The sequence below is a fragment of the Magnolia sinica genome, chromosome 19, assembly GCF_029962835.1.
Source record: "Magnolia sinica isolate HGM2019 chromosome 19, MsV1, whole genome shotgun sequence".
Taxonomy (NCBI): Eukaryota; Viridiplantae; Streptophyta; class Magnoliopsida; order Magnoliales; family Magnoliaceae; genus Magnolia; species Magnolia sinica.
In genome coordinates, this window is record NC_080591.1 from 6583795 (window position 1) to 6655883 (window position 72089).

A 72089-nucleotide genomic window follows, 5' to 3' on the forward strand; every position below is an offset into this window, starting at 1 on the left:
GTTCCGCAGGTTAAAGGTTGATTTTGTATTGCGCAAACAATTAAAAAGAAAAACTTTCTATAATAACTTGAAAAGGGGTACTTTTGGAAGTAAAAAATTTTTGTTTAATGAAAAATCACGGAGCGCATTCCGCGTTAGCTTTAAAAAAGCAGTGAAAAATGTTCAAAAGAATGTGAGTATAGATAATGATTAAAAAGAAAAAAGAAAAAAAAGAAGACTTGATAATCCATAATTGAATTAAAGCTACGACACTTAATAGTGAAAGCACAGGAAAGGATTGATGTAGCCCAGCCCAATTAGTGGGAATAAGGATCAGATGATGATGATGTTAGGTCTTTCAATAGGTACTTAGATGTGTGGGCACCGGATTTTATTACCCACAGGTCTTCCTTTTTGGACTTGGTAAGAAATTGGGTCTGGTTTGGGCCCACCCTTTAGACCCGGTTAAAAATTAGGTCTAGTTTGGTCCATCAATTTGGACCCAGTTAAAATTGGAAGGGTGCGGGTCAGGCCGACTGTAGCACTATTATATATTAGATATAAATTGATTATTTCTAACAAAAATAAAAATAAAAAATCAGCCATATGCATATAATAGAGCTAGCAACCCATGATTCAACTATAGATAAAACTATATCCCAACACTGAGATCATGGGTTCAAGTGCCTGTGTGAGGTATGTGTTTGTGAGTGTGCATCTGTAAAAGAAAAAAAGAAAAGAAAAAAAAGAAAAGCATGTGTCAAAGTGGCGCACGCCTGTTTAATTTAATCCATCCATTAGGTGAGCCAAGCCGATCCACATAAATGATTTTAAAGGACCAGATGGGTAGCTGGCATGTAGCTGAACCTGATTGGATCGGTCAAGAATTAGAACTGGACCTAAAAGGACCCAGGCCGGTTAGCCCAGGTGAAGGTAGGACTAGATATGAACCTGACTTGAACCAACCAAATTGACCACCCTAATGTTAGGACATGATCCAACGAAAAGTCCAATCTCAAGTGGACCAAACCACAGGAAAAGTAGTATTGGGCCTAACGTTGAAACATCCTTCCGGTCCGATGAGTTTTTGGACCAGGGCCACTATTTGGTTTTTGTATTCATTCTGGTGCGACTCACCTTCTGAACGAGTTGGATGGCATAGAGACATCACGTACGGTGGCCCCAGTAAGATTTCAATGATGTGCGTTCCTTCCCCACCTGAGAATCGATTCGGCTTCAATTTAAGGATCAAATCCTATCATGAGCTGCATTTCTTTTCGCTTTTTATCCCATTCGACGTTAGGGATTCAAAATAATTACATGCATTTGGGTAACTTACCCTGATCGTGTGGGGCCCACCTTGATAAATGTGCTGTACATCTGAACCGTCCATCCAATTTTTCAACTCATTTTAGGACGTGATCCGAAAACTTAAGCAGATCCAAAATCTCCAATGGACCTTACCGTTGGAAATAATGGTGAATGACTGGAGAAAACTTTTTGAGAGCTACAAGAGTTTTGGATGAAGCTGATCTTTGTGTTTTCCCTCTATCTAGGTCTACTTTACTTTATCAACAGGTTGGATGGCAAATAAACATTAGCAGTGGGATAGGAAGTTTTTAATGGTCGACGTTCAATCAGCACTGTTGCCAGCGTAGTCCACCAGAGATTTGGATTTTCTTAATTTTTTGAGCCATGTCTTAGATTGGGCTGAAAAAACGGATGGACGGCGTGGATATACAGCACATTTTCAAGGTGGGCCCACGGTAAGGATAACACCTACTAAGGTGTTACCTCCCCATGGGCAGATACTTGGCTATGTCAGCACAAATCAAGACTCCCACACGTACACCATCCGTCATTGAGTTAGACCGGCTACACGACTTGGACTGGATGGGTTGAGTAGGTGATAAAAACTAATATTTTAATCCTTTATAAAAATTCCATGCCCTATTCCAATAAAACTCTCCGTGGAAAGAGCTTTTTCTACAACCCTTATCTACCAGCGTATAAAAGTCTATCAACATCCGTGTAGAAATTACTAACATGAGTTGAACTTATTCACTTACGTGCAAATATAATTCAACTATTTGTGTGGGGATACGCACTCACTCATATAGTCCGGTTATAATGATGGGATGCCCCAAAAATCAGATTTGATAGGTTCGTTATAAATTCAAATCGATCATAATTTAGATGGTTTAATTAATAAAGCTATGCAAATGAGATGCCTGTAACTAAACTAGAAAACAAAATATCAAGATTGTCTTATCGACGAAAATTTTGAAGGATGAGGCAGGGCATGACATGGTGATGGCCTAGTCATTAAACCATGGTCCCCACTTTGAAAATCTAAGATGGATGTGAATTTAAGGTAAGCCGTGAAACATGAATATTTGCTAGCTAGTACATTAAGGATGATTTCTAATGGGTACTTGACCCTTCTGGACAAGAGAAAATAGAGTTAGATGATTTAGTTGTTGGTGTTTTATTTATTTATTTTTAAATTATAAAAATAAAAAGTTTATTTTTAAAAAGTAAATATATTTAATATATGTATAGAGATTAAAAAAGTTAATTAGGTAAGTGATAAGAGGTGGAATTTTTATAATTTAAATGGTAGATTGAAAGATACTTCATTTCAACACTGAGGTCTTGGTATGATTCCCTAGGGGGGTGGCTAACAGTGAAGTGTGAACTGACAATGGGGTGGCATAATTTTTCCTATCATGCCTAACACCGGAGTGTTTGTTTCTGTTACCTTTGGTGTGACCCACTTAAGACTTGGCTCGGTCTCATTTTAAGGATCAAATCCTAACACGAACTGAGCTGTATTTCTGTTTTGACTTTTTATTCCATTCAACGTTCCGAATTCAAAATATCATGCATTTGGATATTATATGTAGAGCAGACAGTACAACTGGCGAGCCCCACCATGGGCAGATACATGGCCATGTCAGCACAAATCTGAACTCAATGGGTTACTGACACAACTTGGAATGGATGGGTTGATTAGGTGGTTAAAGCTGATATTTTAATCTCTCATGAAAATTAGCACGACTACCTCCAAACATCCGTAGAAGATTTTTCAAGAACCCTTATCTACCAGCGTGTAAAGGTGATCAACATGCGTGTGGAAGATACTAACATGAGTTGAGCTTATTCATGATGGGGTTTTTTCCCCATGCACGACCGGTCGTGATTCTTACACGACCGGTCAAGGGTTGGTGCACGACCAGTCATGGAGTCGAGTCCTGACTCGACTCAAAGTCCAGTGACTTTGGAATATTTTTCTCCGAGATGCTTGACTGGTCGAGGGTGGTATTCGACCGGTCGTGCTTAGGCAGATTCGTTCTGCGATTTTGCAGATTGCGGAAATGTGAGTCCTTTCGCAACTGGGATGCGGAAATGAGTATCATAAAACTATAAATAGGAGTTTCTAGGGTTTTTCTAGATATATGAAAAACACAAGAGGACTATCAAAGGTGTGAGAGAAAGAGAGAAAGAGAGAGAGGAAGCTGGTATAAGAGAGATTATGCTCGTGGAGGTTATCTACTGTGTAACTTATATCTTAGCACTTCTACGTCTTCGTAATTGGTGAGATCTCTCCATTTTTCTTTTTATTCTCTCATTGTTTATTCACTCCTGCGTGAGTGAAGACGGTTGTAATGTTCTATTTCATAGTGAATTGTTGATCGGGATGAGGTCTCATGGTTTTTACCTCTTTAAGGGTTTTCCATGTAAAAAATTCTTGTGTGGTGTGTGTGATTTATGCTTTGATTTATTTCATTGCTTTATTATCCATAATTCTAGTTTGTTTTGGGAAGCTAGATCCTAAGATTTTGTGCAAGGCCCCCAACAAAGTGGTATCAGATCGAGGTTCATTGAACGGGTAGGATCGGTTTTTTTTAAATTATGGAAGGTGGCTCATCAAGGAAGCCTTGCCTATCTTATTCTATCGATTCGTCTAATGAGCCTAAGATAGAACAAATGCTTATTTATTAGAGGTTACAATCATCAAATCAATCTGAATTTTGGATGATGGTTTATCTACAGTAGGTCCCAAGAGTTGGATGATTTGATTGAGTTAATGTATACCATGCGTTCAATCTTAGGGTGCCTGATTATCAACCATCACCCTCAGTCAGAGTATCAAAAAAAAAATATAAGGCTCATGGTTTGGCGATCCAGACCGTTGATCTGATGGCTCAATATGGAATGGGGCTGCCCCCAAAAGCTCCTACATTGGATACCTCATGACCTAGTACCATCAGTGATCATGAATAAACTGCAAGAGTAGGCATTGAGTGATAAAGAACCCAAAGCTTAGACCGCTAGGATCTTCCGATCTGGAGATTTCTGGGCGTCACACAAGAGTGGGCCAATAAGATATATGGTTTGAAACTCTGAACAACTGGTCCCACCTGAGCCATGGATGGCTGAGTCACCGGAGTCGAACCCAAACGAGTTGGGACAAGTTTGCCCAGTCAAAAAACCACACCTGAGCACACCCTGCCACTATCCCCTGTGATTAAGATTCCTAAGCCCCGTTTGGGTGCCACTTAAAAATTTGAGTTCTTCTCATTTTATTTTAACTGCAGTTTATATAAATTGATAGTTAGATTTTTAATTTCTACAAAAAAAAGAAAAAAAGAAAAAAGAAAAAAAAAGAAAACAGATCTTTAATGCATAATTCCCATTAAATAAAATGAGGTAAACTCTTTTTTAAGTGGTAACCAATATTTTTTTAAAGGATTTTTACTACAAAATTCTTGAGAAATATATATTTCACCAAATAATGCCTCCACAATTATAAATTACATGGAGGTTTTTTTGAGGGATGAAATTACAAAATTTCCCTCATTTACTTTTTTGTGTTTAGAAAATAGTGAAACTCAAGACTTGTAATGCCCATGTGGTATATGTATAACATTCAACTCATTAAATGTATGAACTACACCGTGGTGATAACATGAACAAAAAATCAAGTCAATCTAATTATTAGATGGGCTACACTTGAATTGGAATACTTTAAATAATGTAAATTATTTTTTCATGAATTGGCCCATCTTATGATTGGATCGTTATATTTTTAGTTAGCCTAATAATAATGTTGGTGTGCATTTGTTGGATGAGTTGAATGTGAGAAATGTACCACATGGGAGGCACTGTTTGGTAAAACCCAATTCCTTGAAGAATTTTCCTGTAAAAATTAAATGCTGGTTCAACCACCCATCAGCAGGCACGAAGAAAGGGCTGCACCATACAACCAGTGTAGGTGATCATCCTCAGTTTTTGAAACCCTGAAAAGGAAAATATAGCTCACCTTCTGTTCAGCATAACAACTGTACAGGTGAGGCTTCCAAGGACTCAACAGCGGACCCACAGTACTGGTTCAACAGCCGGCCCACGTTAAAAAAGAAAACTCAATCCACGTTCAAAAGCCGATATACCACTTGTACACATTGCCACCGTCCATCCGGCTTCCAATGCTGCCCATGTGCCACCATCTATTTTCAAGAGTTCACATGTGTCTCATCTGCCAATCTGGGTATATGGTTGGAAAATTTTCATTAGAGTTTTGTTTTTCCAAATGATAAATTGGATTTTACAGGACTATCTTGTTGAAAAAAACAAAAAATCAAAGAATTGAAAAAAAAATGTTTCCTTTCCTCACACTATCATGGAAATAACGTTTCTAAATAAAAAAATATTTCATATCCCATTCTTTCCACACATCCAAACAAGGTCTTGGAAATTCCAGCAATGCTGAGAATTATCCTTGAAATTCAACCATGCGGCTGCTGAAAAGGACATTCTCAAAGATCTGTTTGGCCAGCCGACCCCAGCTAGCCACATCCCTGAAATCCCAGCCCCATGTACGGGAATCCAACCAATCTATCTGGTGGGTGTCACTGTCAGTGGGCCCAGGCCTAGAGATTGCTAAGCTGGGATGATCCTAACCATCAGATTGGTCATACAAACATGGAGCAGTCAAATTCAAAAGGTTGGGTGCAATTTTCTGGTCATGCCTAATCCTCAGGTCTGGTGGCGGTAGAGGAACCAATTAGGCATGTCAAAACGTCTATGGTGAATTTCCAAACAGGAAAAAAAAATGCAAAGACTATATACCAAACATGCCAAACAACAGCAGAAAAAAATGCAAAGACTATGCCAAACATGCCAAACAAGGATCTGTATCCAATAGTATCTATGAAGAGGAATGCATGCTATTAGCAGCAACACATGGAGGTGTTTCAGGCATGCGCCGCACGTGCTAACATGGGGGGTCATTCATCAGCTGTCTCTCTCGGCGAAGGCGCCCTTGCCTAAAAGTCAGGTTGAGCCACTAATCAGTTCGGTGTGGTGTCCCTTTCCTAACCATCGATTCATATGTTCAATGAGTCCGAACCGACTCGACATGTGGGGCGATCAAGTTGGATGAATTTGAATGTTCAAAGCTGCAAATGGCATCCTAAGATCAGCTAGTTGGTACTATCTTTCTAACTAGGTGTCACTCCCGCTTCAAATCACATTACAAACTCGTATTCCTGCTCATGCTTCCTAGTATTTTTGACTTCTGCTTTGTTTCATGCCAGAAAACCTAATACCAATAACGGGAGATGCTTGATGTACAGCGGCGAGGACTATTGTTTAGGTGGGCCACTCATGTGGATGGACTAATATCCAAAAGACAAGGGATTGGATTGTCGTCCATTAAGTGGCCTGAAAGGGATGCTTAGCATTGCAACCCAACGCATTCTATTGACAGAACTCACAACTAGATAACTATGAATTGTCCAATCGCTGTGTTATTCCTTGTCTGGCCCATCAGATCTTTTCATTTCATTTTTTTTTTTTTTTTTCATTTTTTTTTCTTACAATTTCCTAACTGCACACGCCAGCCCTGTTGACATAATAACTGTCTTTCAGAAAGCTTGAATTTATAGTCGTTTTGAAGCTGAAAAATATATGCGCGCGCCAGCGCGCGATGGCTTTGAAGCCAGCATTATCTGAAAATTTAGGATTATTGAGACAGCTGGGACCATGGCCGCACCACATTCACCAAGTCACCATCATTTTGCAGGACGTGCCCACAATCATATAAATTGAAAAGAAAAAAACAAAACCTGACAATAGATACTCCCATTTAAACGATCATGCAGGATTGTCTCCACCCATCTCCACAACCATCAAACATCGGGATATGCAAGTTATGTAAGTGGGAAGTGACTTACAGGTGGTGTTTGGGGGAGAAAATCCAACCACCAAACTTCTTAGGGTTGGAGGTAAGAAGTCACATTCCTGTAAATAACTTATACACGAAAGTCACTTTCAGGTGAAAGCCACAGCTTAAAAACTTGGTCACAACTTTTACAGGCATCCAAACAAACCTCTAAAGATTCTCAATTCCCTAATGAAATCAACTATTTCAGTGTCTTTCAACACCTGAAAATGAAAACCCATTTCTTTTGCAAAGCAAAATCTGAATTCCTGCTAATCTTATTGCTGTATAACACAATTTCCTTGACCTACATGATCTCATTATCTATATCACAACAGTTACATTTATTGTACAGGCCATAACTAAACAAAAACAGAAAACATGTAAAAAAAGAAAGGGGACCCAAACACTGTAAATTTCAATAGTCACCAGTCACCTGGTACCAACATGGCCTGGACTGGCATTGCATCTTTCTCCTATCTTCTTATTCCTATGCTATCGAAAACCGCTCTCCCAAACACCTCATCAAAGAACACCCAAACCTGTGAACCAAACAATCATTTAGATGGAACTTCGGCTGGATGGTTTGCAAGTGGGAGCTCGGCTGGGGTGCACACCAATGCCCTCTGCTGCAGATGTCTCAAGCTCTGCTCCATGCTAACTTGCACCATCTCAGCCAGCATCTTCTTAGCCTTACCGCACCGGTCATCTCCATCAATCTGTGAGACGATGTTGCTGACAATGTTCTCTATGGTGTCGGCCTGAAGCTCGGACCTTGGGTAAGGAGAGTCTCTCAGAAGCTGCAAGAGCATCTTTGCTTTAGTTTGGGACTTGGGTGTGCCCTGAACAGTGAGCTCAAGAAGGCCAGGGATGGCCCCTTCTTTAAGAATTGCTTCCCTGAATCGACACCTATCACTCTCACACATTGTTAGAAGTGCGCCAACTGCATGTTCTCGACTTTGGAGTGACCCGTCCTCAAGCACTTCGACGATCGTGAGCACTCCCCCCTCCTCAGCCGTCAATGCATTCCTAGCCTCGTCGAAACCCAGCAAGGATTCTAGGAGGGCGCTACATTTTTCCGCTGTTTTGGAAGATTTCTTGCAACTCTTCAGTAAATTGATTAGAGGGGGGATGGCTTGGACTGACAGAATGATGTCGAGATTATCAGGGAGTGTGGAGAGATTGTAAAGAGCCATCAGGGCTTCAACCTTGGATTGCGGGGTTCCATCTCTGAGGATATTAACGAGGAGAGGAATTGCCCCAGAAGAGCTGATGGTTGGCTTGTTCATGGCAGAGGCAGAAAGAGTAAGTAGAGCAGCAGTTGCATATTCTCGAAGGTTTGAACTGGGCGACCTCAGAAAACCAATAAGAGGTTCAAGTGCTCCGGCATCCACAATCTTAACTTTGTTCCTATAAGAAGTAGAAGAGAAGAGATCATGCTGAAGCTCATGGAAACAGTCTTACACAAGGGCCAAAATACAAATAATTATCATATGAAAAGAAATCAGATGTAAAAGGATACAAACACGCCATGGATGACAAAAAATGCACGCTCATCATATGATACAAGCATGCATGGTCTAAACACATTGCTAGACCATTGTTCTAAAACCCACTGGATCGACTTGAAATCAGCTGAGTCAACATGAATCAGCAAGATTTGGAGCCGAGTCACCAGGAAGCTCGAATCTGAGAGTGACTTGGCAGGGGCACAGCAAGACTCTTCAAGTTGACTCATTAACTCGGTTGACTTGAGTCGACTTGCTCTGACTTGGGCTAAGTCACTTGCCTTATCAGACCTCTATTTAACAACCATAGTTTAAAAACTGGAATTCGACTCGACTTGCTATACAACCAGGTCGAGTAGACTTGATGGCTCAACAAGTCTTTATTTGACATGACTCAATATTTAATAAATTCAACAAGTGATACTGAAGATAACAACGGCATTTAAAATCCAGCAAGTAGTTAAAATGGCCAAAGGAAAGCAGCATGCAGTAGTATATCGATTGGGAACACACACACACACACACACACCCCCGCACGCACACACACACGCGCGCGCGCGCACACACACAGAGTCAAGTCTTCAAGTTGACATGACCTGAATGAACATCAAATCGAGTCAACACGAGAGTTTTTGGGTTTTTAAACTCTGTTTTAGATTCACACTACCAGGAAAACAGAGAATACGAAAATCCATGACCACAAGCCACAACGTAACCATATGATTCAGCAAATTTCTGACCCGGTCTTCATGAAAACTAAGCCTCAACATATATTGAACTATAGGTGAGAGCAGGGGCATTTCAGTGGCCAGATGGTGTCTGTTTGCTGCAGATGCAGTTCAACTCATCAGGTGTTTCATCCTTGTGCATATAGACTGGCATGCCTAATGAGCCTGCAAGATTTTTGGGCCAAGCCATCTAGATAGTGGGACCTGATGCAAAATTTGGATGTTCCATATGCATGCCAGGTGCATGGCAGCTCTTCGTGAATGAACTTAACACTAGCTTAAATTCTAATAATATTTTATACTTGGATACACCAACACACGTGGCATAGATAATTAACACAAGGACCAGTAAAAATGACACTGTGCTAAGGGCTGCATTATCTGATCACTTTACTAGTTCCCAACAGTCATAAAGCTTATATAGAAGAGTAATAAGCATCTACATGTCAAAAGACTTGAATAAAAAGTTGCATCACTTGAAGGAACTTTTCACACCAAACACATTTTTTTCCTTGAATCTCATTATTCAAGACTTTATCTGTGTTGTGAGAAGTAAAAGCATGTAAATGGAAGAGGAACAGAGAAGAGGAAGGAAATGCAGACAAATGGGAAAGGGAAATTCAGCCCATATCATAACAGAGGGATTATGACTCAAGAACCTGATTGCTGAAGCTGGAAAGATGGTGGAGAATTTCAGTATTTCACAATCTTCCAAAATCCCCTCCGATTATTGAGCTGAACCATTAACGGTTGGTCTATTCATGCCAGCAATCATTGAATTACAACGAAAACATTACCATCAATCCATCAGAGACATGAGGGAGGCGACAATGGATGTGAAAGAATAGAAGCATCGAAAATAATAGGCGAAGATAGAATCTTGGTTCTCTAAGTTCGCCTGCTTCTAACTTACCTATGGGTTGGGAACTAGATATACAAGTAAAATGGCCGGCCCAAATTTACATACGATCGTCAATCCAAAAATCTGATAGAGAAAAATCAAATGCCTTAATCATACAAAATAAAAAGACATCAACTGAAGCCGCAAGAGAACTGTTTTGAGCAGTCTTTACATGGAATTGGATGCCAATCTTCAGATACCATTCCCAATAGACATCTTTAATCATAAAACATAACATACAAGGAAATTAGAATAGAAAACTCCTCTTCAGTTATTGTAAGCTGGGCTAAAGGGAAAGTATCATTCCTTACTCTATATGTTTTTAATTTTCCAAGAGCATCAAAGCCAGGTAAACACTTCGTTTGCACTGGCTTCCAATGGTGTTAGTCCTGATTTTTCTTTCTTGGCCAGGTTGGGTGTGTCCTGCTCTGTTCTTTGTATTGAAAATTACATTCCCCTTTTTAAGTTTGATATATTATCATCATCTTCTTAATCGAAAGAAGAAGAAGAAGAAGAAGAAGAAGAAGAAAGGAAAAAGGCACACATACATCATTCCAAATCTGTCCACTTACCCATGGGTTGGGAACTAGAAATACAACTAAAATGGCCGGCCCAAATTTACATACGATGGTCAACCCAAAAATCTGATAGAGAAAAATCAAATGCCTTAATCAAACAAAATAAAAAGACATCAACTGAAGCCGCAAGAGAACTGTTTTGAGCAGTCTTTACATGGAATTGGATGCCAATCTTCAGATACCATTCCCAATAGACATCTTTAATCATAAAACATAACATACAAGGAAATTAGAGTAGAAAACTCCTCTTCAGTTATTGTAAGCTGGGCTAAAGGGAAAGTATCATTCCTTACTCTATATGTTTTTAATTTTCCAATAGCATCAAAGCCAGGTGAACACTTCTTTTGCAGTAGCTTCTAATGGTGTTAATCCTGATTTTTATTTCTTGGCCAAGTTGGGTGTGCCCTGCTCTGTTCTTTGTATTGAAAATTACATTCCCCTTTTTAAGTTTGATATATTATCATCATCATCTTAATCGAAAGCAGAAGAAGAAGAAGAAGAAAGGAAGAAGGCACACACACATCATTCCGAATCTGTCCACGACCTATTTATTCAATACAAAATTAGAACAATTTAAATAACCTCTTCATCTTTTGCTGATGCTTAGATATATAAAAGGTGACACAGAAGTTTCACAAATGGCTAGATTTCAACCCGTATGAATGCATATGCGGCCTTTGTGTCTAAGAGGGGTACAAAGACCTTCTCTAATAGGTAGGCATTAAAACTATATGCATCGGTATCTGTACTGCATACAAAAAGATACTTTGCCTAGTAGAATTGTCAAGAATCATGGAATCAAAGATTATACTATAATTTTTGCAGAAATATAGGTTCCTCCAATTGCCAATACGAGAAAAATGATTCATCATCTTCTTAGCCTTTCTCCCAGTAATTGGGGGTTGGCTTTTAACTGGTAGATTGGCAGAGTTCTACAAACAGTGGGATTGCTACACATCAACTGTCCTTTTTACACAACCTCTGGAACTGGCCATGGCAGAAGCATAGGAGAAACTGGTTAGTAGCCATCAATCTAATGGGGAGTGTGTCTACAAATGGTAGTGATCGATCCAAATTGTGGGCCCCACTATGGGTGCAACATTGTTAAGAACCTAACCAATACACCAAAAGCCCCAGGACTAATGGAATTCATCAAGCTACGCTCTCTAAACCATTGGGGATTGTAACATTCCAACATTATTTTTTTGTAAAGGGGGAGATTGAAGCCAAATAGCTATTAAACGATGAATTTAGTTTACTAGCCGGCGGCACTCACTGTGGCCTCTTTTCCAAGATGCCCTCTCCAGGGCAACATGGATGTACTCTGGTTATCCAGGTAGCCCTTTGCAATTGAAGACTGTACTCTGATTGTCCAGGTAGCCCTTTCCACACCATGGCAGCGTTCACTTTTATCCAGCTTACCCTTTCCATATGTCACTCCTTCCGTGACTCGAACATTGGACGTGGTGTTGGCTCTAATACCAATTGTTAAGAAACTAACCAATACACCAAAAAACCCAGAACTAATGGAACACGTCAAGCTAGGCTCTTTAAACTGTTGGGATTGTAACAAACATGGTCCAAAAACCACCCTTATCAAACAATCACATGCATCCAATTGCCTTTTGATTTAGACTGTAACTGTTTTTGTTTCAACCATCCATTCAATGGCTGCCAATTTGATTGGGGGATGATCCATCCGCAAATGGGGCCACCAATTGAATGGCCTGAATTGATGCCTGCATATGGATGACCGGCGGTTCAATTCATTCCAGTAAAAAAAATTTCACATATTTGGGGATATGATTGATCCACAACTGAGCCCACCACCACTTGAACGGTCTGAATTCACACCCACATGGATGACCGTCTGCCGCCATTCAATTCACTCCGCTAAAAATTTTCCACAATTAAATTAAACAAAAAGGGGAAAAAATCTCATCCCAATTTTCTCATAAAATCGAACAAAAATTTAAAAAGAAAGAAAGGAAGGAAAAAAAAAGGGGTGGGGGGGGTGCATTTCTGGTTTCGAACTACGAAAAACTACAATCTCTCAGAATTTCAAATATCCAACAACAGAACGAGAAGGAGAAAGAATCCTCACCGTTCGTCTTTGACGGCGAGATTGAGAAGCGCAAGAATTGCAGACTCCTTGCAATCGACGCTATCCGAAGCCAACATCGATACGAGCGGTCCGATGGCGTCGGAGAACTGGCGCCTGTGCTTCGAGGATGTCTTCGTGAGCCGTCGGATTTCCCTCGCGGCCTGGATCCTGGAGTCGGGGTCGTTGGATTGGATGAGCTGTACGGTCTGGTGGACGGTTCCCGGGATTCTGACGCTGTCGGTCGGATCTTCTCCTGAAATCTGAAGCTCCGATGAGGCCATGGATTCTCTCTCTTGCCGGAGAGAGAGAGAGAGAGAGAGAGAGAGAATTGGAGAGAAAAATCTAGTATGGGGGTTTTAAGCGGGGGAGATAACGCCGTCAAGAGTTTGCGGTGGGAAACGTGCGTGTGGCGTTAAAGCAACTGAGGGGGGCGCGTGGCTTTTCCAAAACGGCTTCTGTCGGGTAGTTTTGGTTCGGTAGATAGGTCTTTTACCAAATTGACCCTAGCGTTTTAACCAAATGACAGGAGAGTCCTGGATTGTGATGACTGGGCGCGGATTCTCTGGGTCCCTGGAACAAACGAGGTGGGATGATCACTGAATGTGGGGCCCTACGTTATTTATATGATTTACATCCATGCTGTCCATCAGTTTTTACAGATTATTTTAAGGTATGATTATAAAAATGAATAATATCTTAGATCTCAGGTGGACCACAACACATGAAACAGTAGTGATTTACCATTAAAAAATTATTGTGAGCCACGAAATTTCAGAATCAAGATGATATTTATGTTGTATCTTCATCTATGTATTTTTGACTTCATCAACAGGTTGGATGGTAAATAAAAGTTCCTGTAGCCCCCGAGATGATTTTAATGGTGGGTATTCAATCACCACTGTTTCAGAAGGGGTGATCCACCTAAGATTTGGATCTACTATATTTTTGGTATCAGTCACTAGAATGATCTGTAAAAATGTATGGACGGCGGGGATTTAAGGAAAATACATCTAGTTGGGCCCCACAGTCAGGGGATCAACCCTCCTGGGTGGATGTGGGGATCCACTAAAGCCACGCCCGTGAAGACTCCGTGGGCGGTGAATACCGCGTTAGAAATATGAAGGGTCGGTTTGGATGAACTGTCCAAATTGTAGCTATTAATTTAATAAAATAGGGAAAAAAAAAATCACATTGTGATATTTTGAGCATCGGTGGAGACGGTTTGGACTCCAAAATTGTAATTACACACGGCTTACAAATCGATAACAATATGCTAAAATAATAGTCCTTTCGACTGGGCTGTCCACATGGCTAAAAAGAAAAATACTTTGATTTTTAGTGTTTATTTTGTCTTTTGGAGGGCCCGCTGTTTTGTGTGAGACATTCACCTTGTCTATTAGGTGAACCCTTTGTTGTTAGGCCACAAGGCAAAATCTGACTGAATTTCAACTCGAGTAGGCAAACCACAAGGGATGATGGGGAAAGGACTTTGGAGGTTTGTGTGTGGGTCCCACCTGATTTTTTGATGAAGTTGGTTTTTGCTATGGACAGTAAAACTGATGATGTGGTTTACGTGAGTGCAATAGTGGATTTGAACACATATCACAGCCCCACGTTCTGGTTTTGTGCACACTGTGTAGGATAGAAGTGGGTATGGCTGTCAGCCTCTGTTCATTCCCCACACCTCATGGCTAATTTTAGCTTTTGGCCCATTTGGTAAAAGAGAATTTACGGACGAAGTGGGTTTTAGATAAATATCATGGTGGCTGCCTCGTATATAGATGTGTTGCACACAGGGCTGAGAGGGGATACGTGTCTCTGGTATAGGGCTATTCTTAAAATTGAATTTGGTCAGACTAGGTTGGGTTGGGTCAGGTCTTTCAGTCCTGTCTCAATGAAATTAAATGGCTCAGGTTGACTCGATCTTGAGTTTCATGCAAGAACTTGGATTGACCCAAATCAAACCATAATATAATGCTTTGGTGATCGGGTCCTTGCAATAATCTTTGGCCTGTTGAGCGAACAGCTCGGCCCGGACCTGAGATAGCCCTGATCATTACCACCCATAATCTAGCAGGAGCACTTCGGCATCTGAAGGCAGAATGAGTAATGTCGCTCGACAATAGTGACAGCTCACCACCATTTCTTTTGGTGGTGACCCATTAACCGTTCACATGCTAAACATGTATGGAAATTTAGACTGGTTCAAATCATGGGCTCCATTGTAGATGGAACATTGCCTAACAACACCGTAACCGAGTGGGACTTAAACGATGGATTGCGCTTGGCTCTCCATAGTCGACTTAGACTCAATCGATACCAGTTGATGTAGAGTCGGCTGTAGAGTACATTTGGATCAAAAGAAGCCTAAATGGAGGTGGAAGTAGTATTTCAAAATTAGGCCTAGTCCTATTAAGGGCATGATGTAACTACGCTTAAGATGCATCCATTTCAAAAAAATTCAGTCCAGATGGGGGAGAAAATCAGTTGTAACTTTTGACCTATGCATCGTCATGAAACACATAATCTATTGATCTTTATATAACATGCTTCCAGAGCCAACTAGGCACCGCTATGCCAATTGAATAATCCATTTTGCAAGAAAATGCAACTCTTGGATTCAACAATGCGATTTAAGAGAAAATTTACTAGTTTTAAAATATTTCATTTTCATTGTATCTTCTTATTATTGCAGTTTAAGGATTTTCACCTTTTTAAGAAATTTCCTACAATAATGTCGAGAATGCTTCGTTAAGTATTATTTGGTCTTTATATTTTTGGAAATTTAGGCTTTAGAAGAATTTTGCTAATACGGATAACTTCTAAATAAATTAGGGTTTTAATATTTCTTTATATATAAGTGATGTAATCGGGAAGTCTACGTATGAGTTAGGTAGATTTAACCCCAAGTTGAGTGAGTGCTAGCCTGACTTGAACCCCAACGGGTTGGGACGAGTCGCCTAGTAAAAATCCAGTCTTAACCATTGCATGCCTACAACAGTTCCCCCCTCAGTTCAAGAAGTGTGTGGTATTCCAAGGTGACAAGTTATATTCACGTAGGGATGGTTCATCAAATATGTAAATAAATAGTTAAGAAAAATATAGAAAATTTCCACATTCAACTCAAAAAATAAGATGAATAATGTTAGTAACAGTAATAAACCTATGTACCACACTATTAGATAATACTTGATTGTAATAAATCTATTGTTGATATTGACATGGAGATTGTCACTCTCCAAAATGGGCCTCGCTACATGTATCAAATGGAGCACTAATGCCTATCTAGATCGACTCCAAATTTCTAGCGCCTAAAAATATCCTTTGCTCTTACTTTGTAGAGGAGTTCTTAATAAAAGCATTTGTACCAAATAATGCATGCTGAGCGGCTTTCATTAATATATATATATGTGTGCGTGCGTGCGTGTGTGTGTGTGTGTGTGTGTGTGTGTTTGTGTATGTGTATGTGTCTGTGTGTGTTGAGATTATATTTCAAGTTGTGATTGTTCACAACCCCAAGTGCAGGGCTGCGATGTAGTAATAATCTCGGTGAGACCGAGGTAAATCCACAGGGACTGAACTTGTGTGTCTTCTGAAAGTAACTAGAAGTATAACTAGAAAAAGATGAAAACCTAAATTTAAAATATTTGAGAGAGTAATTGTGATTAAAGTAATTAAAACTAATGAAATTAAAGGTAGAAACTATGGTACCAAGGATTCACTTGTAGCATTTGGGAAGCTACCTTACATGATTCAAGGACATAACTGGAATCGGAGTCCTATCTTATCCAGTTGGTAAGAAAAGATTTGTAAGATCTCTAAACTTCTCATGGATCTAATCATCAATGGATGAGAGTGGTGAGGTTTTGGAAGTGGTTTTGTCACTTAACCATGTCCAGGAGACAAGGCAAATAACAACAATTTACCAAACCCACGACCAATTATAAGAGAATTGTGAAAATTAAAGAGAATTCCATCACCCCACCATGCTTATGGGACGATGGTGAACAATACGATTTCCTAATTTCATAATCTCAATTCAGGAAAAGAAGATATCTCAAGCTATCGCAGATCTATTATAATTTGAGTCACAACAAACCATTAAAAACTAAAAATATTCATTCATAATCAAACTAGAATCCAAGAGAGTTCAACAAAACATGAATCAAAACAAAGCAAATATCCCAATTACGCTACAAGCTTCACCTCTTAGCCCTAGCTAAGAGATTTAGCCAACCATGGACATAATTGAACTAAAGACTCTTAAACAACACAAAAAGATTAACTAAAGAGGAAGAAGAAGAACTCCCCGACGGCAGCTCTACCCTTTTGATCCACTCCTCAAACCTTAAAAGATGCCTAAGAGTGCCCTAGGGACCCCTATTTATAGTTTTAGGCCTTAGACTTTCGCACCGAGTGAAAATTTTTGAAAACCGTCTCAAATTTATGCAATTCGCGTAAAAATTGCATAACCCTCGACTGATCGAGCAAGACAGAAATTTAGTTGTTTTACTCACTAAAGTTTGAGTTGAGGCACCTCGACCGGTCGAACTTTGAAAGTGCTATATTGATAAACCCTAAGTATTGTCAAATTTTGATGTAACAAACCAATTCAAGTTTGTATCTTGATTTGTATCAAACTTGTGCATCTGTTCACATTGAATCTTCGACGTTCGTTCTGTTCGTATTGAATCTATCTTATCGATATCTACGACGAACTTACCGAGATCTTCAAACTGGAAGAAAGTGAAGACTTTTATATATTGAGTGAAGACAGTTTTCAAGAACATTACGGTTCAAGATCTGAAACTAGAAAGTCCAAGAACTCAAGACCTAGTTGAAGATTATGTTTGGTATGTTGAATTCAAGCTTTGAAGATCACAAGAATTAAAGCTACTGAAGTGATCGATAGATTAAGTGTTCATACGTTCTATCTCACAAGTAAGGTATGATTGACCTAAATTGACCTTAGATCATGATTAGATCTTTTCATACTTTCGGTCAATCATTTTGGTCAATTTATAAGTGTAAAATTTTGTTCTTTCGACTAGCCCTAGCACTGGCTCGACTAGTCCTAGTATTTCTTCGACCAGTCCAGGATTTGTTATGAATTTTTAAAAATTTTCTATTGGTCTACGACCAGTCTTGGAAACTGCTCGACCAGTCGTGTGAATAGTGCTCGATCAGTCGTGCAGTGCTCAACTCGTTTTTCAATGAGTAATTTGGACTCACACGACCAGTCATGTGGTGTCCACGACCAGTCGAGCAGACCACTCGACCGGTTGTGGGACTCATAAGGTTAGTCATGCGACTGTAAAATCTTATCGCGCCAGAATTTTTGAAAATCCGTTTGGATAAGGCCAGTCGTAGCTAACCAAAGGCCAGATGTGCGAACTGATTTTTCACATATAAATAATGCTCGAATTTCAGAGTTTTCTATTCAATTCTTATCATTCTTAAGCAATTACTCTGAGATTATTTTGAGTACATTCTAAGCTATTTTGTGCATATTTAAGATTTTTTATAGTAGCTCTTGTAATTTGATTTTGAATCTTTATTTCGTTCTTATATTGAAAATGGATATTTGATTTACCCTTTTTTAAGATCAAAATCAATACAAAGCCCTTGCTGATTTAATTAAAAATCATCTAGACTTAGAACCCTATACACTTGTGAGACTAAACGTTGAACATCTATGTCGTTATCAAGTTGGTTCTACCGGGTTGCTTCAGAATCTTCATACAGATAAGTATTTTGTTTTTTCTATAATTCAATTCCTTTTTGGTTTGTAAGATTGTTCCAGAAAATCTCTATTTTGGTTTTGTCTGAGGTGATCCAGAAAATCTCGGAGAGAGGGGTTTTTGAATTGTGTAAGCCCATCTAAAGACAATTGTGAAGGTTTTAGGTGAACCTTGAAAAATCTATTTTAATTAGTGAACGCTAATATCCCGAGGGAGTGGATATTAGGAGTGGAGTAGTTGTGTGGCTGTTGTTTAACGGTTGGTGTACACACAAGTGAACTACTATAATTCTCTGTGTTTGGTGGATGTGTGATTTATTTATTTATCTTTTATGGTTTAAGATTGTGGGATGTATTTGTGAATATGAATGTTGTAATCTTTAAATTTCAGCATTGTGTGGTCAATGTTGTAATGGATTAGTTTCTATTTCTTTCATATCCTCTTGAGTTTGAATTTTTGATACTCACCCACGTTCTAGTAAGGTTGTCCTGCCATAAGTCATTGGTTTTTGGTGTCAGGTTATCCTTAGAACCAAGTTTGTATCAACCTCTCAATACTTGATTTCTGAAGTTGTTATTTCCTTTTATTATTTGCGTTTCATTTGGCTATCTATTGTTTATATTCTGCTTATTAATTTTTTATTTGGCATAGTCTTATTCACCCTTCCCTATAGGACATATAGCTTGGCCTTTTCTAGCTTCAATTGGTCAAGCAGTGTCCAAGACTGGTCATGCGTAGCCTGGTTTTGTCGAGCAGAGTCCAGGACTGGTCATGCGTAGCCTGGTTTTGTCGAGCAGAGTCCAGGACTGGTCGAGAATTACACAATTTCATTTCAAAACTCCGATTTTCTTTATTCTTGACTTAGTTTTCTTGGATCTTTAGTATGTGCATTCTTCATTCTTGATTTCATCAGATCTAATCTTGGCTTTGGTGATTCTTGAGCGTTAAATCCATGCTTTTAACATCATTTTAAATCCAAGCTCTTAAATTCACCTTGCAACACAGACATGATTAAAATAAAATATTAAGCATTATCATGTTAATAAAATCAAGTAATAAATAAGGTATAATATGCAATATTTGACCCTCAATAGAGATTTAGCATATGCTTTTAATTAGATCCCTATAAAAAAAATTCTTTGATTAAAAAGGTAAAATTCAATCAAACATTATTGCGTAATACAAGGTAGCATTAGCCTTAATCTGTGATCGTTCATTTTTATAGTGGCAAGATCATTAATTAAGGTGAGGAGGAAGTTTGTAAATGCTTTAGTTAATGCAAGCTCTGAGTAGTCCAACAAATCAGTGGGTATAACGTGGTAGAGATATATAAGGCAAGATTAAGTCTTGTGGGCAATCACACGGCGACAAAACCCTCATTGTCAAGCACTTATGTTGTAGTGGGTTTGTGTTAGCATTGGGTATTTGACTAGCAAGAAGGCTGCAACATATAAGTTGTGCACTTGGTCCTTGGACGAGTTGAAGAAGAGCTCTGCACCTTGGCTAAGAAGTTGTAATAGGTTTGTAGTATAACACTTGATCCATGGAGTAAGCCACACAACATAAAAGATATTTAGGGAGCATGTGCAAAAGGCATGGAGGACAAGCCATTTTTTGTAAAATTTTCTTGATATTTAAGCTATCTCTGAATAAGATCGAAAAGCCATTGTAGCCACGATAGCATTGAAGTACGTGTCAAGCATACAATGAAGACAAGATCATGATCAAATAAATAAAACTGCTCTTTCATGCCAGCTGGTTATGTGCGATAGCACCATGTGGACAAACAACTATCCTCATATCTCTCCAAAAATATATATAAATATTAGAAGCAGATGTGAAGAAAGGATCCTCCTCTCAATCCAGAAAATAAAATAATCTAGTGCAACACTGTGTATCTTAGGTTAGATTATCCTCTACTCATTGGCAATGGACCCTTATCATAGGATAGTTCCAGTCTGTCCCTATACATACGCCGGACCAACTGATGTCAGTCACCTGTATGCATTTGCAACTCGATTGTCACATGTAAAGGGCACATAAGTATGGACGTGTGGATAAAACACATGCATCAATGTGGTGTCCACAAATATAGTGGATTTTGAAATCCACCATAAATTCCGTAGTATCTCTAGTTGGGATTGGATGATATGATACCTATATTAATCCAATTCTTCTTATTGTTTCTAAACACCAGGTGAATTTTACATGGGATCAAATGTAATTCCATACCACCTAATTCGACAATCCAATAGGCCTTTTACTTTGTTGGGGGATCACAGAAGCACATAGAGATGAATCTAAAGAAGTAATCCAATCGCACCAAGCAAGCACAAAAAGAACACATCGATTTAACGTGGAAAAATCATTTCGAGAAAAAACCAAGGCACAAAGCAATAGATGATCACTATGAAAAAATAGAAATTATAAGAGATAAGAGCTTACTCGATTCGAACAACCTTGAATCAAACCCTTGCTACACCCTTGAAACCTCTTGGATGAATTAGAAACCCTAATCATACCTCCCAATTTCATTTACACTCATATATATAACCTTGGGAAGAATTCCAAATGAAATTGGAAAAAAATTCTGCAAATCTGGTCGATTTGCGTAATTCTGCGCGAAACTGTTCAATGTCATGAATACTTTTCAATGTCATTAATACTTAACCTTCGATAACATCGAAACCACTTTGATAGCATTAAACTAATGCCAAAACAATCTAGAGACAACACATGAAATTTTGGATTTCTTCGATTGCATCGACCCAGCTTCGATGACATCAAACTTAGACTTTGATGTCATCGAACACTCCCCGATGTCATCGGAAATGACACCAATATATCCAGCAACTAATAAAGAAAATTCGGAGCGACTATTTGATGACATCGAACAACCCTCAATGGCATCGAATGGTCTATCGATGACATTGACGGACCCCATTTTTAGATAGATTTAAGACATCCAAAAACAACACGTTTTTTCGTAAATTATCAATTATTAAACAAGCCTTTAGCATCAGTTTTATTGTAGCAAGAGGCTGGATTGCAAATTCCAAAGAGATGAATTCCTTCTAATGGTATTTGTTTTGTTTTGTTTTGTTTTTTGTTTTTTTAATAGTACTTGTATAATAGAGTTAATATCAAACATTTTTCAACACCCAAACATAACATCTAGATTCTATAAAATTACAATTTCAAACTCAAAATGAAAAACAAAATCTCTTTCTTAAGGATTTTCTTTATGTAGATAAGGTAGCAATTTGGGTTCGGGGTGACCTGAATCTAATTGACCCAACCCAAGTTTGAGACAAGCCCGGTCGGGTTGAAAATCAATTATTTGGATATTCTGAAGACAAAGGACCAATGATTGGTGCTTTTATGCATCATTTACATCATTTTATTATGTACCATATAACAAATTAGTTCTCTCCAATTTTTACCTTTAAAGCAAGGTTTTTTTTCATAGGGAACATAATTTAAAGCTTGTGTTAGACCTTAGGCTGAAATATACTTTGTTTTCATATTAATGAAAGCCTCTCGATAAGCTTATTTAGGTGCATATCCTTGCAATGAACTTATAATCAAACTAATATCAAATCCTATTGATCATTATGCATTTTTGTTTAACATATAACTATAAGACTAACCATACTTTATAAGACAAAATGTTGGGTGGTTAAAGAACAACACGTTCCCAAGACGAGTGTGGTTAAAAGGAAGATGTTGAGATGGATGAGAGGCAAGACAAGGAAGAATAGAATTAGAGTAAATACATTTAAGGAAAATTAGAAGTAATTATAATAGGTAATAAGATGAGGGAAATTAGACTCAAATGGTTTAGTTACGTGCGGTAAGAGACAAAACTGTGCCAGTTAAGAGTGAGTTGGCAGAAGTTGAAAGCTTTGAAAGAGCATATATATGGCTCAAAAGGACATGGATAAAGCTAGTAACAAAAGGCTTCATGACCTATGGTCTAATTAAATGTTTGACACTTAATTGACTAAAATCGCAAAACAAAATTCATGTAGCCAACTCCAATTAAGTGAGAAAAGGCTTTGATGATGATGTTGATAAATTCTATGATAATTCATGCCCGGGCCAATTTACTCCAAGTCACTCCCTCTTTAACGCAATGCATGTCTTGTTTCATTTAATACAAGATAGAATATTTAAAGAGACATGAAACAAAAATCACTTTTGTTGTGAAGCCTATTATGGTGTCTTTGTAAAATCCACTTTGATGATTATTTTCATCAGCTCATAATAAGATGTACCAAAATGTCATGTCCATCCAAAACTCAAGTGCACCACATTGCATTAAAAAAAGAAAGGATAAATGTATTCTTGTTGAAACCTATTTAGTCCTACTAAAGTTTTAGACAATTCTTGAGTCCAGTATTTTCCTTTATGCTAGTAGACCAACAAATGGGATGAATCTAATATAGACATCACTGTTGATCCCATGAAGGATTGAACGTTGCGTATCTCTCCTCCCAATGTTCATGTGGTGTGGCCCGCTTGACTTTTGTATAGACTTATTTTTAAGCTTGCACTACAAAAACAAGGAGGAAAATTAGTGACAGATAAAGCGAATTTCACAAAAATATCATAGTAGGCCTTATGCTATAAATGCTTTCATTTCACATTAAATGCAGTAGAACATATATCTATCGGTACAAATTATTATAACATAGTCAACTAGCAAATTTAGGGCTTGTTAGGCCCGAATGCCATGGGATTAGGAGGGATGAGATGGATTTTAAGGTAATGATGGTACTGACAGTGGATTGGTTTAAGATCCAAGGGATTGTTATATCCCGGGACAAGTTCACTGGGTCTGCTTGGCACGCCTGGCATATCCTGAGATTTTACCTTTCAATCCATCCAACCAAGGGATGGGATCAATTTTAAGGTAATGATGGTTATGTCAGTGGATTGTTTTAAGATCCACGGGATTGCTTATTTCCCAGGACAAGTTAACCGTGTCTGTTTGGCTTGTCATGCATATCCCGGGATATCCCGATCCCATCCCTCCTAATACCGTGGGATCGGTCCGGGCAATCAGGCCCTTAGATTCAATCTCTTGGTTGGCCTAATGTTCGGGCCATTCCACCGTTTGGGCCATCAAATCAACGGGATGACTGGAACATGTATTTCACTTGTATGATGGACGTCCTGTTTTTCGGGCTGGTGGGGCTTGAGGGATCGTTTTCTCAATGTACAAGTGCACATTTAACCCAATTATTTCAATGATGGAGACATCGCGAGTACGCGTGGCTGCCTCTGGAGAGGTCCACCAAGGGTACTAAAGTCATTTTTCGAATGAAGATATGCTTCCGTAATTTCCACAGGATATCTTCGAAATTGGAGTGCCTCAGTGTGAAAAGCAAAGTTCCCCGCGGGCTCGCTTTGCCGTTAAGTAACAGCCGTTAAAAGCTTCCCCTATTAGAATATGTGTTTTGGGTCCTTTTACAGTTTTCCTTCACATGCAGGGAAAAGGTGTTACGTCTACTAACCGTTACCATCATCGTTGTGCTCGTAGAAGTGCCACGTGGCAGCTTCCGGGTGAGTTCGTGAACATATGGCCCACCCAAAATCGTATCATCACCGACACCATTTGTAAAATATAGCGGGCATTGGCTCGGCTCGGCTCGGCTCGGCTCTTAACAATTGTAACCATTGGTTTTGCAAGGCATGGGGATGGGGTTCTGATGCAGCGGCACAGGTGGGCTCCCTAAGTACACGTGGCATATACATCGCATCCAAACCGTCCAAATAGTGCGGCCCACTTTCGATGGATGACTACCCAACATTTGCAGTGATAGGTGGGCATATAATGGACTGTTAAAGCTAAAAGGTAATAAACAGTTGAAATTGGACAAACACGTGTCCATTAATCAGAGGTCAGGATCGTCCAGTCAATCTGATTTTTGAGAAGCGGTTTCAAATATTTGGGTGGCTCGGATCTCCTAACATGACACGTGTATGGTAGAGAAGCTAATGCGTATGTAGCTGCATTACACAACTGCAATCTATCGAAGACTATTGGGATTGTCAGGTTGAAGAGTGCTTTCAGATGTCCCATTTTCAAACACAATAAACAAAAGATAAATTTACACGTGCCAACACGGCAGAATATGCGCCGTCCATGAGGTGGTCCCGCAGGTTAAGGTTCCTTGTCAAAAAATCCAGACGGTCCATATGATGGGACAAACGGGCGGGGAAAAGGAGATGATTAGACTACATGAAAAAAAAAAAGCGGTGGTCATTCGACATGCATCTTTTACTTTCACACGTGTGCCTTTTTCTTTTAGCTTTTCAAACCGGAATAACTATTGACACTGGAAAGGGCATGATCAGGATGACCGTGCATCTCTACTGGAATATGGATCTAGACCGTCTAAATGGTAGGCTCCACCGTAGATAAGCAAGAGAGCAAAATTCACACCGAATAGTAGATCCCAACTGCTTGACGGCTAGAAATAAAAGGGGGGAATTCAATTCAATGGATAAAAGACAATGATCTTCTCCAGTGGGACCACATTGTGAATGGTTTCAGTCGGTGTATTCATGCCAAGCTCATCTAACGTGTGGCAAACGCATTAGAAACGTGCTGTAAGGAAGGAATTCAGTAGAGATGGGACACCTGAACCGTGGCTACTTGTTTTTTCTTTGGGGAACTGAACATGTACACGCAACCGCACCACAACTTGTGGTACCTTGCCATATTTCCTGTCAACATGGCATCTTTTTATGAAATCAGTACCAACAAAACGTTAGATCCAACCATTAATATTCACTGTAAAAAAAATAAGGCTAGACTTCTTAACAGGTGGGCCTGGATGTTGGTATCAATTGCGACCGACGGTCTGACTCAATAATACAGTTGTGAAGATCGTAGTAAGCGTATGAAACTGCTTATCGACAAGAGTAATATTCATAATGTGGCCTACTATTCCATTGGTACTGATATCCGCAAGAAATGGACGATGGAGGGGAACATGGTACAGAACCGAAGTTGTAGTACCGTTCCCTGCAGGTGATCAGTTTTCTTTGGAAACGGATTGGCTACTCCCCCTGCCACCACCCAATGTCCGTCGTCGGTGCTCTGTGGGACCCACCATGATGTATATGTTTCATCCATTCCGTCCATATATTTTTATAGATCATTTTATGCTATGGGACCAAAAAATATATACATCCCAATCTTAGGTCAACCACATTACAGGAAAAAGTGTTGAATAAACTTTGATCATTAAAAACTTTTATGGGGCCACATAAGTTTTGGATCAATGTGATCTTTGTTTTTTCCCTTCATCTGAGTCTTTATGACCTAATCAACATATTGGATGTCAAATAAACAGTACAGTATGCCTTAGGAGGATTTTAATGGTGGATATCCAATCACTATTGTTTTCCTGTGGTGTGGTCAACTTGAGATTTACATACCTCTAATTTTTGTAATAAATCCCTAAAAGGATCTGCAAAAATGGATGAACGGAATGGATGAAACACATAAATCATGGTGGGGCCCACAGAGCACGGAGTAGCCAATCCGTTTCCGTTTTCTTTTCTTCGTATGCTTTCATGGAAGTGGACGTGATTTCCAGAGTATCCTCGAACTTTTGAGTTGAGTAAGTGGAGCCCATCGTGGTTGATCGAGACCATTCATCTATTAAGCACTTTCTTAATCATGGCGAACATCCAAGGGAAACGGCAACGTTGATGTGGTGGGCCACCATCTGAATAGGTCATGTTCTTTCTTCTTTATCTTATTTCTATCCCCGTAGTGAATTTTTTTTGCTCTCTCTCTACTCCGAACTAACACTAGCACATTAGTTGAGAAAGATAGGAACCCAAGTCGTATGGTAGTGTTTGGAGTTTCTGGCATGAGTAGGGCTTCAATGCTAGGTTAGCGGGATTGGTGGTACCCGGAGTCCCACGTTCATCCATAATGAGATGTTGGATTTAAAGGGTTAATAACTACGACAGCCCCTCATTTATTTGCCAATTATACATGCATTCTCTCTGAGTTTTATGATTGCATAAACCTTTTTAGTATCTTCTATTAGTGGGCTTTGGAGGAACCCTATACCAAATGGCTAAATATACTTTTTTAGTACGTTCTGTTAGTGGCCTTGGAGAACCCAAACCAAATGGCAAAATATACCTTTTAAGTACCTTCTATTAGTGGGCATTAGATTTCTAGAGGAACCTATACCACATGGCCAAAATACCCTTCATGGGATACAAAGAATATAGTATGCGTTGATGTATGTGGCGCATATGCAACATGTCTAGTAGGGTTGCTCTACTATATAAAATATCTAGGTGCCCTGAAAAATTAAGTTGATCCAATTATCTAGGCCAAACATAGAAAACAATGCACAACCACCTCAAAAACCTCCAAATTCACTTGGTGATCTACCTGATGGGTTGGATAGGCCTTGGGTCCTTCTTTTTTATTTTTATTTTTATTTTTATTTTATTTTTATTTTATTTTTATGGTAGGTGGCCCAACTGGACAGGGGTAAAATGGTCATCTGCTAAAAAATGGTGGCCATAATAAACTGTTGTTTCTTGCCAAGGGAAATCTAAAATGAATCTTCAAAGAGAGTAAAAGGTAAAAGGTATCTATAATGGAAGTTTGCTAGAATACATCTCAAGGTATTGCTATAGAATGGGGCAGGAGTTTTAACTTTTGGATTTGAGGTCATCTATAAATGATCCAAAAACCATCTATAAAATGGGCTTCACCTTCACAGAAGACGGAAAAATTAATAATCAATGCTAATAAAACTAAAAAACCTTAGGGCCTATTTGATAATTAGGAAAAAAGGAATGGAAAGAATGAAACTTGTAATGATTAATATTTGTTAATTACTTCCATTGGTATTATTGAAAACTAGATTTCATTTCTAGGGGTGGGTTTGTTTCACAATAAGAGTACTCTAAATCATGAAACAAAGGTCAATTTGAATCTTATATTAGAGAATTACAATGGTTGCGCCAATGATTACTGCCTCAAATCCAGTCTTCTTTACAAATCAAATATGAGAAAAATGTCTTATCGGTAGAAAATGAGTAATTTGTTTTTTCACAATTATTAAAATAGACCCTTAGTTGGAATATTTTAAATCTCTAATAAATCAACTCTTTTCTTTTGCATATAAACAATCTCATTAATCTTCTAAAAATTAAATGGGTGTGAAAGATTTCAATCCCAGAGTTTTTTGAGGTATATATCCTATCCATGAGGTGGGGTCCATTATACAAATGTTTTGAGTCATTGGAAAGGACCCTATTCAGTGTTAAAGTTCCCATATATCCTATTTCAATACATAAGGATGTATTCTAGCAAACCAATCTAAAATAATGCAAAATAAAGGGAAGGTGTGGAAAATTGTTATATAAGATGCAATCAACCCTAAACCATATTATATATAATGAAAATAACTTTTGAATTTTAAACTCTGAAAATAGTTTTTTAGTAGAGAATTTTGATATAAAAAGAATAAAAAAAATATTTTAAATGAAGTTGGGAATATTTTGATAATTGAAAAATATCACTATCGTTTGACATACTATTTAAACTTTTGTCACTATAAAATTTAAAATTACTCAAAAATTTACTTATAAATGGTAACTAATTTTTCATGTGAGTGGTTTACTTTACTTTTTATTTTTACATGTAACTCACCTTGGAGACACTTTTAGAGAGCCTGCAATGAAGGTAGCCCTTATCATGATGGCCGTATAAAAATTCACTTTGTTAATTTATTGCACCTCCTGAATGCACGTCCACACTAAAATGAAGTAAATTTAAAAATTGATTGGGACCCATCTTAAAAAAGGTGGATTTGTGTTATCCGTCATTGAAAACATTGGAAACGGATTGGCTACTCCCCCTGACACCAGCCCGATGGCTGTTGGTCGGTGCTTTGTGGACCCCACCATGATGTATATGTTTCATCCATTCCCTTCATCCATTTTTAAAAATCATTTTATCTTTTGCCACCAAAATGAGAGGGATTCGAATCCCAGGTGGACCACACCACAGGAAAACAATAGTGATTGGATATCCACCATTAAAATCCTCTTAAGGCCCACTGTACTGTTTATTTGACATCCAATATGTTGATTAGGTCATAGGACCAGATAAAGGGAAAAAACAAATATCAACTTGATCCAAAACTTTTATCGTCCCCAAAAAGCTTTTAATGGTCTACGTTCATTCAACACTGTTTCCTGTAATGTGGTCCACTTGAGATTGGAATTTAACTCATTTTTTGTTATGTACAATAAAATGATCAATAAAAATTGATGGACGGCATGGATGAAACACATATATCATGGTGGAGCCCACAGAGCACCGACCACTAGCCATTGGCCGGTGGGGGAGTAGCCGATCTGTTTCTGAAAATGTTAGGGCCCATTTGGCCTGGCAGACTAAGAGGGATTAGGAGGGATGGGATGGTAAAATTTTGGGATCTGGCAAACGAGCCAAACAGACCCGATGAACTTGTCCCAAGATATACTGGGCATGCCAAACAGACTCCGTGAACTTGTCCCGAGATTCAGCATTCCATGGATCTTAAACCAATTCATTGACACCACTATCATTACCTTAAAAACCATCCCATCCCTCTCAATCCCATGTGATCCGTCCGGCCAAACAGGCCCTTACCCTTTTTTGGAGTTTAAATTACTCCCTCCCTCCACGTGCATCTTTCTCTCTAAGCCACACCGTCCACGTGCATTGCACATGCTATATTCTTAATAAAGGGAAAGGAGCCTTTCATATGCCATACTCCTGTTTTAAATGAAGGGACGGGTGGTATAACCGAGGAGTCATATGCAATCAACCCTGATATAAAAAGAACAGTGCATCCCTGACCGCAGGCAGTAACGTGAGGGGGTGAATAAAGGCTAATGTAGAAGAAGTAATTCAGGAAGATTAGATCCACTCCATCCATTAAGTGCATCCGCCTCAGTTACAAAATCAGACTGATTCAAAATTCAGTGGGCTGCACTGCAAAAACCAGTTGAAATGGAAAGTCCCACCATTAAAATAATCCAAGTTATTTGTGGGGTCCACTGTGATGCGTTTATTCCATCCAATCCACTCATCTGATGCAACACAACAGGATGAATGCATTACTAGAAAATCAGGGATTCTAACATTCAAGTAGGCCACAACATGTAAATTTAGAGTTTTTAAGAATAACGTTACACTGTTTCCTATGGTGTGGCCCACCTAAGCCTTGGATTGGAAAGATTTTAAGGATCCACAGTGAAAATATGGTGATGCATATGATGAACAGGTGAGTCAGATGTATATTCTGGCCCACGTGATTTTCTATTAGGTATACTCACACCCTCCATTTGATCACGCGTGGTCAGACCAAGCTTGCGTAGGCAAACGTCCGTCGGCAACCGTTATTTAACAAGCATTTTTCATTTAAAAATCCAGCTAGATTGCATGTCCCGTTATAACAGCCGTTAGAATGGTCGTTATGGCATTTTCTTTGGACCTTTAACTGGAGATATTCATAGATCGAGGATTGTACGGTCGTACCATCGTCTCAGAGGTTCTTTAGCTTTGGTGGGCACAGATCTGGTACGGTTGGCCTTGGGGCACGTGCATGTGGGCGATTTATGTCGAGAACGGATTGGCTACTCCACCTGCCACAGCCCGGTGTCTGTGGTCGGTGATCTGTGGGCCACAGCATGATGTATTTGTTTCATTCAATCCGTTCATCCATTTTTACGGATCATTTTAGGGCTTGATACTGAAAATGGTAGGGAAATAAATCTTAGGTGGACCACACCATTGGAAAACAATAGTGATTGGATATCCATTATTAAAATCCTCCTAAGGTCTAATGTACTATTTATTTGACATCCAAACTATTTATTTGACATCCAATCTGTTGATTAGGTTATACGGACCCAGATGAAGGGAAAAAACAAATATCAGCTTGATCCAAAACTTTTACGGCCCCCAAAAAGTTTTTAATGGTCGACATTCATTCAACACTTTTTCCTGTAATGTTCTCCACTTGAGATTTTTATATACCTAATTTTTGGTCTTATACTCTAAAATGATTTAGAAAAATAGATGGACGGCATGGATGAAATACAAACATCATTGTAGGGCCCATGGAGCACCGACCACCATCCATTAGCTGGCGGTCGGGGGAGTAGCCAATCCATTTACATTTATGTCGCCACCAGGAACATTAGGGGCCATGCATCATGTTTGTGAAATCCACATGCAACTCATAGTGGGGGTGGCCCACCAAGAGCAAGACGTTGGTGTCATGATTTGTGTCCCACCCAGATGGTCGCAAGTTCATGTGTTCACATGTCTAATTATTGGTGAAAGGACACCTACTATTTGGACCCTGCGTTTTAGTCGGATGTTTCCAATCAGCTGGTTGGACCCACCCAATCTTGGAGAATAATCACATGTTCGACACATGGTAATTACCTTATGTTTGAGCTATGAGGCCCACCCATGATCGGTAGGTGGAATCCAAACTATACATATGATGAGACTCCTCTTAATTAGGCACATACATTTGAAGAATGATTCCTGTCAAAAATTAGGCGGGACACACTGTTGGGTTTAACATTTAGAAAACTGTATAGATTATGTGAATAAACAAACGATTAATAATAAAAGGGAGATAATAATAATAATAATAATAATAATAATAATAATAATAATAATACTTATTGAAATTCTTTGTAGTGGAGCTTTGATTTGAAATCACTCAATTTGAAATTGAATTGGCCTTTGTTGAACCTGATCTCAAGTGACACAGGAGCCTTGTACAGTCAACCTCCATGATATAACAACTATGACCTGATATCAATGATTCATTCACCGTACACAGGCTCATATCAGGTGCAACCTTAAACAGGGGGTGTCAATGGGTTGGCTTGGACCAGAGTATGAGGCATGAGATCCAGGCTTTCAAGCTTGTTTATCAATGGGTTGGAGCTTAGACTAGGAGGATATTCAATGACCCGTCAACCTAGCCTGGCCGCTTAGGGTTTACATATGTCCTTCCAAGAGTGCAGATTAGGTGAGGCAGTTGTAATAACTTTGTGGGTGAGGCCCTGACCACAACCTCGATGTATGCCTTGTGTACTGACACCGTCCATCCATCGGCAAGTCATTTTAGGGCATGCTAAAAAAAAGAAAAAGAAGGTAAATTTGAATCCAAGGTGGATCACATCGTAGAAAAATATTAGTGTTTGAACAGGGCCTATTGTAATTTTTATTTTCCATCCAACTTGTTGATAAGGTCATACAAATCTAGATGAAGGGAAAACACAAATATCAATTTGTCACAACTTTTGTAATGACCCGAGGTTTTAGGTGCGTGTACACATGCAATCGAAAATGTACACATATATTAGTTTAAGCATACATGTGGAAATCCATCTCAAAATCCACATTTTACATGCGTGTTCACAAAATTGAGTGTGCATCACTATATATACATATTAGAGTCCTAATCATTTGATTAGTTCAATGGTATCTAATCATCCAACCGCTCATCACACTCGTATTTGTCAACCGGCTCACCTAATTACCAAAGAAAACTATTAAATTTAAAGCTCATAGGGTACACTTCAAATTCACTAGTTTAGTTTATATATAGGACTTTGTAGACATTGAAAATCGGCGCATATGCAAATTTGTATACTTTATGGTTTGGAAGGTGGGGATTAACAGGTTGATTTGTGGATGTTAGAGTCGCCACTAGTCAATTAATCTCAGAATCCTGCGGTTGGCTAGAACCCACGGAATACGTAAGATTAGAGAAATTCGAAGACTCTCCTACCTTAGATTGACTCCTGGTCTGCGATTTGGGATTCCGTGTAAGGGACCTCGATTACAAAGAAGGAAGGTATTAGGCACCCTCTCTGCCTGTACGAATGTACGGTCTCTACTTTGTGTGGTAAAACAATGTCAAGGGATGGATAATATGGTCGAGATAGGACTAGGCACACACATGGATTTCTGATACGGCAAGATTCGAGATTTTGGTAAGCCACAGAGCATATGTCTAACGACATGTCTAGAATGCGGATGTGATTATGCTTATGTAAAAAGGTAAAGAAGAGTAGACTAGATTACTAGGAATTTCTGATGTGACAGGATTCAGTATACAGCAAGTCACAGAGCATACGTTCACTAAAGATCTAGAGGAGCAGGGGGGTTAAGAAGGGAATAGATGTCATCATGAATGCTTGCATAAAGTAAAAGGATCTTTGGCTTAAACTTAGGTAGGCTAAACATGGGTTGCACCATGATCAATCCGGGCTAGACTTGGGATTGAGAATGTTAGGAGGAGGTTAAGAAATGGCTAGAAAAATCTGATCTTGGAGGCTTGGGAGATCTCCCTCACCCTCACTCCCTTCCTTTCTCTTCCTCTCCCTCTCACTTAAGCTTGGAAATGAGGAATGGTTGTTGTGAAAATGTGAAGATGATAGGGCTATTTATAGCATTCTCCAATGGTCTTATGGTAAATGTGGAGTTTAGGAGGGGCAAAGCTGATGTGGCAAGTTGTGAATGGTTGAGGGAAGAGAAACGCCACGTGGCGCATTCCCATTAGCTTTTGGGATTGGTAAAACAATAACTAAGGTTGGATAGGTTGGTAATTCCTAAAGAAAATTGACTTTCGGCCGCTGGGACAGCTATTCCCAGAAGATCACACGCGGGCCGCGAGCGGCGGCACTCCAAGTACCGCAAGCGGTAGTCAAACTACCGTCCGGTACGGGTTCGGGCCGGGCTTAGGCGTGTGGGTTTGTTTGGTGAACTGGTTCATCCGATAGTCCCCTTTTTAGACTTTTGGAGTTTAGATAGGTGGGTTTGGGCTCAGGTCAGGATTTAGGGTGTAGGTGGGGGTTGTATGTGGATTGAACAGTTTGGATTAGGGTTTAGGTTGCGGATTGGGGGTTTGAGGTTTGGGTCAATGTTTAGGGTGTAGATACGGTCATGGTTTTTGAACTGTCTTAGCCTCCTCAAGTTGTTAGCCTGGGTGAGGTGTTTACAGACTTACACACTTTGTTAAGGACCATGGGTAAGTGAGGGCTGTTAAAATACATCTTAGCCATCATTGAAGATCATGGGTCAATATTGAGCTCATTAAATAGAGTACGTCAAACTGAAGTAAGACATCAAGTTTCGCCCAAATTGAACTGTTCAAACTACGGCTATCAACGATCTAAATTTTGAGTATATAATAGGATATAAGGAACCCAAATTCTTTGGACACTCACTTGTCCGGTTAGTGACTTACTCATTTGCATTTTAAAAGAAAAGTTAAAATTTAAATATATAAAACACAATTCCTATTTAGTTGGAATTGTTGCCACATACGGTGTTTCAATATCTATATTATATGAACTCTTCCTTGCTTTTGAAATACGATTTTTGCGGTGGATCTAAACTACCCATCATCCAAATTAGTGATCTAAACTGTCCAATATGTGGACCCATTGATATGCTCAAAGACAATCTTCCAACACTAGCCATCCCAAAGTCCCAACCACACATTCAGCTAACCAAACTACATCATCTGTCCACTGTTTTCAAATTTTAACCATCTAAACTTCGATGGCCATCAATCTAAACTATTCATTAGTGAGGCCACCTGACTTACAGATCTTCCAACTGGGCCATCCAAATGTTTAAATGAACCATTCATTAGGAAGATCATAGGGTATATATCAAAACTATCGGTTAATTTTTACATAGGATGTCGATAGATGTTGTTTTAAGTTATAAATAGGCATAAGCCGTTAAACAGGCATCTTGGTCAGCCTTGAGAGATCAAGGCTCAAACTTGGTCTATTTATAAAGCACGCAAAATGGTGATCTTTGGTAAAGTTTTGCTCTAAATTGATGCTCTGAAAAGAAAATATTTAAGTTTGAAAATTTTTATTTGAAATATGAGATAAGACTTATCTGTTTCCATGAATAATACAGATATTAAATAAATAAATAAAAACTATAACATTTTAAGACGTTTAGAAACCCATGCTTCTTCAAGACTCCAGCAACAACACTTTGTTGCTATCATTCATCCAGTCCAATATCAATCCATCTGTCACCATCCGTCCACCATACGTGAAGCCAACACATGCATGATCTAGGTCATTCACCTGTTAGGCAAGAAGCGATCAACAATAGATATTTAATCTTCATGATTTCCTATCCTATCGTGCGGACCACCTAAGCAGTAAATCTTTCTCAATCTTGGATTTGTGTCCCAATGTGATCCGAAGAAATGAATGGTCAAGTGGGATTGTTGGTAAACATCTCAGTGGCACCCACATTAAATTAACAAAAGAAAAGACAAAAATTATAAAATAAAATAAAATCTCAAAGTCTAGTATCGACATGCCAAAACTGGAGAAGCTTTCCCTACTTATTTTCCTTTTTTTGCTCGGGATTGGTGTGGGAACCCATATCGTGTGAACCGTTAATCATGAGGGACTAACTTGTAGATCCAAGCCATTCATCAAATCAAGGCTTGAATGAAGTTTTTAACATTAGGTATTCCCTGCCTGAACTAGCATTATATGGCTCATCCGAAGCCTAGAAATTATCTCATTTTTTTTTTAGATTGTATTCATGTGTGACCTGGATAACTGATGAATGATGTGGATCCCTTACCAAACCCTTCTATAGACCCCATCTATCATCCTATATTTTCCCACTCCACAATTAGACATTTGAAACGAAGGAGATCTCTTTTTGTTATTAGTAACCATATTAAACGAACACACCCAGATTACGCTTGTGTCTATCAAGTCCTGCGAGAGTTTAAAGACTTTATAAAAGATCTTCCCCATCTAAAATGAGAGGATGCATAAAGTCATAAGCTTTAGAGAGAAAATATTGTGTATATCACTGAGTCAACCTAACCGAGTCGAGTTGTGATCTAAAGTGTCTAGAATCTAAACATGGATTTCTTCTATCATTAGTGTTTATGTGCAACAGTACAACAACTTGTATTAAGTTGCACCGATTTTCCTGAGATAGACTGGAGTGACTCAGTACACTCCCGTTGAAGTCATGGGTTGAGCCTTGTTGATGTTAAACATGTTCAAGGAGTCGGTTGATAGAGTTTGAGGCGAGTTGAATCAATGATGAAGTAATTTGAAGTGCAAATAATTCAGATATGATCTAGATGCAATAGCATTAAATAGGTGAGTGATCTCGATGTGATTCCCATCCATCAAGTTAAAATAGATGAATTGTTTGATATGTTGTATGCTCACACTAATAAAATTACCATGTACTCTTAATTGATTTAGATGAATGCATGATTTCTGTATTAATAATGATATGATTTGATTAATGTGTTAGACTATGTTGATTCAAATGTGATAATCGAAATAATCTATGCAATACATGATTTCTGATTACTTGATGCATCTATCAATTGCATATACAACACTTCCTGAATTTCTAGGTGACCTCCCTGGATGGTATCCTGGCCACTATATTAGTGGAAGCCTACTAAAGGAGTAGATGCAAGCCTTGCTCATGCTTACCAAATGGTAAAAGCCTGCTAAGGGGTAGATGCGGGTTGACGGGTTTCCAAATCAAGCAAGTGGACGGATTCCTACTTGATGCATTGCATTTGTATTTTTAAAAAAAATTATATTATGTATGATTATTGGTATTCTATTATAATTTAATGTAAAGAACTATGTCAGGAATTCTCACTAGGCCTGACAAGCTTACCTATTATTGATGTAAAACCGTATAGATGAGCGATGTTGTGGTTGAACTGGTGCACGATACACGCGAGATGCATCCGTTCCTATCAGAAGAGGAATGGGCCGCATTTGGACCATTTCTAATTATTTTATTAGAATTTTATATGTTAGGATAATCTGATTAGTTGTAAGATTTTAAGTATTTGATTGATTTTATTTAATTGAATTGTTCTAGGTCTGTAGTAAGTATTCATTGGTAAGCTGTATTGACTAATTAACAAATTTTTACTGATTGAATGTGTATAGATGTTGAGAATGGACAAATGTTGATGATTAAATCATTATGTGAATGATTGTGAATAGATCTAGTTGGAATCTAGAAATGAATATTAATTTTGCCTCTGAATAATTGTATAATGGAATGAAATTAGTACACTTTGTGTACTAGTTACGACTCGAAACTCATGTCTGAGGGTGCACACTTTGTATTCAAATTTCGGGGCGTGACAACTTTCGTGACCTGTAATAAGTTTTTAATGGTTAGAGTTTAATCCTTACTGTGTGGTCCACTAAAGATTTGAATCTGCTTTGTTTTTAGGGTCATGCCTTAAAATGGGCTGTTAAAAACAAGTGGACAACAGGGATATACAACACATACATTAAGGTTGGCCTCATGGTCAAGGCCTCACCCACAAAGCTATTAACTCGGCCTCAGCTAATCCGTGTTCCATTCCAGTCAGTTGGACTTCAAATTCATTAATTGATATTAATAAAGGAAAGGAGAGAATGGGTTACCTGCTTGGGTGGTCCCAACTATAGTGTTTATGTGAAATCTACCTCGACCACCTGGTATGTCACCTCATGTTAAGCCCAAAGATGAAAAATCAATGTCCATCTTGTGGACACTGGATCACGGGTATATAGCACTTGCGGGGGTCTTTGCAAGCTTTTTTGAGTATATTTGTGACTCAGGGTGTTGTGTGTTTGACTTAGAGTTGCTACTAGCCAATTACTAGGATTGATGTCAGGCACATTCTTGATATGAAGAAGAGTTTGATTTCTCTCGATGCACTCGAGGCTATAGGGTGTAAGTTCATTGGTCTTAATGGTGTCCTTAAAGTTTCAAAAGGGGCACTCGTGATTATAAGAGCTATGAGGAGAAAAAATGTTTATAGGTTGATTGGGTGCACTTCAATAGGTGGAGCAGTAGCGACTGTTGCGGATTCTATGTTTGCATGTATGTGACACGCTCGTCTGGGCCATATGAGCAAGCGGGGAATGAAGGTACTTTCTGATCGTTGTTTGATTCCAGCTTTTAAGAATTCTAATTTAGATATATGCGAGCATTGTATATATGGTAAATAATTTAGATTACCTTTTAAATCTGAAAAATATGTAAGGAAGTGCTTGATTATGTGCACTCTGACATATGGGGCCTATCGCCAGACGTTTCCGTTGGAGGGTTGTCATGGTTTGTTTCATTCATTGACGATTATTCCTAGAAAGTTTGGGTTTACTTCATGAAACATATATCCGAAGTTTTCACCGCATTTAAACAATAGAAAGTAATGGTAGAAAAACAGACAGATCGAAAAATAAAAGTTTTAAGGACTGACAATGGAAGAGAATTTACTTCTACCGAGTTTAATGGATATTGTAAAGACGAAAGGATCATTAGGCACAACACGATGTACCATACATCCGAACAAAACATGTGGCTGAACGGATGAATCAAACTCTCTTAGAGAGGGCCCAATGCATGTTAAGAAATGCTAGGTTGGGCAAGGACCTATGGACTGAGGCCGTTAACATGGCTTGCTATTTGGTGAACCGGTCCCCTTATATGGTAATTGATTGTAAGATCCTAGATGAAGTATGGAATGGTCAAAAGATAGACTGCTCAGATTTGCGTATATTTGGTTGTGAGATTTACTTTCATGTACCGTCAGTTGAGAAAGATAAGCTAGATTATAGAGCCAAAAAATAAATCTTTATTGGATATGGTGCTGGTGTGAAGGGTTACAGGTTATACGATAAGGCCACAGGCAAGGTCATTATTAGCTGTGAAATCAGATTTGATGAAAGCTCTCTATTTCACAAAATGATCAAGAGGAGCAAGAGGAACCAGAAAGGTTGATCGCAGATGTCTAGATTGATATAAATGATACTCAGGTAGAGATAGATGCGCAGATAGAGGTACATGAGCAGGTGAAGCAACCACCTGTAAAAATAAACCCACTGCGTGATCGTAGGTTACCGGTAAGATACATGGATGACTCTAATATCGCATATGCTATCGTAACAAATAAGGGAGATCCATCTACTATTCAGGAGGCTCTTGATGAGCCTGATGCAGAAAAGTTAAAGGCGATTATGGATGATGAGATGGACTCTTTTTATAAGAACCACATATGAGATTTAGTAGAGCTTTTAGTGGGATGAAAAACGATTAAATGAAAGTGATTATTCAAAAGGAAATAAGATAGATACAAAGTGAGGCTGACAGAGATGGATTATGCTCAATGAGAATGAATTGACTTTACAAAGATATTCACGCTGGATGTTAAGCAGGTATTTATAAGATTCGTGTTGGCACTGGTTGCCCAATATGATCTCGAGCTGAAACAGATAGATGTTAAGACTGCATTCCTGCACGAAAAATTAGAAGAACAGTTCTACATGAAGCAACCAGAGAGCTACGAAGTTAAATAGGAAGAGAACAAGGTTTGCAGGTTAATAATATTGTTGTACGGTATAAACAGTGGTATAAAAAATTAATTTTTTCATGTTGAATTAGAAATTTACCAGGAGTGAATACGATCACTGTGTCTATTACAAGACATTGAGTGATGACAAATTTATCATCCTAATATTGTATGTTGATGATACGTTCATCGCCAGTCATGATATGTCTGAAATCAACATACTGAAGACTCAGTTATCAGAGACATTTGAAATGAAAGATCTGTGGGCTATAAAGAAGGTTCTCGGGATTGATATGCACAAAGACAGGAAGAAGAGCAGGCTTTGGTTATATCAGGTAGAATACCTTAAGAAGGTGTTGATCCAGTATGAGATGGACAAGACGAAGCCTATCAGCGTTCCTCGTGCGACTCACTTCAAGCTTTCTTCGGAACATTGTCTTAAATCTAATGAGGAAAAATAAAATGTCTTGTGTGCTTTATTCGAATTTGGTTGACAGTTTAATATATTACATGGTTTGTATGAAATCGAATATTTTACAGATGGTTGGTGTTGTGAGAAGATACATGTCAAACCTGGGCAAGTAACATTGGAAAGCAGTGAAATGGCTACTTCGATACATTCGAGGTGGGCAAAGTTGGTAGGGTATATAGATTCAGACAACGCAAGCAGTGTGGATTCCAAAAAGTTAACTTTAGGTTACTCGTTTGTGCTAGCGAGTGAAACAATTAGTTGAATGTCGAAGTTTTAGTTCGTGGTGACTCTTTTAACGACTGAAGGAGAGATACGATAGTGACAGAAGCGTTTAAGGAAGGTATTTGGTTGAGAGGCATGATAAATCATTTGAGGCTTTAGCAGGAAGCCGTGCCGGTTAATTTTGACAGCGAAAGCGCTATCATTTTGGCTAAAAATTCTTTTTATTACTCACGTACTAAACACATTGATGTTCGTCACCACTTTATCCAACAGGTGCTTGAAAGAGGCGTGATTCTAGAGAAGATTCACACCAGCGTGAATTCGACGAACATGCTCATTAAGGTGGTTCATGCAAAAAAGTTCAAGTTCTGTGCGACTTCTCTGAGCTTGGCGATGGTATAAAAGAAAGATGGAGTGTGCACGAGAAGTGTTAATGGATTTATTATGTAAGGCAAAGACAAGAAAAGATGATAAGAAGCTACACATTTGATTATTAAAGATATGGTGGAGATTGTTGTATTTGATGTCTTAAATCGAGTAAATGTAGGGTATGTTGATGCTATCGACAACTTGTTTGATGTTACCTTTGATGGCATTGAACAATTCTCGATCTCATCGATATTTTCTGAATTTTCTTCAGTTGGTCGTTGGACTAACTAAGCACCTTTTCGATGCTATCGATGAGTGTTCGATGTCATCGAGAATTTCTGAAAAATCATCTTTTGTCTCTGAACAGTTGAGATGTTAGTTCGATGCCATTGAAGGATTAGTTTCGATGCCATCTATAAGTGTTTGATGTCATCGACAAATTCTGCATAGATTTTCTGTAGAGTTACGAATTTGCGGAATTTGTTTCCGATTTCATTTAAAATTCTTTCGAAGGCTATATGTATGAGTGTAAACAGAATTGTGATATATTTTAAGGATTTTTAAATTGTCATGGGGTTTCAAAGGGTGTAGCAAGGGTGAGATTCAAGGTTGTTTGAATCGGGCAAGCCCTTTCTCTTTGTAATTTCTGCTTTTATAGTGATCATCTGTCGTTTTGTGCCGTGGTTTTTTTTTCTTGGATGAGTTTTTACACATTAAAAATTGTTGTGTTCTCTGTGTTTGCTTCATGCTATTAGATTACTATCCTATATTCATCTCCGTGTACTTCCATGGTCTCCTAGCATTCATAAGGCTACATCGGATGAAAGGAAAACCCAAATATTAGCTTTGGTGGACCCTGAGAAGTTTCCAACCGTAGGTGTTCAATTTACACTGTTTCTTTCTTGTGGTGTAGTCCACTGTTCTTTGGATATGTTTCAATTTAGGGCTCGTGCCCTGAAATGATCCTGAAAAAATGGATGGACGGCGTGGATAAGATACATACATCTCCAGTGGGCCAACAGAGTTTACTCAGTACGCACGCACTCCCAACGGTCGGTGAGTGAAATTAGTGGAGGGTCGTGGTCAAAGCCCTGATGATGAGTATGCAGATGTGCCTTTTTCGTAGGTTTGATGGTTCAACGACTGCCACACGAAACCCATGACTTCAACGTGGCAGTCTTTGGACCGTAATTTTTAAGTATGAAAACATGGAAGCATTTGATTGGCTCTGATCACTCTGATATTTATCTCACGCTCTCACCGCTCTCACCTAACCTTTAAAAGAGAGATGATCAATACAGCGGCTGTACCATTAAGTTATGATACAGCCATTTTATTTCCACCAACATGTCACATATTTAGAATATCCGATCCGTACAAGAGGTGGGCCACACCATGATAATAAGCTGGTATGAAAGTTAGGCTATCCACTGATTGGTCTGGCCTGCTTTTAAGATCGTGTGATCATAATGATGTGGCCCAGATTTTGTACGGATAGGATATTCTACACGCGTGACAGATGTACCGTTACTTATGATACAGCCGTGCACCTAAGCATTTCTCAACCTCAAAACATGAGGATTCTGTGTACGATTTAATTATTATATTTAAATATCTGGAATTTGTTAGCCTAACGTCAGCTTACCCAAAGAAACTGAGAATGCTGATGGGAGGAGATTTATATAATAGGTGCACATGCGGGGCACATGAACTAGATCTAGGCTAGCCGTCAGGTGGGCCCATCTTGAAATGTCGCGTCAAAAGATCTGAACGGTCCGCTCACTAAGTGGGCCACTTGTTTGAGAAAATTGAGCGGTTAGAAGCAAATTGATCAAGGTTCTGTATTCAACACACGCGTGGCACAAGTACTAATTATTTTACCTGCTTGATTTTCGATACGCCAAGATCACGGTGGGTCCCACCAAAGGAATGGAATGATGTTTCACACGCTTGGCACATGTACGGTTCGGATCTAAGTTGGACACTTGTGCCAATCGCGCTGTCGTTTATCGAGAATTAATGATAAAAGGTCCATATCCTACGATGGCAAGTGGGGCCCATATGTCTATAATCCAAATCTGTAATGTTAGATGGACTATGCTAAAAATATCTCCTTGATAAGATTATCATTTTCTCTTCACTTTTTTAACCCTACAAATGGACGGTTAAGAAGAGAAACAGGACAATGGTTTATCAACCATCAAAATAAAGACCCAACGATTGCATACATGCCTTGCGTGCCCATCTCTGACGGGAGCGGATTAGGTGTTACCATTACTGTGGGGCCCACCTTGATGATTTTTCTTATATCCACGCCGCTCATCTGTTTTTCCAGCCCATATTAGAATATGGTCCCAAAAATTAATGAGATTCAAATCTCTGGTGGACGATACCACAGTAAACAGTGGTGATTGAATGCCGTAATGTTTATTTGCCATCCAATCCGTTGATCAGATCAAGAAGACCTAAATGGAGGGAAGGAAAATGCAAAGATTGGCTTGATCCAAAACTTTTGTGGCCCACAACTTTTAATGGTTCTCCACTGTTTCAAGCGATCAAGTCCACCTTAGATTTATATCTGCTTAATTTTTGGGTGTGGATATAAAGCATATTCATGAAGGTGGGCCCCACAAAGTAAGGATAATATCACCACTGGGCTCTCATCTCCGACGGCGGCACAGAGGTCCATCAAATCTGAACTTGGTCTTTCCTCAGGCTCACTGAATCCGGTTCCATTTCAGGGTTAGCATAAAAGAGGTATTGTAAAAGATTCTGGTTTGCATATAGTCAGTTAAGAACCGGATTCCATGAGGCTAAAGAAGCACATGAGTACACGAATGCCCTTACATGGTGAGATTTGATTGAACCACACGTGATTGTCAGAAATGAGCCCACATAGATTATGTTTGAAAGTGTTTTAGTTGATTACATAACCCCTAAACTAATCAAATCTTACCATTTCGGTATCTCACTAACTCATGTTTCTCCAACTATACCTACTCCGTTTCGACTGCAATTTTCTTTTCAAATCTACTGTGCATAAAGCGCATCCTAAGTTTAAAAAAATATTCTTTTGCGTGCAGGCAAAGCTCGGCCTGTCAACGGGCCAGCTTGGGTTTGTCCAAACCTAGCTAGAAAGTTAGACCCAAGCACGAGCTTCAAAAAGAAAAAGGCCTGGGCCTAGCCCATGATGATTATATATGGTTTGATCCCCTTTTTTGAACACACACCACATGGGTACTTAAACCCATGACCTCAGTGTTAAAACCCATTGAGCCATGAGTACGGACGATAGATGTCCTAGATGCACACGAAACCTAAATAGGCCCGGCATAGCCGGCAAATTCCAAGACATAACACAAGCTTAAATCGATTAATAAACTGGCTTAAATTTTAGACCCATGCCTGGCCCATGGTTGTAATATTTCAGTCCAAGCTTGGCCCTTTACAGCCCTAGATGACTGAACGGTCTGATCTGAAGCCCAGCCCATTTCTAGCCCGCTTTGGGCTGGACTTTGGCAGGGTTGTGTGCATGATTTTCTAACTAATATGGTTGATGGGTTTAGAAATACATGAAGGCCTGACTAGGAAGTCTGGCCCACCGGACTGATTCAGCGCTTTTGAAATTGGTAAGCGAATCTCTAACTGGGTTGGGCTTAGGCCAACGTATCTGGGCTGGGATATGTAAATCTCATTCCTGGCCCATTTACATCCTACTTATAGGGCTATTTTGCAAGCAAGAAATTGATATCTGCACACATCCCATTTGACAGAAGCACCTTTTTCTTTGTGTGTTCTTTTGAAGGTCCATCAGATCAACGGTCCAGAGTACCAAACCATGGCTACACCTATTCAGAATTTGAGCCTTTGGATCTAATAACTCCTCACACGTGGATAACGTCAACAACCTCTTGCTCCTTCTCTACCGTTGATCTGATGGACATACAATGCTTCTATCAACCTTGAACAAATGTCAGGGAAATGTTCACATACAATGCTTTCTTCATCCCATAGTGTCAGTTGTTTAGAACATCATGACCGTGCAAAAGGTGGGCCACATCACAAGGATCATTTGGATGTCATACATGTTCAATCAATGGCCATGGGCCCTCTTGATCCTGATCATTCATGGCGGAAACATATGTAGATAAGCCATATCTTTACATTCGATTTGTAAATTTTGTTTTCAACGGTTCAAGTCAAAGATTAAATTGGATTGGAATTTTCAATCCACAAGAGAAGCATTTCTCTTTAGTAACCCAATGCAGTTGGGGTAAGAAATTAAGAGAAAATTCCTATAGCTTGGAAGAGCATATTGCCAAAGTAATTCCAATATCACAATACGTATCTGCCTCTGTTGACATTGATTCAAGGTCCTGATCAAAGAAATTTTCGCTAGTATCAGAGCCATCAAATTAGCAAAATGAAGTCAAAGTTCTTGGATGGTCCATCCGTTGTTTCTCTACAGTAAGGCCCACATGGGATTGGATTGATCTGATTTTTGGTGCTGCCCCACCTGATGAACGGATCTACCTGCTGGATGGGTTGGATGACACACACCCAACATGTGGGCCCCACAACAGGTCGATGGTATGGTAATCACCTTCCACTCGGCGTAAAACACTTCTAATATTCCTTGGCACATATGGACTAAATAAAATACATGGAAAGAATTTCTATTTTCTACTCTTATCTTGTTACGACATGGGACTGACATGATCCCCTCATATAAGGATATGTACGGTGTCTCCATTTAGATCAACGACTCTGTACAACTGGGCTCATTTTTCTGTGATCCACACCGTAAATCCGATGAGGCCAACATAGATAGACGGTTAGCCCAAAAATCTCACAGATTGGAATAGCTGAGCCGTTCCAATCACTTTGACCTTTGTAGTTGAATGTGGGCAATCGTATTCCTTCCTGACCATTAGTTAAAAGCTCATGATTATCCGTATATGTACTCCCTGTGATGGGCCCCGTCATTTCAACCGTCTGGATTAGAAACATACACCCCATTAGTAGAGAATCATTTAGAGATGACACACTTAACTCACTCTTCCAAGGGATCACATCTCCAACGTTGATTAGAAAGATGTCTCCGAGTTTCTAGAAGGCCTTGTAATCTAATATTCTATATTTGCCTTCGTCAGCTTTTAGCTTTGCTTGTATTCCAATGCAGGAGGGGGACATTATTCAAAGCAGCGACTTTGAAAATAGCACCTTCCGAAATATTTTATGTCATTAATCAGATCCTCAATACACGACTCCTCCAAAGGCTACTGGGCCCCAACATGGAATCCGCTTCTCAAAGAAAAAGGTTAGTCTGTCATTCAGGTGGATGCACACGTGTAAACCGAGTCTGGATATTTGGTTAATTTATCTTAACCATCAGTTTATTTGTAGAGTGTCCCGCATGATTGGCGGAGCGATTTGATTATTGCGCCAGCTCATCTACATGTTGGGCCCCACCTATTGGACGACTTTGATCTTTCACACGTGTGGCAGGTGTGCATCCTTTAATGGGGCCTGGCCTATACACGGGGAAATCCTCGCACCATTTTTTAATTCCACGTTTTCAACGTGTCATGCCGAAGATGGAATAGTATGCGTTCCTGATTCTGTGCACATCCCTCGATGCACTCACTCGAGTGCAACTTGCCCTACACGTGGGATCCGGGAACAATGGTGTGAGATCGAGATGTTCATCAGGTGGGACCACCTGGTAGATAACATATCTGAAAAAGGGCATAGGCCATGTCATTGCAAATATGAACGGTTCAAATAAATTGGGCGTGTGCCCAAATGATATGTGGCTTATACGTAATGATAAGATTCACCCAGTTAAGATATGTTATCTAGTAAATGAAGGAAAATGAGAAATGAAATGAGATATATGAATTAAGAGTAAATGGTAAGTACAATTGTATTTGGACCTGAGTAAATGAAATGCATTTAAAATCTAAATATTATATTTGAATGAGATTAAATGTGCAAAATTAAAATGGGTGAGAATTGGATCTTTCCTGAGGATGTACATCGAGTTGGACCGAGTCGAGTTGGCCTCAACTTGACTCGGCTCGAACACTAGCTGACCTCAGCTCAAACTTGGCTCGGCTCAGCTCGGTCAGCAACTCGGGCCGAGTCCGAGCTAAGATCGAGCCGAGTTCACCGTTGAGGCATTTCCACAAACACCTGAACTGCAACTTCAAAAATTCAAAAACCCACCATTTTACAAACAGAGGCAATGGTTTTACAGGTGTTTTATCAAAAACCTTCTAAGTAACATAACCCCCACCCCCCCTTATTTAGCCAAGGATGGGCAGTTCTATGGGCAGGCCCACCATTATGTATCTATTTATCCATGCTGTCTATAACTTATCTCGAATCATTTTAAGGTATGTGCACAAAAATGAGGTAGATCTGACGCTCAAATAGACCACACCAAATAAAAGCTTGGGTTGCTCATCTTTGGTATAATCCACTTGAGCATTGCATTTGTCTCATTTTTATGCACATACCTTAAAATGATCTAAGAGAAGGGATGGACGGCATGGATAAACAGATACATCATGGCGGGCGCTCCCACATAACTACCCATTCAAGATTAGAGGTCGACATGAGTAGGAGGCATTCCTCGTCTAATTGAAATGCACTGTAAATTTTCAATATATTCACATGAATATAGGTTATATGCCAAAGTAGCTTTAAAATTTCTAAGTAGTATACCCATGTAATATTTAATAAAATAATTATAATAATCTCATTGAAATACTTACTTTAGTTTTTTAAAAAAATGAAAAATTAGAGCAATATTCCCAACCTCGCTTTGGGTGAGCCAACAAACATGAGGATCACAAACAAGTAACTTACCAATAATTTTTAATCATTCTAAAACAGCTAACCTTTAGATGGTTTAGATCATTTCATTAATGTGATTTTAGTGACGATAATTTAATTGTTTTAGAGTATCACCAATTATTTATTTGTACGACTGACATATGTAGCCGGCATCTTTGTTTACTCATGCAACTCTGGAAAGGAGGTTAAAAAGGTATTTCACTCAGCATTCACTTCCTATCATTAATATATTTCATTTTTATCCAAACTTTTCTCAAATGTTATTTATCTCACAAGCAGCTCAGATGTCACACGTGTTTTCCATTTGTGACTCTGACGCACTCTGCATTTTCGGTCAAGATCTTTTGCTCAAATACTTTGACCACTATATCACACGCGAGCTTGGTGCAATTTCGACCGCTTTGTTCGCTCAAAGGGATGACATAGTAAACAGAATCCAATCAGATTCCCTTTAGCGGAAAAAAAAAAATCAAATCAAAATTCTAATCATATGCTTGTGATTGAGGGGCCACTCATCTAACATCAGCTGATCTGGACCATTCGTTCATTTGTTTAATGAGAAATGCAGTGGACATGCCATAGCCAATCGCATTTAACCATCTGACTTTTTTAAAAAATAATAAAATAATAAAAAATTTCATACTCTGGAAAAGTTAGATAATAGTCAGACATATAGAAATTACTTAAAAATTGGATAGGTGGTATGCAAGTAATTCAAATTAAACCGTCCAAATTATGGCAATAATTATATTTCTTATTAACCAAATATTTTTGTAATTTGATTATCCGGATATGAGATTGAGGGACATGTATTGGATGTTTTAAAATGAAAAATATCAAAGGGTCTTCTTTTAACAAGTGTCCACGAATCACAGGTTAGGATTGTTCGACTAATATAATTTTTGAGTCTGTCTCACAATATAAGTAGATTTAATGAATATATGCCACATGTACAATTTCTTAGTGCTTATATATCAAGAGTCATACATAGCCGGCTATCAAATAACTTCTCAAATTTTGAATAAAAATAAGAAATGCAGTCATCGAGAAGGAAACATGTGGGTCAGGTTGTGGTCTTGTGAGTGGACCCATTTTAAGATTATCATGGAAGAGTGTCTAATAATATTGTTTTAAAATTCAACGAATAAACTAAATTAACCACTTTTGGACAAAAGTTTAGGGAATTTGATGTGACCAAATAAGATGGCCAGAAGAACTGTGCACCACATTTTGGTGTATCGACCATCTCTTTGGTCTAAGGTTGTAAATGGGCACGGCTCTGCTAGAGCTCCTCCAAGAACATATCCATTAAATTTATGTTTGAACCGGATATTTTGTTGGTGTGGCCCACCTACACGCCATGAAGTTTTTCTATTTTAAAAAACTTTGGCTTATGCTAAAAGAGGGACCTAGTCTTCATGGATTTGGAACCTAGCTAATACATAGAGAACTCTTCCATTTCCGGGCTAAAAAGACGTGGTGTCTTGTCCTTAGCAACACACATTAAAAGGGTCAGGATCCATGGCCGGTGACAGACAGACTCCTGTTTCAACAATGAGACCAGTGATCGAGTGCCCCGGTCGTGTGGGTGGGTGTGTGGGTATTATTTGAGCTTGTGTCCTGAAAAATCAATGTAAGCTCTAATTAATTAATTGTGTGCATATGATTAAGGCGGTCTTAGCTATATATCATTATGAGCATGAGTCATTGGTAGACATATTCTTAGTATATATTATTGCGTTCAATTTTTATTATGCACTAACTGAGAAGTCCTCTTATCGTCCTCGGAAACTTGAGATTGAACAAGACGATCATTAACCTAGGGGAGTCATGGTCCATGGATCTCAGTACCCTATAAGACCATGACTGTCATACGTAGCGTTGTTAACAGGGCGATCCTAGTATAGGTCTCAACCTAGAAACCGGCTTGATGTTGGTTTATGCCTTACCCTTATCCTACATAGGAGTGTGAGTGTGCCATGAACAAAAGATTAAAGTTCAGATATTTAGTCACTAATATTGGTGGATTGAGATCAAGTCAACGGTATAGAGGACGCCCATTAGCCGACTGTGATCATGAGATCATGACTTGATAATGTAAGAAAGATGATTAATCTTTAGACCTAAGGATGTATAACAGTTACGATTTTGATTGGTCAGCTTTGAGTCTTCCTACAAAGTCCATGTAGGGGCCAATAAACTTGATGTACCTGAGTACTTCCATTACCAACCATTGATTCTTGCACGGTCCAATAAGGATTCACTAGTTTACTTAGGAACATATTTATGACTTTGATTTAGATATATCAGGAACTCATCAAGTGATTTTTTTTACTGGGCCCATCACTCTGATTGTTTTAATTGGGTTTTCACAAGTTTTTAACTATTGAAGCTTTATTTTAACCATTAAAATTACTTTAATCGCACTTGACGATAACTTAATGCTCAAGATCTGACGGTCCACTTCTAACTGACATGGGATATGATTATTAGTGGATGGCCAGGGTAGTAGAGGGATTAGATCATGAGTATATGTAAAGATGAGGTGGATTGATGCACTTCCATCATCATATGTTACAAAGTTGTATGTAGGTTGGTGGAGTACCATATTGGTATTCTTCTGAAACCTCAGCTTCCTCCTTATTTGTTTGATCCGATCTTAGAAGAGTGGATATGAGAAACTCTAGAAATCTTTTCTCTTGAGTGTGTGAATCAGAGAAAAGAGAAAAAAATTTATAATAAAAAAAGAAGATGAGTTTTCCATCATTTTCTTCATCTTTATGTGGTCCATCATTGTGGATGGTTGTGGGATTCCTTGGCACCTAATAGAGGATATTCCTTAGCTTGTCTAGATCTCTTTGATACTGGAATAGATTAAGGAATGACCTCCTAATTTGGACAAGCATCATCGACATTGCATCAATACATATCATCAGATTCATATATGATCTAAATTTCTCACGTTAGTTATTCAATTCGAAAAATCGTATATGATCGTATTTAAGAGATCTTGAGATTAAGATTTCATTTTTGATTATGAAGAAAATCAAATTTCGCCAAACGGTTAGATGAAATCCCATTAGGCACGTGGGTTATTAAAAAAGTAAAACAACTTAAAAAGAGATACACCGAGAAGATGAGCGAAGAGAGCGATCTACACAAACGCAGGTTGGCTACTAACACTGCCAGTAGCCACTAGCTACTAGTCTCTACTATGTGGGCCCCATGATGATGTATGTGTTTCATTATGTTGTTCATCCATTTTTTCAGATCATTTTATAGCATGAGCCCAAAAATGTGGTAGATCCATATCTCAAGTAGACCACATCATAGGAAATTGTGTTGATTGAATGCCCACCATTAAAAAACTTATTGGGGACCACAAAAGTTTTGGATCTAGATGATATTTGTTTTTTCCATTCATGTCGGTCTTTATGACCTAATCAACTGGCTAAATGTCAAATAAACATTATAGTGGGCCTTATGAGGTTTCTAATGGTGGACATTCAATCACTACTGTTTTCTTGTGGTGTAGTCCACTTGAGATTTAGATCTACTTATTTTTTTTTAGATCAAGACAAAACGTTCTGGAAAAAAATGAATGGACGGTGTGAATAAAACATATACCTCATGGTGGGGCACACAGAGCACCAACCAGTACCTACCAGGCTACTAGCAATGTCAGTGGCCATTCCACGTCTGATCTACACCGTTGGAGAAGCAGACCAGAGAATGTGATCGTTTATCTTCTATTGGTATGGAATTCGACCATGTGGTACATGTGAGAGATTTACGGGCATGCTAGGACTGATTTTCGTTCCGACTTAAACTGAACACCACTGACCCTTACCATCAAGATAGAACGATGCTTGATCCAATGGTTTGGAAACCAACCATTTATTTAGCCAATTGTTGTTGCGCTAATTAGGTGATTTGTGGAGGTTAGGGCTCTTCATCCGATGAGTTCTTTTCTTCTTTTTCTTTTTTTTTTTCCTTGAAAACCAAGACTTTCTAATGTGCAACATTTGTATAGTCGAATAAAGATCGAAGACGAAAATGGAAAAATGCTACTTACAACTAAAACAGGATCACCGATTTGACTGAGAGCAACGAGATGCTCAATTGAGCAGCACACTAATGAGTAGGGAATGGGCAATGCCAAAGTTATAACCTACTCAAAATCAAAATAGGAAACAAATCCCGCCCTGTTTCTGAATGATTTAATACTTCAAAAACAACACTATCGACCTAACGTATGAGTATAGGTGGACGATTTTTAATACTACGGTCTTCTTTTAGATCTGGCATATAAGCATGGATGAAAGGGAATTGCAGCTATTGGCTATGACTAAGTCGGTCTGGCTTGAAGTAGGGGTGGACTGATATACTCCTAGAAGCTAAGGGCTCCATGACCGATGAGCGATGGAAATGATAAGTGTCTCGAAACATTGAATAAATAGGGTTGCGCTGGATTGATTGATAATTGATTTGTGTTAAAATTTGCAGTTTTTGAAAAAATATTTTAAATTTTCAAATTTTTGGGATTTTGCTGGCAAAACGATTTTCGAGAATTTCAAATAGGAAAAGTGTTGTGTGTGCTTTTTTCCCACATCGGAAATGATAGAAAGATTTTTGGAGTTTATATGTGGATGTGTGTGTAGTATTCTTACTTGGAGCTTTGGAGATTGAGATGCTCGGGTTACGTTAGGCACTGGAACACATGCATGCACGCATGCCCGCTCGGGTTTGGGCACGGGCGAGGGTGGGGGCGTGGGCAGTGTGGCTGTAGTGCTGCTAGTTGGAGCACTTTACACTTACGCATGTGCGTGAGAAGTGTGGCTGTAGTGGTGCTAGTTGGCGTACTTTACACATCGTGTCGCAGAGTGGTCACTCCCTTGCGACCTTACCCAAATCATCGCGAGACGGTGCGATAGCGGTGCGAGTGATCTAGTAGGAGCCTATATGCGATGGATCCGAATGAGCCAAGATTTTATAGGCGACTGAGAATGGTCGGATCTTTAATTCAAAATAGTCAACCATTTCTGAAAATGGCCACCTGCCTTGAAAGCCACAATAGTCCGAAAACGGATGGGCCATGATGATCCACCAGTTAGATCTTCTGATCCGATAACTAGAAACAACTGAAAGTAATGATCAATGGTCAGAAATGTTTTTCAAATGTTCTAAACCATTGATGGCCACGTACCAACGGTCCACTCCCTGGTGCCTATATAAATTGGACCATTCCGGTCCAAATTCATCATCTCAAACACCAACCTCAACCATTCCATCTGATTCTCCGGATAGCATTTCCTTCATAGAATACTGTTAAAATACATCTAATGTTTGATTCTGCCAGACAATATGTTGCATTGAATTGTTCATAAGTGGACTCATGGTGATTGTTGTATGCTGGATCCAAACTGGCTTGTCTTATCCTGGAAGTAATTCGCTTGTAACCCTATCAACAACTAATAAGGGGGCGAATCACGCTTTAAGGACAGCGTATAATTTTACGTGATTCAGCATAGTGAAATGAAACAATTGAAATTTATTTTATTTCACTTTTTATTTTCGATATATCCAACACAATTTTCTAACAATTAGTTATTAGGTTTTGGATTCATGTTGGAATCATTTGCTTCGAATTCTCATTTGTCATTTATAGCCATTGGAATGATGTCACGTGAGTAACCATTATCTACGTTGAGACGTCGCAAATTGCCATCTATAAAGTGGTGGCTACCTCCATTCAATTGTGCCTTGCATTTGTCGAATGCGTTCTCATTACGATAACAGACTCTCAAATGTGCCTTGATGCTTACGTAGTTCTACCGGTTACTCATCTTTATCCAGAGATCACTCAAACGTCACGACTTCTTGAAAATTTACTTATTAATGAGATATCTTTCGTATATTTAGTACACATCGTAAAATTATCGTGCTTATCATGTGGCTACTTGTATGCCTTTAATCTCGTACTAGCTACCAGATGTTGTCCAAACATCTTCAAGATAGAGTACTTCAAAGTTGAAACCATGCCCGAGGAACCCGCATGGCATGAAGTAAATGCTTAAACCCTAGCATCTTTTTTATTTTATTTATTATTATTTATTTTTTTGGCTGTCTGCCAATATCTGATTCTTAACTGGAGCTAGAACCATTGGTTGTATTGGGATTATGGATAACAATTTTTACCACGTCCAAGCCTGGCCCACCCTGATGCAGCGTTGAATAACTTGGCCTCAAGGTGTCTTATAAGGCTTATGTGCATTCCCAAATCACGCCCAGTTCACTGGCTCTTGGGCCTCAAGTTCATGCTCAGGTCCAACCCATGGGGGTTTTGCCTCAGCTTTATCCAGCCCACGCTACTATCTATGTGGTTCCAAATTTCTACGTTCCAATGGGTCCACTGTGATGCGTCTAACATCCATTTTGTGAATCATTTGCATTAGCTCATATCAGGACATGAGCCCAAAAGTTAGACTGATTGAATATTTAAGTGGGCCATACAAGGAAAAAATGGAAATGAGGATGTAACTTTCATTGGGCCGGCTGAGTTTTGTACAAGTATGAAATTTATTTTTTCCCCTTTGTCCTGGTTGGACTCACCTTATGAACGGTTTGGATAGCATACAAATATTATGGCAGGCCCAATAAAGGTGTCAATGGCTGGTGTCACCATGCCACTTTAACATATAGTGTGGCCCACTTGAGGTTTGGATCGGCCTGATTTTTTACCTCAAGTCCTAAAATGATCTGACGTAAATGATGGACCGAGGATGGCACAAACGTCATGGTGGGTGACAACAGATTTTTTTCGTTGCACGGGCTCCCTATGCCAACTATTGTTGGTAATTCGTGTTGCCTCTTGAGTGGGCCATCGCCCAATAGTAAAACCAATGCTTATTTTCTAAGACCCTTAATAGCTTATCTTTGCTGCGACGTTTGCTGACGTGTGCTTTTGATAGAGACATTAGAAAACCACACATGCAATTATCGGCGAGATTCATCAATTGGACGGTCTGGATTAATGGGTAGGTTCACCGGTTAGACAGTAATGATGGCATTACACCGTATATATTCCCAAGTATGCGCAGATGTGGACAAGAAATATATATCCACAAGTTCATGCATTGAATTCAAATCAAGTAGCATCTTTCTACTATGAATAATTTTAACTAGCAAGTGAATGATTTTGACCGCAACGTTGGCTACTTGAGGAAGACTGTGATCAACCTCACCACGTTCATCCTTACGTCAATTGGTACTAGAGCGATGACTCTCTTCAGGTCGATGGTAAATAACAAAGGTATGAACCAAAATTCTTTGGACAGTGATCCAATGATGAATTATCTTTCGGAAAGAATGGACGCTTTCCACTGGGAGAATCAGTTGACTATGCAAGGGCTGCATGCAACTCTCAACCGTCTTGCAGATGCGCTAATTCCGCCCCGAGCTATAGGAGATGTGTTCAACCGTCCATGGTTGCTGTACGACACAACTTCGATATCTGTAGAGCACTACAAGTGGTGAATCGTAACGCTACGTCAGCTGATGTGAGTTCTAGCGACAAAGACCTCGATGACGACTTTGCCCGATGATCAGTCCATGGAGGCAATCGTATAAATCATGTTAAAAGAGACTATTAAGGTAGGGCTGAACTTCCTAGTTTTAATGGATTATTATGTATAAAAGATTTCTTCGATTGGCTTGTCAAAGTAGAACAATATTTTGATTACATGAATATGCCAGAGCAAAAAAGGTGAAGTTGGTAGCCTTTAAATTAAAATCTAGTTCTTCTGCATGGTGGGAGCAATTACAACTCTCACGTGCCCGGAAAAACAAGGCGACCATCTCATCATGGCCACGGATAATACACCTTCTTTGATCACGGTTCGTCCCTAGTGATTACGAGCAAGTATTGTTCCAACAATGCCAAAATTATCGATAAGAGAATTGAACTGTCACAGATTACACTGAAGAATTCCAGTGGTTAGCAACACGGAATAACCTATCAAAAACTGAATCATGAGGAAGTCGTTATATATACCAAAGGTAGAAATAAACTTACAATGGTACAACATCTTTCGAACAATGTGTACTATAAAACAAAAAGTCTGTAATGTGATCATCGATGTCAGGAATAATGAAAATCTTGTGTCAAAAACAATGATAGAAAAACTACAACTGAAAACAGAAAGACATCATTCTCCATTAACGATCAAATGGATCAAGGATGTCAACAGAACAGAGGTAACCGAACGATATTGTATATCATTTTCCATTTGTAAATATTATAAGGATGAAGTAATGTGTGACGTAGTTGACATGGAAACTTGTCACATATTACTTGGTCAACCCTGATAAATATAATATTGATGCTACACATAAAGATCAAGATAACGTATTTATATTTATTAAATATGGTAAAATGATTACTTTCGCCCTTTTTGGGAAGGGAAAACCAACCTAAGACTTTTAAAGTGGAGAGACAGTCTCGCACAAATAAATATACTTTTGTTAAGCAATCTGAGGTATATATATATATATATATATTAGTTAAAAAGAAAAAATATATATAGTCTTTGAACATTCCAAGATATTTGAAACCAGTGTAGCAGGAGTTGAAGGTAATTATGCTCGATGAACTCCTTGATATATTACTTATCATATGAGATAAATAAAACCACATCAATTTTATTACATGGATAAGTCTGCTTAATTATCCACATTATCATAAAAAATGTGAGATCTTGAAGGCAGATACTACACTACAACAAAAACAACGCATTCAAATAAAACACATTAAAAGAATTTCTATTTTCTAGTCTATCTTGAAACGACATGGGAAATATTACATGATCCTCATATAAGGATATGTACGGTGTCTCCACTTAGACCAATATCTAGTTCCATTTTTCAGTGATCCACACTGCAAATCTGACAAGCCCAACATGGACACACCATTTGCCCAAAAATCTCGTAGATTGGAATAGCTGAGCGGTTCCAATCACCTTGAACTTTGTAGTTGAACTTGTGCAGTCGTATTCCTCCGTGACCATTGGTTAAAAAGTTACTATTATCCTTATATGTACTCCCCGTGATGGGCCCCTACATTTCAACCGACTGGATCACAAACATACGCCCCGTTAGTAGAGAATCATTTACAGAGGACACACTTCACGCCCTCTTCCAAGGGATCACATCTCCACCGTTGATGAGAGATGCCTCCGAGTTTTTAGAAGGCCTTGTAGTCTATTATTGTATCTCTGGCTTTCGTCAGCTTTTTACCTCTATTTCAATGCATGACTGGGACGTTATTCAAAGCAGCGACTTTGAAAATAGGAGCCTACTAAATAATACTCAGTACACGACACCTCCAAGGCGTCTAGTAGTTGGTGGTCCCCAACATGGAATCTGCTTCCCAAAGAATGAGGTCGGTCTGTTATTCAGGTGGGGCACACGTGTGTACTAAATGTGGAGATTTTACTAACTTATCTTAACTATCAGTTTATTTGTAGAGCGTCCCACTTGATGAGCGGAGCGATTTGACTATTGGGCCAGCTTATCTACATGTTGGGCCACACCTAATGAACGACTTCCATCTCTCACACGTGCACATCCTTTAATGGGGCCTGGCATATACATGGGAACTCCTCGTACCACTCTCTAATTCCACGTTTTCAACGTGTCATTCGGAATGGGAGCGGATTAGGTGAGACCCCTGATCCACCTAGGTGGGTGGGACCCCTGACTGCGTGCCTTAAATCCACACTGTCCAACCATTTTGAAATCTTATTATAGGGTACGATCTCAAAATTTAAGATGATTTAAACTTAGGTGGAACACACCACAGGAAACAATCGTGATTGAATCCTCACCATTGAAAGCTTCATGGATTCCACTGGAATTTTTATGTCATCCAACCTATGGATAAGGTCACAAACACCTAGACGAAGAGACAACATAAATATCTTCTTCATCCAAATCTTTTGTGGCCCACAAAAAAAAGTTTTTAATGGTCAATCACCACTGTTTCCTGTACAATGGTCCATCTAGGATTTGGAACTGCTTCATTTTTTAAATCATTCCCTAAAACTAGCTTTCAATACGGATGGACGGCGTGGATGTAGTTACAGACGTCACTGTGGCCCCACAGTCAAGGGTCCCACACACATCGGTGGATCCGAGGTCTCACCTAATCCGCTCCCGGAGTAGTATGCTATCCTGATTCTGCGCACGCCTCTCGATACACTGTCTTGAGTGAAACTTACCCCACACGTGGAAACCGGGAACAATTATGTGAGATACGAGCCGTTCATCAGGTGGCCCCCACTTGGTTAATAACATGTCTGAAAAGAAATTGGATTGCGTACTGAGTTACTCAGTACGCTCTTATCGTACTGAGTAAACTGTATGTGATCTATCCACACCGTCCATTCATTTTTCCATATAATTTAAGGGGTTGATCCAAAAATTGAATAATATCCAAAGATCAAGTGTACCATACCACAGGAAACAGTAAGGATAATGATATCCACCGTTGAAACCTTGTTAGGCCCAACAATGATGTCTATTGTCATCCAACCTGTTCATAAGATCGTACAGATATGGATGAAGGGGAAAAATAAATATAAACTTAGATCCAAAATTTCTGTGGCTCCCAAGAAACTTTCAACAGTAGACGTTCAATTCAACTGTTTCCTATGGTGTGGTCCATTTGAACATTGTATACGTTTCATTTTTTAAGTTGAGCCTTAAAATTATCTTTTACAATAGATGGACGGAGCAGATAAAATATATAAATCATGGTGGACCATACAGAGTTTACTCAGTACGCTAAGCGTAGTGAGTTAGTACGCAATCCACTTCCGTCTGAAAAAGTGGCATTGGACATGTCATTACAAATATGAACGATTCAGATAAATTGGACGAGTTTCCAAATTATACGTGGCTTACCTAATGATGAGATTTTGCTGATTTGCGATATGACACCTAAAGAGGGGGAGTTGCCTTATGAGCGGTTCAGATCTCATACGTGTTCTCCATTTGTCGCTCCTGCGCATTCTACATTTTGGGTCACCATCCTTCACTCAAATATTTTGACCGCTATATCACACGTGGGTTTGATGCTATTTGGCCGGCTTTGGTCGCTGCAGAGGGATTATGCAGGAGACAGCATCTAATCAGACGATCTTTGAAAATCGCATTTCTGCTGTCGACATGCCATAGCTTGAAAATCGCATTCAACTATCCAATTAAAAAACAAGAAAAGAAAAACTTGATACTCTGAAAAAAGTATGACAATACTCGGGCACTTAGAAATTCCTTAAAAATTGGATACGTGCCATGCGGGTAATTCAAATTAAACGTCTAAATTATGGGCAATAATTATATTTCTTATTTATCAAATACTATTGTAATTTGATTATCCGATTATCAGATTGGGAGATTGGATGGTTTAAAATGAAAAATATATATATCTAAGGGTCTTCTTTTAACAAGTCTCCAATTCATAGGTTAAGATATCAGATTTAATGGAGTTAATATAAGCCACGTATATACTATCTTAGTGCTAGTGTATCAAGAGTCATATGTAGCCAGAGCATCAAATAACTTTCCGAATTTTGAATTAACAAAAAAAAAAAAAAAAGTCGGGCATGGAGAAGAAACCGTGTGGGTCATGTTGTGGTCTTGCGGGTGGGCCCATTTTAAGATTCTCATGAAAGGGAGACTAATACAATCGTTTTAAAATTCATCAAATAAACTAAATTAGTCACTTTTGGATAAAAGCTGAGGGAATTTGATGTCACCAAATAAGATGGCCAGAAGAAATATACACCACATTTTGGTATAATATCAAACATCTATATGGTCAAACGTTGTAAATCAGCCGGCTGAGCTAAAGCTACTCCAAGATCAAGTCAAGGAATTAATGTTTGAACCAAAGAATGTGTTAAATCCAAAGCCTCAGTGGACCCCAGCACAGAAAACCGTGGGGACAGTGCCGCTTACCATTAAAAACTTTCAAAAGGCAACAAAAGTTTTAGACTAGTATTTGTATTTTCCCTTATTTTATGTTGTTTTTAACTTTTGAACAGGTTGAATTTCAAATCATCATTATGGTGGGCCTTAGGATAGCTTTAAAAGCTCGTATCATTCTCCTCATTGTTTTTATATGGTAGGGTCTACTGCAGATTTCTACCTGCCTCGTTCTTTGGCTCATGCCCTAAAATGATATTTAAAAATGGATGACAATACGAGCACAATACATACATCATGGTAGGCCCACGTAACTTGGTGACGTCAGTACAGTAGCCGACTGGCTACTCCACCTGTCAGTATCTATCCGCGTCCAACTTGGCGCACCTTCATTTAGCATTGAATAAGGAGTCTTGTGGGGCCTGATGGCATTGAATAACCTGGCCTCAAGGTGTCTTGTGGGGCCTATGTGATTGGATTGAAAACGCTAACCTCGAGGTGTCTTGTGGGGCCTATGTGGATTACAAAATCATACCCAGTTAACTAGTTCTCACTTCTCAGGCTTTAAGATCATGCACAGGCCAAACGTACGGGGATTTAGCCCCATGTTTATCCAGCCCACGTTCCTATCATCATATGTTTGTGGACGTGAATTTTCATAAGCTGAGAAAAAAAAAAACCATGCGAGCCTACCGTGATGGACGCGGATTGCTTACTGATAGGAGTTAGTAAGAGGTGGTTACTGACAATGCTTTACAAATCCCACAAAATATATATATGAGTTTTATCTAAGCCGTCCATCTATTTTTCTAGGTCATTATAGAGCATAAGTCCAAAAATGAGGGATATCCAAATCTCCAGTGGACCACACCATAAGAAAGCAGTGGAAATTGAATGCCTATCATTAAAAAAATAATAATTTAGGGCTCGCTGGAATAAACTGGACTAAGAGAAATACAAAAATCATATTAATTCAAAACTTTTGTGGCCCCTAAGAAAATTTTAATGGTGAGTGTTCAATCACCACTAGTCTTTCTTATCGTGTGCTTCATATGAGATTTAGATCTGCTTCATTTTTAGCCTCATAATATAAAATAGTCTGAAACATTTGATGGATGGCGTGGATAGGACACGCATCATGTTGTGGCCCACGGAGCACTGTAAGTAGCCACCTGGCGACTGACACTGTCAGTAGGCAATCTGCGTCCTACTGTGATGCGTGTAACATTTATTCCGTGAATCATTTGCGCCGGCTGCCAGGACGTGAGCCTAAAAAATTAAGACTGATTGAAAATTTAAGTGGGCCACCGGCACGAAAAAGTGAAAATGAGGATGAAACCTTTTTTAAGCTGGCTTGAGTTTTGGACTGATATAATTTATTTATCTTTTTTCCTTTGTCCTGGTTGGACTCACCTTATTAAAGGTTTGGATGGCAGACAAGCACTATAGTGTGCCAGCAAAGGTCTGTTACCGTCCCACTTGTTCATATAGTGTGGCCCACTTGAGTTCTAGGTAGAGCTGGGCATCGAGTCAAGTCAGACTGAGTTAGGGCTGATCCGATTCAATCCGATTTTGAAATATGCCTGACCTGTACTTGACCCAACTCGGTACAGAGTCCAGCATGCCTGACTTGATCCCATTCTGGTATATACTATACTGATCTAGACCGAGTCCAAACCGGCCAAAACTACTGAGCCGTGTCAAGTTGGCACCGAGTCAGAGAGAGAGAGAGAGAGAGAGAGAGAGAGATAGAGAGAGAGAATATATATATATATATACACACACACATTCGAATCCGAGTTGCGTCTAATGGATTGAGTTTCGGGTCACTCATTCGGTCTGAACGAGTCGAGTCCAAACGAGTTGGATGAATCAAATCGTCCCACGCCCAGCTCTAGTTCTGGATCAACCTGATTTGTAACCTCGAGTTCTAAAAATGATCCAGTGTAAATGATGGACCGAGTGGATGGCAATAACTTCACGCTGGATCAGCGCAGATCGTTATGGTCGCGCGGGCTCCCTACAGAGACTACTGTTGGAAATTCGTGTTGACTCTTAAGTGGGCCATGGCCCAGTAGTAAAACCAAATGATTAGTTTTCTAAGATCCTTATTAGCTTATCTTTGCTACAACTTTTGCTCAAGTGTGCTATTAATAGAGACATCCGACAACCACACATGCAAATCGGCAAGATCCATCAATTGGATGGTCTGGATTAATAGGTAGGTTCACCGGTTAGACAGCAATGATGGCATTACACCATATATACTCCCAAGTGTGCGTAGATGTGGACAGGAAATATATATCCACAAGTTCCTTGAATTCTAATCAAACAGCATCTTTGTACTAAGAATAATTTTAACTAGAAAGTGGATGAATTTGACCGCAACTTTGGCTGCTTAGAAATTCCGTAGAGTCATAATTTGAGACTTTCAGATGATAATTGCAACGTGGGACCCAAATGGACCTACTCCGGATTAACAAACACATTGGGCATGAGAATCCACGGTGGATTGGCGAAGGAACCAAAAGCAAACGTGATTGGATAATCGAAACACAGCCGTACAATTAAAGGCAATTAGAAAAAAGGGCATACTATTTTTTAAGAGTAGGGTGGTACATCGATCCAAGTCTAGTTGATGTGCACCAGGCTTATCTTAACTCATTAGTTGGTGCTCTCTTTCAGCTCGCTCTCAAACTTCACATTTAAGCTTGGTTTGTTTGACAAACCTTTCGACGACACGAGCTCAAGATGAGCTAGTGGATCGAGACAAGGCGACCTTGCTCCCAACCTAGACCCCTCACTTCTGGGACATGGCGCATGCACATCTTAACTCGTTAGATAGAAATACCTTTCTATTGAGAGTAAGAGAAAAGAGAGAGAGGGAGAGGAGAGTTTTTACTTTTAAAAATATCATATACATATTAATCGCGTCAAGTTCCACTCAGCTTAACCTTGGCTCATTTCAAAACAAGATAGGTGATATGAAGCTTGGCTTGCTTTGATTTATTGTTTAAGCCGAGTCAAACTAAGTTAGATCGAGCCAAGTCAAGCGATGATGGCACAAACGTCATGGCGAGTCACCACAGATCATTTTCGTTGCACGGGCTCCCCATACCAACTATTGTTTGGAAATTCGTGTTGCCTCTTAAGTGGGCCATGGCCCAATAGTAAAACCAAATGTTTAGTTTCTTAAGACCCCCTTCACCTTTTCTTTGCTGCGAGTTTAGCTGATAGTTTTAACCCATTCTAGCATACCGACATCTGACAACAACCCATGCAATTATCAGCAATATTCATCAATTGGACGGTCTGGATTAATAAGTAGGTTCACCAGTTAGACAGTAATGATGGCATTATAACGTATGCACGGATGTGGACAGGAAATATGATTTCGACAGGTTCATTGAATACTAATCAACAGCATCTGTCTACCAAGAACAATTTTGACTAGAAAGTGATTGATTTAGACCGCTACTTGGCTGCTTAGAAATTTCGTCAGCTCATAATTTGAGACTTTAAGATGATAATTGCCACGTGGGACCTAAATGGACCTGCCTGGGATCAACAAACACATTGGGCCCGAGAATCTACCATAAATTGTGAAAGGACCCAAAAGCAAACGTGATTGGATAATCTAATCACTGCCGTACATTAAAGACATGTAAAAATGTTCATAAGACTCGTAACCATTTTTCAGAACCGTATTAGATAGGTCGAGTGCAATCCACGGTGGAACCCTCCTGTCCTGCGGTCTGCTGCTAGAGCACTTGGGCCATATTCAAAGATACGGTCCGCTGCTATAGCACTAGGGCTATATTTAAAGATACCTCGTTTCAACGATGAGGTCTTGGCATCAATTCCCAAGTGAGGGTGGCTAATAGTGATGTGTGAACTAACATTGGGGGTGTACTAACAAGCTAACAAAATAATAATTAAAAAAAAAACAAAAAACGAAAAACTGCCACTTTGGTCACGCAAGATTCCATATCATATCTCCTGGCCCATGGCAAGCGGATTGGCTAATGGCGACGTGTGAAATTGGATTGAGATAAGTGCTGAGCTAAGTGCTGATCTAAGTGCTGATGTCATGAACGGGACTACTCAGCCGAACAACTTTCAAAATGGAACTCGTGTTTCTAATTACATATGGGGCAATCAAATACCGTCAGGTCAGGTCGCTAGGAGTATCTCTAGGTGACCGGATCACTGTAAGTAATGTAGAGCAGGCTATTATTGTATTCCTGGCGTGGCTGGACTAAAAAAAGCCGGAATATAAGTGGCCGTAGTTTATTGAATATTTTCCAATCTTACGTAAGGCATGATATAACTAAGTTTTAGGCACATCTGATTAGACGAAATTCATCTTGGATGTAGTGAAATTGTCGTTCGAAGTTCAAAGTGTGAACTATAATTTGATCATAACATTTTATACAATATCATTATAGGATGCATGTCCTATGTATTTGTATGTAGCAGGCCATCTAGGGTCAACTGACCTTTGTAGTGGGTCGCATTGGTAATTTCCATGACAAAAGGCTTTCTTTCGGTTCAAAATTACGATATTAAAATAACTTACTATTTTTAGTATTTTTTTTTTTTAAATTTTTACGTCTTCATTTATGAGTTAAGATAGACTTGTTTGACCCAAGCCATCGCTCGTTGTAGGCACCACATGACCACTTTGCACCCACACTTTTATCTTTCGTACAAAAAAATTGATTTAATCCTTGATATTTTGTTCCATCCTATGAAGTAGAGATCTTACTTATAGATGCAAATAAAGTGCTTGATACCTTCCTTCTTTGTAGTGTGATCTCTTACCTTTTTTTTTTTGGCAGATTAGGAGTTATTTTAAGATAAAGAATCCAACAATTCATCCTTCTAAAGTTTCTAAATAAGATAACCAACAGTGAAAATCTAATTAACCGGCTAGTGACTACTCCCCATCAAATTTACCATACTCCCCGGCTACAAACACTTCACAAAAAGTCCTTAAAAAAAACACCCATAAGTGTGATCCACACGCAATTTGACATCTACGCATAGGTATATTTATTTCCCTATTACACAACCAGGTGAAGGGACCATATAAATGCCACCTTGATCCAAAACTTTGAGGGCCCATATGGCCGGGTGGATTGGAAGGGATTGAATGGTATTAGGGTGGATGCCATGGATTTCAAGGTAATGATGGGGCTGTCAGTGGATTGTCTTAAGATCCATCGGATTTCTATATCAAGTCTGTTTGGCATGCCTGACCATTACTGGGATTAAACCTTCCCATCCCTTCGAATCCCTTGAACCAAACACGTCCCAGGCAAATTTAAACGGATTAGGATGGATTGGATGAGATTTAAAGGCAATGATGGTGTTGTCAGTGGATTGTCTTAAGATCCATGGGATTGCTATATCCCGAGATCAGATCACCCAGTTTGTTTGGCACACCCGGCCAATCCCAGGATTTAATTTCCAATCCCTTCCAATACCATCCAATCCCTTCCAATCTACCCGGCCAAACGGGCCCTTATATCCTTCGATGAGTTTTTAGTGGTCAATCACCACCATTTCCTTTGGTATGGTCTGCTTACGGTTTGGATCTATTTCATGTTTTTGGATCATGCCCTAATTAGCTGTCAAAATGGATGGACGACGTGGATGTAATATAAATACATTAGGGTGAGCCACCCTAAGGTTGCATACGGTTCGATTCGATCCAATTCGGTTTCGGGGTGAAACTGGAACCAAATCGTTGCTTACGGTCCTATGATTTTCGGAACCGAACCGTTAGCACCCTAGAACCAAACTAGAACCGAATCGTGAAAACCGGTTCGGTTCCATAGTTTCGGGCTTTTTATAATTCAGCCCAATTGCATGTTCTATTTTATAATTTAGCTCATGTTTATTCGCGTTGTGATCCATTTGATGAATGGTTTAGACATTGTATATGGTGTGAAAAAATATATTTATGAAAATAATCAAAAGGTGCATTGTAAACCATAAATCATAAGTCAAATATACAACTAAAATATATTGTAAATTCATGGTTCTAGGTTCGGTTCCACTGATCGGATCCATGGTTCGGATCACAGATCGGTTCAGTTCTGCATACCTCAAATCGGAACTGAACCGAACTAAACGATTCTTTAATTTTTGAAATCGGAACCGGAATCGATGCACTCTAGAACCGGACCAAATCAGACCATTTAATCAGTTCCAATCCGGTTCTACCATTCTACGGTTCTAACCGTTCGATGTGCACCCCAGAGCGGCACAGGAGGATCCACCAAAGCCACGCTCTTGTTACACGGGTTCCCAAGAAACTTGTGCCCTCATACCACGACGTGCAAAAGAAACTCTCCCCTGTCAAACAGGAAAAGCGTGCATAGCAGAGTTATTTGATACTCTGGCGGTATAGACGCTTGATACGGAGGCTGACGCAGGGGAGGACGTGAGGTCGAGCACCGTCTTCCTCAAGAGGATAACTATTCCGAATCCATGGAACTTCTCTGGACTTCTCACAGATACTTCTCGAATCTACGAGGAAAGAAAGCAGAAAATAGAAATAAATTCTAATAAATTCAAAATTGATTGATGAATGAATAAAAACGAGTTCACAACCCTTTAAATAAGGGTACCAAGCAATGGGAAAGAAATTAGAATCAAACTACAACTCAAACTCCTAGAATCCGCGACTTACTATAAATAGTAAACTTACTATTTATAGACGGTCGTGATGTCTACTAGTGCGCAAGGTTTTCGGCCAAAAATAGTAAGTGTCCTATTTAGCTTCACCAAACCGTTCTCCTAATTATTCTAAGCTCTTTTCATGTTGGGCGCAACTCCTAAAGCCCGACGGATGAAGAGTTATAATCAAACTAAAACTTACTATTTATAGTAAAAACGGAATTAAAACAGGGAAACGACCATCGATCAAGGGATTTTTCGCAATTCCGGGCTGCGCAACCCGGCGTAGTGGGGTTGGTTGGCTAAAGTAGCTCGTTCTACCCCAAAATCATATATTTTACGTCAGATAACTCATCCCGGATTGCAAGATACGTCCGATCTAAGGTCCGACGGTCCGGATCACTTCTGTCGTCGACCGGGCCTTTTCTGATCCATCTTGGCCATACAACTGTCCACGACCTGCTCTACATCAGAGGCACTTGGCAATAGTACAAGTGTCGCATATTAACTCAAATTAGACGTAGTGTCACATCCAAGAAATCAGATTTTTGTCAAGGATTAAAACCTCAGATTCGTAAATACTTGTTTGCTGAAGTAAGACCATTGGACACTTTCATTTCCAACCGTCCAAAAAATTCCCAAAAATCTGATGGTCAGATGATAAAAAAAGCGTAAAATTTTTAGTTAACGTTGCACCTAAGATGGTACCCAAAGTTTGGACGGTTTAATTTGATCTACTTATATGCAACGCAAGCAATTCATCGCATACATTTATTTCCTGGGTGTATAAGCTGACCAGTCAAACCGGCTTTGTTGACCTAGGTAGGGCCCGCAATCTGGAAACCGCTGTAAGGTTTCTACAGAGCAAGTCACTCTAATCCTCCCTTCCTTCAAAAGAACTGCCTCTCTCTCATCTCCTCAACCCACGGCTTTTGATTTCCAATACTTTTCGGTGTATACTCGGTCCATTTCTCCGTCTCCTCTTCGATTTTCGATCTCGATAAAAGATATGGAGATTCTCCCGTTTCAAATCTACGAGAGCCTGAAGAGATACTGGCGGAGGCGAAGATATCAACGGCTGAATGGAGCTGGGAAGCGGAACATGCGTGTCGTGAGGCTCGGAGGAAATACTCGCCGATCATGGAGAGTACGGACGATTCCTAAGCTGAGGCTGAAGATCCCATCGCCAATTAAGATCCTCTCTCGGATTCGGGATGCTTACATGGACGCGATGCTAGGGCTGGCGGGAAATGGTGTTGACGCCTTTGGCGGGAGGAGGGTCCCGAAGGCGCGGGTTCCTTCGGCCAAAGTTGGGGATTTTGAGAGCCGTTTGCTTTTCGAAATCTGCAAGTCGATTTCTGCTTCAAGGCAGTTAGCCGCCGTTTGATTGAAGATTTTTTATTTTTTTATTTTATTTTTTGAAAGGAAAAATGGGAATTGATATCTGCTCCTACTCGACTGATAGAAAGGCCCTATTTCTTCTTCTTGGTAATTATGAAAGTAGTACAGCTTTGTACTGTTGGATTACAATAAGAAGAAAGGGTGGCGGATCTGTCGGGATGGGTGTAAATGATCCCTTTTGAATTTTCTTTTATAATTATTATTATTGTGAATTGTGGCTTTTTGTGAGCATGGTAAGAACATGCAAGTTGATTGTGTTCATGTTCAAGATGTAAATGAATGCATCATATCTTTCAAGTCAATCATATGAATTTCTTTGGTTTGAAATGTATATTTTCCAATCCTTTTTCGGCAAGAAATCTCTGGCAAGACTAGCAACGGATGTGCCTGGGCTTGGTCTTTATTCAAAATATTGATTTTGTGTAGCTCACGCCTAGTCAATTTGTCAACCCTCCCGATTGTCAAGGGGTTGGGCTCAACCGCTCTGCCTGGCTAGAATATCTAAAGATAATTTCAAAGGCCACTTATCTAAGTAAAACTCTTTAATTAGTAGGTTGGAGAGAGGTCTCGATCCCATTTAAATTTCAATTAGTTTCTCTATCGTGTATACCCTTTCTTCGTGTATTTTTATGTAATCATCTCAATGTAAAGGAAGCAATATAGGCTTCTCTTTTCATGGTGGTGAGATTGGAGATTTTTCTTATATTCTCTTATATTTTTCATGGGGTCAGCATGAGTGACACCATCACTCCTTCCTCACCCAACTCGATTGGCTTCGCAGCCACCTTCACCGATCTCTCCTCTCTCCGCGACTTGACGGGACTCACACCCAATCTCTACTCCCACATCCAACACGACCGGAAAACCACCTGTCTTCTTCTCACTCTACCTGATTTGATTGGAAATCCCCGCTTTGAATGGATGATATGTCACCAACTCAGCCAACGTGAGGACAGTACTCTTTGTTGTAAATCACTCCTTGTCACCATTAATAGTGATTTCTTCCTCTGGCAGTGGTCAACCATCACTTTAGATTGGTTGGTCTCCTCGTTATGGGAAAGGAGGCTTTATTTTCGCCATCTCGAATGGGTATGGCACGGGCCCTAATTTATGAGCGGAAGCTAAAAGCTTTGGGTGAGGGGCTTGCCTTATGTGTGGCCCATAGCTTTCCCAGGATTGTCGTGGAGTGTGATTCAAACTCAGTTGTTGATATGTTCAATAACGTTAGCAATCCTCATTGAAGCATGTGGTACTGGATTGCCCATGTAGTCCTTGAGGAGAGGTGATCATATCATCATTTCTTACGTCCAAGAGAAGCCAACGGAGTGGCCGATGGCTTGGCTCTATTAGGACGTGTTACTCAACTGAGTAGGGAATTCGTTGCTATTTTTTTAAAAAAAATTTTTAGCTTGTTAGTATACTCACTGTCAGTTCACACTTCACTGTTAGCCACCCCTATGGGGAATTCGTTGCTTGGCCTAGCCTTCCACCCTATATCCAAGGAGCTCTTTTCCTACAACAGGTTAGTTTGGCCAACCTTTTCAAGAGGAACAAACTATAATTGTTTCGGGCCTATTTGTTTTCCTATTTACCACCCTAAATTGTGGTAAATAACTTATTCCCATTGTTTGGAAGATGGGAAATAGAGAGGGTAATTACGCATCAATTTTCGGAATTTACATTTTGAAAAAAGCAGGTGGAAATGAGTGAGTGAAATTTGTGGGTCTCAGCATGATGTATGTGATTGATCCACACCATCTATCTATTTTATCAGATCATTTTAAGGCTTGTACCAAAAAATTAGGTAAATTATAAGCTCAACTGGACCACACTGCATATCATTGACGTCCATTATTGAAATGTGAAGCCATCTGTGGGTTCCACACTGATGTGTATCTGTGATCCAACCTGACCATATGATCACATAGATACAAATGAAGAGAAAACACTAATATCAGCTTGATGCAAAACTTCTATGGCCCACAAGAAGTTTTTAATGGTGAGTGTAAAATCCCCTTGTTTCTTGTGTTGTGGTCCACTTGCACTTTGGATTTGCCTCGAAATGAGTTGTTAAAATGAATGGATGGCTTGGATCATACACATATATCCCCACAAAATTTTGAACTTTTTCCTTAGTATTAGTGTCAAGTCCAATCAAAGGTCACTGTGTGTATGGTCGGTAGCCATATATTTCACATGGAAAATAATGATTATTTATTTACTTCTATTTTCAATTATTAATAAGAAAACAAACACTCAGCATGTTGTTTAGAGATCATTGTGAATAATATTCATTTAAAAAGAGTATGTGTAGGATACTATGAGGTGCTTCGTTGTGTAGTGACCATCATGCAACCATTCTCAATATGCTTTCCATGGAAAATTTTGACCAAAGTAGGCTCGTGGTAATGCTAAACACTCCTAAAAATGAGTACTTAAAATAAATAAGTAAATAAATAAATAAATAAAAGCAATAGCTCCCTAATAACTCTTTCAATTTTTTTAGGATAAAATTGTTGAGCCCAACACGTGATGGCAGGAAGGATTCAAATGGGCTAAATAATGTGAGGCCCACTATGGTGTTTGTGAGAAATTCACATCGTTCACATGTTTTGCCAAATCATTTTATGATATGAGCCCAAAAATAAGGCAGATCCAAAGATTAAGTAGGCCACATAACAAAAGATCGGTGGAGATGCTCATGGTTGAAACATTTATGGGGCTACAGAAGCTTTAGATCAGGCTAATATTTTTATTCTTTAAGTTCATCCCCTTGGTAAGGATGTTATGAGCATTTGGGCCACTTAATGAATGGTTTGTATTGCATATAAACATCATAGTGGAGTATAGAAAAGTTTGAACAATAGCTAACTCATTTCCACTATTTCTAGTCATATGGCCCACTTGAGTTTCATATCTTTCTAATTTTTTGGATTGCTCACAATCCACGTCAACATGATGGGACATGATACTGATTCGGTAGGAGGACCCAACTAGAGATGAATGATCCAGTGGGGCCCACTATGATTATGTATTTTGTCCATGTCATCCATTTTGAAATATCATTTTAGGGTATGAACCAAAAAATGAGGCATATCAAAGGCTCAGTTGGATCATACTATATAAAACAATGAGATTGAATACCTACGATTGAAAACTTCTTAGTGGCCATATAATTTTTGGATGTAACTCATTTTTTGTCCCATGGCATTAAATTAAATTCTAAATTTAAGGGATGAAGTGGATTCAACACATATCCCACGGTGGGCCCCATAACTTTTAACACATGACAACCTTGACCCTTAACACATGATAACCATGATCGAAACCCTTAACACATGACAACCTCGACCCTTAACACATGACAACCATGATTCAGACTTTGACAACCTCGACCCTTAATATATGGCAACCATGATTTAGACCCTGACAACCTCGACCTTTAACACATGACAACTTCAGCCCAGACCCTTGATACATGACAACCTCAACTCTTAACACATGACAACCATTACCCAAACTATTAACACATAACAATCTCGACTCTTAAGAAATGATATATGTTCATTGTCTTCTAAGGCAATACATTATAAAATCCAAATTTAGTATCCTTCATTGTCTTCCATATGAAAAATACAACCATCTATCTCTACCTCAAATTCCTTCCAACAATTACTTCTTCCCACAACAGTAACCATGACCACCCCTTACTATCGACAATCACAAGTGACTTCTACTTACCAGTGCTTCCACCTCTGAGAAATGTGGTCGCCGGAGCAAAAACAACCCTTATTATTTAGGTTGTAAAAATTTTTGGTGGTATCCGTACGTTGGAGAAGTTGATGGCGGTGACTACACACTGCAAAATATATTTAGGGGGCATAAAAAGACACGCTTGAAAAGGAAGAAAAAGAGTCCGACGGAAATAACAAAGGAAGAAGAAAAATGTTTGTGCAGACACTAAGCTCAAACACAAAGATAATCTATCTCAAATTTCTTTTTAAACTCTAAAGAAAGCCATTTAGGACCATTTTTTTTAGAAGTTGATTTTTAAGGCATTCGGCATTATCATGAGCTACTTTGGTCAAAATCTCATTCTTATTAAGAAGTTTATTGGCATCAACAACCACATTTTTTTAACCCCTTGTTATTTTCTTCTATAGAAATTACACTAGGCTAAACAAGCTCGGAGGTTGCGTATCATCCATCACACGATGACAGATTATGAAAGTATTTCTTCCATGCGTTTATACCTTGGGTGTATATGATGGAAACGGATTGGCTACTCCCCTGCCACCAGCCCGGTAGCTGGAGGTCAGTGCTCTGTGGGCCCCACCATGATATGTGTGTTTCATCCATTCCGTTCATCCATTTGTACAAATCATTTTAGGGCTTGTTAACAAAAATGAGAGTGATATAAATCTCATGTGTACCACACCACAGGAAAACAATATTGATTGGACATCCACCGTTAAAATCCTCCTAAGGCCCACTGTACTGTTTATTTGATATCCAATCTGTCGATTAGGCCATACAAGCATTAAGGGAAAAAAACAAATATCAGCTTGATACAAAACTTTTATGCCCCCAAAAGGTTTTTAATGGTCAACGCTCATTCAACACTGTTTCCTATAATGTTGTCCACTTGAGATTTTGGGATATACCTCATCTCTAAAAATAGATGGACGGCATGGATGAAATACATACATCATGGTGGGGCCCACAGAGCACCGACCACCAGCCATTGGCCGGTGGCAGGGTAAGTAGCCAATCCGTTTCCGTATCTTTTGGCCAGTCAAACCGGAAGCAGATTTGCGTCCTGCACTGCCAGGACAATATCAGTCCAGACACGAGCTCTATGGAGCCCGC

At 39.2% G+C, this 72089-nt stretch overlaps 2 protein-coding genes across 2 annotated transcripts; one reads left to right on the forward strand and one right to left on the reverse strand.

Annotated features, from left to right (window-relative positions):
* Window positions 1–7445: 7445 nt before the first annotated feature.
* On the reverse strand, window positions 7446–13367 carry LOC131234510 (U-box domain-containing protein 4). The gene is made up of 2 exons (XM_058231449.1): window positions 13024–13367; window positions 7446–8614 (listed from the first exon to the last, which is right to left on the reverse strand). Exons 1-2 carry the CDS (start codon window positions 13302–13304, stop codon window positions 7762–7764), a joined length of 1134 nt encoding a protein of 377 aa, XP_058087432.1. The 5' UTR covers window positions 13305–13367; the 3' UTR covers window positions 7446–7761.
* Window positions 13368–66828: 53461 nt separating this feature from the next.
* LOC131235650 (uncharacterized) lies at window positions 66829–67206 on the forward strand. The gene has a single exon (XM_058232921.1). The coding sequence runs from the start codon at window positions 66829–66831 to the stop codon at window positions 67204–67206; it is 378 nt and encodes a 125-aa protein (XP_058088904.1).
* Window positions 67207–72089: the final 4883 nt, after the last annotated feature.

Excerpts from the sequence above, each read along its gene's own strand:
- LOC131234510 (XM_058231449.1), bottom strand. The coding sequence starts at position 13,304 with ATGGCCTCATCGGAGCTTCAGATTTCAGGAGAAGATCCGACCGACAGC. Across the intron at positions 8,615-13,023 it reads CTCGCCGTCAAAGACGAACG|GAACAAAGTTAAGATTGTGG; the intron begins GTGAGGATTCTT and ends TACTTCTTATAG.
- LOC131235650 (XM_058232921.1), top strand. The coding sequence starts at position 66,829 with ATGGAGATTCTCCCGTTTCAAATCTACGAGAGCCTGAAGAGATACTGG.